Here is a 72,089-nt window from a genome sequence, read left to right as displayed (position 1 = left end):
TCTGTATGATTTGCAGCAAATCATTTAATCGCCCTGGGTCTCAGGTCTCCGCCGGCAAAATGGGGATTTTTGTAAAGAGATGGATCAGTTCAACAAAAGCAACACTTTGCTTACGGGACTGCAGGCTGGGAACCTGCTGTTTTATCACAACAGGGTCTGTGTCCCAGGGGAAACTCCGACTTTCAAAACAGGAAAGAAGAAAGGGGTGGAACTTGGCTCCGTACCATAGGACTGTATGTACAATAACCTCTGTGGCGCATGGGCTTTCTCTTATATAAAGAAAGAGAGATGAGAGAGATGAAGCCTGAGTGAAATGAAGTATCATTATCCCTCCCTAGCCAACAGGAGATGCTGATGACAGAGGTGCGTGAGAAGCGCCCCCATAGAGTTCAGAGCCAAAATCCAGGCTGCAGGCCTGCAAATGGGAACCCCACTCTTAGAGTCAGGTGGCTTAGACAGCTAATCCTTGCCAAATGGAGCCAGGCACCTGCCCAGCTTCACACACAGTGATGAGAAGGCATTGGAGGCCTCCCTGGTAATTTATAGCTTTGGGGTCAAGGCACCGACCTGGGGTGAGGGGACCCCAGTTCTAACCCCCCGCCTGTTTGAGAGGGCAGTAGGATTTGAATAAAGCTCTACTCTCTCTCAGGCGAGCCTGCTAACCTCTGAGCTATGACAGATTCTGACCCAGCTCTCCCTCAGTCTCTCTGGTTGAAGCTGTTACACTTTAATTGAATGTTAATTAGGCCAGAGAAAAAGTGAGAGACACTCTATGGTCCAGTGGCACTCTCTTGAGAAGTGGAAGATCTCTACTGCAATCCTTTCTTCCCCTCAGGAAGAGGGGTGACTTGCATATGTGCTGGAGTGAGGGGTGCTGGGGGTGCTGCCTCACCCCCTGGCTTGAAGTGGATTCTGTTATAAACAGGGTTTACAGTTTGGTTCAATGGCGGTCAGCACCTCAGCAATAAAAACTGTCCCCTGGACTGACTTGAACTGTGGGGGTCTTTCATAGCCTGCATGGGTACCCCAACCACTGGGCTAAGGACTGTAAGGCAAGCTACTGCTTCCTCCCCTGCTGTTCAGTTATGTGTGGAGTTAGGCATCCTCTGAGCACGCCTACTGGATTGGGCCCCACACAGGAGATGGGGGCTCCTCTGCCCATCGTCTCTTGAAGGCTGGCTCATTCTGGGGCTGGGGTGAGAGACAGATCTCCAGGTGCCTAGAGTGAGGCACCAGTGTGCATGCCCTGATTCAGAAACAGGGAATTTTTACCCTGAAAATTGCGGCACCAAGTGAGTTGAGGCACCTACACAGTTTGGTAGCAGCTGAGCGGGAGTTTTGTCAATCACAGAGGTGTCTAAAACGGCCTTGGGCATCGAAGTGTCTTTGGGAATCCAACGCTGAGTCTGGGAAGGCCATGAGTGACTCCTGGAGGTGCTGTGCACCCTCAGTTCCCTACAAGGGGCTCAGCACCTTACAGGATCAGGCTCCTAAACCTTTATCCTGGTCATCTTAGGCTACCCCCACAGGCACGGAGGGCCCAAATGACTGTGGAAGGGCTGTCGTTCAGCTGTAACAGACGGGGAGGAGAGGAGAACACACAGGCTTGTAAATGTCATGGAGCACTGGCCTGGCAGGGTTTGAGGGATCAGCTGCATGGCCAGTGGATTGAGAACTGCCTCACAGTGGAACTAACGTAACCATGGTACTAATAGTAATAATAATATTAATACTAAATAAAACAGGAAATCAAGCATTTTTTAAAATCCCAAGCAATAGCGTCTGCTCTGTGAGAAGGGCTGAGTTGTCCAAAACTCATCTGTTCAACTGGGCTTTGAAGAAGGCTGAGGGTGGGTTTCCCAGCTGCTGAAAGACGGAGTTTCTGGCTTCTGATTCTTGCTAACATAATGAGTTAATGCTGCTGGGGTTTTAGTGTGTTATTAATGATGTGTCAGGGCACTTGGAGCCTTTATTACTAGTTACACCTAAATCAATACAAAAAAGGGTTCTACCTTCACCCTGCAGCTAGGCCCAGTAGTTGGGTTGACCATATTTCCCTCTGCTGAATATGGGCCACCAGGTAAAATCACTCAATACAAGTTCAATGGCAACCAATCACAACTATGCAGTACAAACATTCAAATTAACATCAAGTTAAGTAAGTCCATGTTAAAAAGAAAGTCTACATAGTTGGATTATTTTTATTTATCTTCTTATCTTTAAGGTTTTAGGGTTCACACCGAGAGGAGTAACACCCCAGCCCCATCCCCACGGGGAGAGGTGACATGCACACACTCCCGTGCGCCTCTCTCTCAAGGCAGGTGTGTGTGACCGACTGACCCGACCCTTTCTGCCTGACGCTCTCTGCCCTCTATGCCTGGCTGGGCCCCCAGGATGGACCCATCTTTCCTTGTACCTGATGCAGCGTCTTTCCAAAGGCAACACATGGAGGGTGGGGGACAAAGGGTCACATGCCCTCCCTCACCATATTTCTGCCAGGGTTCACACCAGAATGTGCCCAGCAGCATCCTTTCAGCGGGAGAGAAGGGATGGGAGCTGCTTCCAGCCGCAGGGCAGGAGAGGTGGGGAATGGATAACCTGGCCCCTGTCTTTACATACCTCATATGTAGCCATCTATGGGATTTCTATAGTCTCATTGCCAGAATGTGCCTAGACACAAATGTTGCAGCAATTTCTGCTAGTGGGTAATGAATGATGACGTAGAGGAACAATGGGCTCACTTTAGTGATGTCTGCTGAGAAACTGCTGCATCTTCACTAGAACCAACAGGACCAAGGAAACAAGAGTGGATATAGCCACACACATGGAAACTGATTAAAGAACCAAAAGCCTTAAAAAGGAGGCAAGCACAGGTGAGACAAGAAGAACAATGCATTCTGCTATGGGAGTATGCAGAGGAAGATAAAAAAGTAAAGAAATTGTGTTGGAAAAATAACAGCCCCTGGCTTGACAAAAAACGTGAGAGAAGCCAAAGAAGTGAGGAATGACTTGAAGAAGCCGTTCCAGGGTGTGTAAGCATTTGTCATTTCCAGAGTCACAGTGGTATCATAAAAACTAAAGATGGAGGATTGTTATCAATGGAAGCAGAACAAGGAGCTAGGGCCTGAACATCTTAATGACACCCCCAACCAACCAGAGCCAACAGCTCCAGTCGATGGATGTGAAGAAGTGTAGAAGTACATGTCTCCCTGATTGGCATTTCAGAGGCAGAAATAGAGGAAGCAATTAAGCAGTTAAAAATGGCAAAGTGCCTTGTCAAGATAAGATCGCTGCTAAAAGACTTAATGCCGGGGAAGAGGTGGTAGTACATGAATATGTCAACTTTGTAATATAGTCCGGGAGAAGGAATTCTGCCCAGAGGAGTGAAAGAAAGAAGTGGTCTGTAAATTACCAAAGTAAGGAAACTAGCTTGTGTGTGACAATGTCAAGGCATAACTTCACTTTTCCATACCGAGAAAAGTGTTCTGCAGTGGACTACTGAACAGAATCAAACTGGTTATAGATGAAAAACCACACACCGAGCAAGCAGCCTGTAGTTTGAAAAAACTGTTTATAGATCACCTCTTTACACTGAGATGGATGACTGAGAAAGGGTTTGCTTACCAGTGAAGGTTTGTCTTGAACTTTTTAGATTTTACCAAAGCTTTCAACTGCATTCACAGAGAGGCTCTAGGGAAGATCTTGTGACAACAGGGGCTTCCAAAATAGACAGTGTCGCTAGCTAAGATGCTGTATGAAGGTTCAAAATGCTGTGTAATGACAGAAAGTGGAGAGACCGACAGATTTGATATTGTCACTGGAGTGCGACAAGGAGGCATTTTATCACTTCTTCTTTTCTGAATTCTGATAGATTATGTGATGCAAAAAGCAACACCAAAGGAAGATAAAGGGATATGGAATAGAAGAAAACATCAAGTTATGGACTGTGCAGATTACATTGTTCTGTTGGACACAGATGATCAAGCTATGAAAAACACCAGTATCAAGATCAAATGTCAGGGCGCAAAACTAGAGTTAAGAATCAGCCAGAAGAAAATGAAGGTCATGACTGTTGAAAGAAGAGTCAGCAATGAAGGTGCATATGTGATTGCCAGTGAAGAATACGGCATGGCTAAAGTATCAGAGGGTAGCCGTGTTAGTCTGGATCTGTAAAAGCAGCAAAGAATCCTGTGGCACCTTATAGACTAACATGGCTAAAGTTTGTGTATCATGGAAGCACAATTAGTGCCAATGACCAACTCAAAAAGAAGGTGGAAGCAAGAATTGGGAGGCAAGTGGAACCTTCTTGAGACTGGCAAATCTCTGGAAAAGTAGGACATGCACACAAGAACCAAGATAAAGTCAGACAATACCATTGTGATACTCACATTGTTATAGGCTTCTAAGTCTTGGCAAATGCTAGGAACCCACGAAGGAAACAATAGATTTCATAGGAGATGCTTGCGAAGAAAACTTTGTGTCTGCTGGTAGGATAAAGTATCTAGTGCTGATGTGTTACAAAGGACTGGTCGGCAGACTGTAGAGACAAAGATTTGTCAGAAAATTGTCTTCCTAGACAAGCCCTGGGTGCGATGCCTGCTGGCGGAAAACAGAAGAGAGGGAGACAACAGATGACATACAAGAAAACCACTGAGACGCACATGCTGCCGTCCTGGAAACAGACTAACGGAGCAAGAAACGTGGCATATTAGACAGATGGAAGTGGACCTGGGCTGCCACATGTGTCATAAGGAATGAGAGCATATAATTAATTCATTAATTAAAATAATAATAATACCCCAATGCAGGTTAAAGGGCATATATACAATGGGGCATTTTCCTGCACTCAGTTTGGAGGTGAGCTACCATGTCTGTGGCAGCATGTTAACTCTTATGAATTATGTCAACTCCTGTGTCATTATATAGTTCCTGTCATCCTAGCTTCTTGGAGACTAAGGAGGCCTGAGGGCTAAGGAGGCAGCATCCTCAACAGAGGCTATCCAGCAACAGCAGAGCCTCTCTGTAGTAGTACCCCATGCAGACCATCCCCTTCATTAGTGGGGGGAGATGACCTATGGATCTGTATAGTCATGGGTCGACCCCCAGAAGCCAGCCTCATTCCTCCCCAGACCACCAAAGTTTAGAGAGGATATGACCATCCGGCACAGCTCTCCTCAATCCTGCCTTCTCTGTGCAATGAACCTGTACCGAGTTCACAAAATCCAAGGTTGTCAATGCACCTACAGAGCAAGTGGTGGCCATAATTAACCTCTTAAAATAGACAGGCAAGTGTTGCCATTGCCAATTCACAGATGGGGAAACTGAGGCCCAAAGAGAGGACCTGACCTCCCATGGTCATACAGTAGGTCAGTGGCACTTCCAGGAATAGAACCCAGGTGTCCTGTTGATTCCTAACTCCCTGGTGAGGATGTGGTTAAACTGAGGATGTACAACAATTCTGGTAATTAAAAATTGATCCCTTTGAAATGAGCGTGACCTATAAAATATATAAACAGTTGTTAGCTGTAAAAAGCATTTCCCATTTATAGCATCAGAGCTCAGTAATATTTACCAGCTATTTAAAGCATAAAAAATAAACATTCACTCACTGTTTTGGTTGTAAAAGTTATTCAAAAGGTCTGTATTTAAGGCCATACATTTCTCTCCAGTTTTCCGCCTTTCCCATTGTTTGTTTAAGTCTTATCGAGCCCACCCTGCCAAAAACAGTATTAATTTCCTCAGGAAAGTGGTTTGACAATAAACATTCTCCCTGATAAACAACTGGACTAAAAGTGGCTTCTCCACTCCCTTTAAACCAGCAGTGAAACGGGGAGAAAACATTGGAATTTGACTTTGGGTAAATGGAAGCATTGGACACAAAATTTCCCCATGTATTTTTGAGGCTGAGTCAAGCTCAGTAACATTGAAATGGGAACATCAAAGGACGCCTTTTAAAAAAAAATTAATTGTTAAAAGAGTGCTAAGGTATTTTGCTAAAACCGTCACGTTTTTCTGGTGGCTTGCGGGGACGAAAGTTATGTTTACCAGAGGAAGCATATTTATTTTGACTAAAATAAAAATCAACAGTAAACTACTCAGTGTTTGGCTGGCTTTCCCAACCGGAGCCTTCTCCTTTACTCCACAACTTAGGTGGCCAATTAACATGACTTTAGCCACATCTCCGGATTCCTCCTAGAAAGTATTTACGTTTGAGGACTCAGAACACAGGCAGCCGTGTGTAAAATCTAGCTCTGAGGGGACAGTTCCCTAAACATAGGGGAAGTTTGGTTCCAAAAACCTACAGCTTGAGCCAGTGCTTCTCAACTTTTTCAGCTTGATGGTGACCCCTTATATGAAGTAAAAAAATATCTTGGTGCTTTTATATTTACTGTAAAAGAAAAATAACATAAATGATAAAAGTGCTAAGCCTACACTATGTATTTGTGTGCACATTTCAAAAGGGTGACTGAGAAGTCTTAATCTTGGAGTCAGGGTTTGTGGAGAATGGGAAAACAAGATTTTCTTTGCTTTAAAATGTAATGCCTCACAGCTAGAGCTGGATGGAAATCAGAATGTCCATTTTATGGAAAATTCCAGCTTTTTGAAAACAGATATTTGGTCTGAACCAGAACAAAAAGCTAAATTTTCTTAATTTCCAGCTAAACAGACCTTGAAAAAAAATTGATTTGAGACCATCAAAACATTGTGTTTCAACTATGTCAAAATGTTTCACGTCAATGATGGCAAATCATCTCATTGCAGTAATATCTAAATGTTTCATTTCAATAAGGTAAAAATGTTTTGTCATTTTCAAACAGCGGGGTCTGATGCGATTCACCTGTGGGTACAGAAGGATTTCGCTGAAGAAATCTCAGCGCCACTGGCAATAATATTGGCAAACTCATGGATGAAAAGAGAGGTCCCGGAAGACTGGAGAAGGGCTAACGTGGCGCCCATCCTTAAAAAGGGTAAAAAGGAGGACCCAGGAAACTCTAAACCAGTCAGGCTGACTTTGATATCTGGGAAGCTACTAAATCAATGTATAGAATATTCCATTTGCAAATACCTGAAGGATAAAGGGGCGATCCCTAGCATCTAGCATGGATTTACCAAGAACAAATCATGCCAATCCAGCTCGATTTCCTTCTGTGACAGGGTAACTGGTTTGTGGATAGGGGGAATGTGGTGGACACAATATACCTGGCCTTAAGCAAGGCTTTTGACACAGTAAACTGGAGAAATGCAGGCTCAGCAGAACTGCCATTAATGGATACATAATTGGTTAAACAACTGCAAACAAAGAGTAACTATTAATAGAATGATGTCAGATTGAAGGGAGGTCTCAAGGGAGGTTCCACAGGGATCTGTTCTGGCTTTGGTGTTGTTCAACGTCTCTATTAATGACCTGGATGTAGGAATAGAGAGCATACTGATCAAGTTTGCAGATGACACAAAACTGCAGGGGAAGAGGGTTTGCCAACACTTTGGAGGATAGAGCTAAAATGCAGATGGATCTTGATAAATTGGAGAACTGGGCTATAGCCCACAAAATGATATTCAACGGAGAGAAATGTAAGGTGCTACACTTAGGGAAGAAAACCCAAATGCACAAATACAGAACGGGGAAAAACTGGCTTGGTAGCAGCACTGCTGAGAAGGATCTGGGAGTTGTGGTGGATCACAACCTCGACATGAGTCAGCAATGCGATGCTGCTGCTGCAAAAAAGCAATGGAAAGCATGAAAGTCAGAGGAAGCGAGAGTACCACTCGGCCTCAGCTGGAGTACTGTGTCCAATTTTGGTCACCAAAGTATAGGAAGGATGTAGAGAAACTGGAAAGGATCCAGAGGCGAGTGACAAAGATGATCAAAGGGATGGAATACAAGTCAGATACAAGCAAAGGCTGAAGGAGCTGGGTATGTATAATTTGGAATAGGGCAGATTAAAAGGGGACAGGACAGCAGTCTTCAAATACTCGAAAGGCTGCCATAAAAAAGATGGAGGAATGTTGTTTTTTCTTGTCACAGAGGGCAGGACAAGAGGCAACGGGTTCAAACGACAGCAGAGCAGATCTGGATGACTGGAAAAACTGGATTCATTGGCACGTCTCAAGGGAATTGGGTGGCTGAAGGAAAAAGGGAGCAGAGCAGAAACAGAACTGTGTAAACGAACTAATAATGATCATACTTACAAAGCTCTTGTGCAGCGTTTTCCATCAACAAATCTCCAAGTGCTTTACCAAGGAAGGGGAAGAATTGTTATTCCCATGGCGCAGATGGGGAAACTGAGGCAATGAATGAGTGAATAAAATCCAGGTTTCTTGAATAAGCTAATGCTCTAGGCTTTGGGCCACTCTGCCCCGTGAAGCTTATTCTAATTCAGTCTCCCATTGACTTGTGAGAAGAAATCGTGACAGTGATTCTGCAGCATGTGGGATTGCTGGCTATGGACATGCCTGGGTTCCACAGCCTTTCTAGGAACTTTTCATTATTATTATTATTATTTTTATTACCGCGGCACCTAGGAGTCTTAGCCATGGACCAGGATCACGCTGTGCTAGGTGCTGTTTAAGCACAGAACAACGAGACAACCCCTGCCCAACAGAGCCAACCATCTAAGTATAAGGGAAGAGACAACGGATGCAAACAGGCAGCGAAGTACAATGAAACAAGAGTCTGCATGATCGGCTGTTGTCTCAGATCACCACAGGCCTAACGGTTGACAAATTTTTTTATAGGCATCACGGCAATGGAGAGTTTTAGGGAGGGATTGGAAGGTGGAGAATGAGGTGGCCTTGCAGATGTTTATGGGAAGCTCCCCTCCCACCCCGCAAGTCCCTCGGCCCGCGCTGCTTCCAGCAGCTCCCATTGGCCCGGAGCAGCGATCTGAGGCCAGTGGGAGCCGCAATCGGCCGGACCCTGCGGATGGGGCTGGTAAACACACCGGCCCGGCCCGCCAGGGGCTTTCCCTACACAAGCGGAGACCTCTGTTTGAGAAACCCTGATCTACAGGGACCCCTACGCCTGAGACTCTGGGCAATGTATTTCTCTTTGCCATTTCCCACCACCTTCACCCTTTGCTTTCCTTGGTAAAGAGGGGCTAATGCACATGACCTTTGCTATTTGCTCTAAACAGTTGACTCCAGTGAGGGCAGGGTTGATCCTGATGTAGTACCTTGATTCAAAGCTCCTTAGAAATAGAAGGAATGAGCCGGATCTAGTACTGGAACGAGTGCTCCTTTCAGTAAAGAGGAGTGTGTGTGTGTGTGTGTGTGTGTGTGTGTGTGTGTGTGTGTGTGTGTGTGTGTGTGTGTGTGTGTGTGTGTGTGTGTGTGAGAGAGAGGGAGAGAGAACAATCTTCTATGCTTCTGGGAACATGAAGCTACAATAGCTGCCCTACAGAATGGGGCCAGCTTAATCCTTTAATGGTTTGTCTGTTTGTGTTGTGAGTGGCCTTGAGAACAGCCCTAAATGCATATTTTCCTCTAGAAATATTGGCTCCAGTGTTTTAGTTTTCTGAGGCCCAGGCAAAAATTATGGTTCATATTTTAAAAATAAACATTTCTTTTAAAGATCTATAAATGCAGACGTAGAGTATCCAAAATGCCTCTGCCCTCACTCTGTTTTCAAAGCTTTAATGTCGCATGTGTGCCCCGACCTCCATAGTGAAAAGTTTCACCTGAAATGTATTTACCTTTCTTTGCTAATTAGCAGAAAAATGAAACAGAGAAACTTTATATTTTCTTCTGCAAGAACGGCCATAGAGACTTCATTTATGGAGGGATCTGAATGATCCCCATTCATGGCCAGCAATACTGTCTGCACCAATAGGTCTTTGTGAGTCGAGCAGAGCAAAAGGGAAAAAAAATCCATATTTTATATATATAAAAATGGGGGTGGAAGCAAAAACCACATCTTCTAATTCCATTTTGTTCCCTGACACTATCTGTAGTTATGTGTGTGTGTGTATATGTGTGTGTGTGTAGGGGAGTTATATGTGTGTGTCTGCAAGTGTGAATGTATATATGAGTGTATGAATGCATTTGTGTGGATGTATATTTGTGTGTGTGTGTGTGTATAATACCTATGCTTTGTGTGTGCATACATATATGTGTGTGTGTGTGTTTTCCCATGATAACCTGCAGCCAAATTCTCCTACTCTTGCTCACCTTAAATAGCAATTCCTCCATAAGTCGGCCTCATTTATCTCAATGGCGCAACCTGTGAAATAGGATGCTACTCACCACAAGCAAGAGCAGCAGATTTGGGGCCCTGGGGTCCGGCGACATTGAAAATAAAAAGCCTAAAGCAGCAAGTTTTGGAGCATGGGCCAACTGACTTGGGCTCACGGGGATCGTGCAGTGTGGCTAAAAATAGCAGCACAGATGTTCAGACTGGGGCTAAAACCTGCCGAGATGGGACGATCTCAGAGCCCGGGCTCCCTCTTGCAAAATTTTGTTGGAGAGTTTATCCATTTCTCATCAAGATGTTGATGGCTTTGAAATGTTCTGGCCAGCTCTTCTAAGGCCAGATTGTACTTTCCTTGCTCACGACTCACTTGAGTAGCGTCTTGTTCTGTGTGATGTCCCATTGATTTCGGGGCGGTGTGCACACTTGTGGAGTAAAGAGCTACTCAGCATAAGGGTGGCGGAATTGGCCTCCTCTGGATCTGAAGGTGGTTTGCTGAGGCTCGCGGTCATACAGTGCAGGTGAAATGTACGAATGCTGAAGGACATGAATGGATGGCTGGATAGATGAGATTGGCAGATCACTTGCAGCCTAAAGGCATTTATCAGCCAACACGGAAGTATTGTTATGTTACTTTGTGATGAATGCATCTGCTTACTATTAACGTATTAACGCAGCCCTCTAAATCTGCATAGTGCTTTATAGATAGTGAAGACATCTGATTCCTATTCACCCAATGCATCACTGGTTTTATTTGTCTATTTAGATGGTCAGCCACTTGTGGCAGGCACTGTATCTTAGTCTAGGTCTGGGCAGAATGGTGCACCTTGCTAAAAACAATAACTCATACAGTATTCTAATCTATCTATTTATCTAGGTTTACTAAGCTATCTATCTATCCTTTGCTATTGATATCTTCTGGTTTACCTCTCTCTCTCTCTCTCTTCAGTATCCCAAAGGGTACAATTTTTAAAATGGATGTAACAATTTCCCCCTGAAATTAACTCCCATTTCACATTACTTTGGGTTTGTCTCACTAAGCTAATTCCAGTCCTTTCATTCCCCTCTACTCCCTCACTCCTATCTTAGCAGATTGATATTTTTGCCTGCTGATTATTAAAAAGCCGTGTGAGGGGGGGAGGGGGGAGCCCACCACAAGGCAGATGTTTCCTAAATCCTGAGGCCTGCATTTCACGTGCCGAGCTGGATGTCTAAGGGGTGGTTTGTGTGACCTTGTTCCTGTCCCACTCTCCCACCCCCTCCAGTCTTAGGCTCAGGAAGGATGCTAGCCCCTTACACCGCAGTCTATTTACTGAGTGGAGCAAACATCAGGCTGTGCAGATTAAAGCCAGTGAATGACAGGTTAACCCCTTTCCCCAACCTGGTTTCACTGGCCCCACTGTCCAGGTCTCAGATTCTCCACATTCCAGGCAGTAGTGGGTCCTCTTTCTTACTTCCCATCCCCTTCCCAAGCAATGAACCCCTTGTGGAAAGCCCCAGGGGCGGGACAAAGCCAGGCAACCCTTCATGTAATTCAAAGTTTTCTTCTGCTTTTTCTCCCTCCCCACTCCCAACCTTGCCCTCCCCCCAGATATGTCACATGTGTCAGAGGCTGGCCTGCTGCCTCTCCGAGGAGCGGCATGTTAATACCTCTGGCCCAAGCCTCTTGCCTGTCACTCTGCCTCCAGCTTCTGAGCAACCATGGACAGGATTTTCTCTGGCTTCTTGCTCTCTGTGCTTCTTCTCTTCCAGGATCATGGCATTTACGGGGCTCCCCCTCAGCCCGGAGGTAAGTGAAGAGGTCAGTTTGGTTGCGATACCTTCTCGTCACCTGAAGCCATCCTGCTAGGGCAGATGCGAACACAAGGAGGAGAAAAGGAGAAAAATGACACCAAACAGATTGCAGGACTGTGCAAAGAATCTTTTGTAAATAGTTGACCAAGGCAGCAAAATCCTGGTGTCTGTGTTGCGTTCTCCTGCTTGCTTCATTATTGAAGAATTAGAGCCATGTGAATGGCACAGACACTGTTAACAGAAGCTGCTTCAGTGTGTCTTCAGCATAGTATCAGGTCCAGTTCCTTTTAGCTGGAGGAGGCATTGCCATTAAAGGAGCTGTCCTGTGCCCTCTTTATGTCCTGAATAGAACTTTCTTCTTCTCTCAAACCATTCCTCAAAGAGCTGGTTTTGTTTGGGGAATTCAAGAAGCAAATTGGCCTGGATTGATCAGACATTCCTAGCGCTGATTCACCTTTCCCAGTAAAGTGGAATGGATTGGTTTTGAGGTTGGTCCTTCTTAAGGTTTTAATGTAGTCCTTTGTCAAGCAAACTTTCAGTGAATTCCCTTCAGTTTGTTGAAGTTAATTGTAGATTTTGCCTGAATTGGGATGACAGGATTTGCCTTAGAGACAAGCTGCCCAAGAGATACCCTGTGAGCATCCTCGAAGAAGGATGGTTAATTTTAATGTCTGCAAATCCCCATTTCCCAGCTACAAAATATTTGACAATGGTAGGCAGCCAGTGTGCTGAGTTCAGTGCCTATCATGCTGAACAACACTGTCATATTGTTTTCTTGTACTCCCAGTCTGTCCGTCTGCACCTGTTATCTCTGGTCTTTGGGGCAGGGGCTATTGGCTTGTTCTGTGTTTGTAAAACATTTAGCACCATGAGGTTCTGGTGCATGTTGTCGGCTCTTAGGCACTGTGGTATTACAAATAATATATAACAAATGCACGAGCGTTGAATTTAAAAGGAAAAGCAAATAGTGAAAGAGGCTTGTAAAAATGGTAAAGAAATCAGTCCACTAACTGATCTGGTAGGGAGTGGATGAAGTTACAGGCGACAATTAATGTTCAGCCAATCTGCGGAACTCATGGCTGCAGGAGGTGGTCAAGACAAATATTGGGGCTGGATTTGTAAAAAGGCTGAGTGATTTTGGGACATTCTAAAACATTTCTACCTGTGCAGATCACAGCAATGATAAGGGTGATGTGACTACATGCTGCAAGGCATGAGATAGCCACTTAGAGAAAGGAATGTTCTTCCCAGACTGCCCAACTGATCAGCTTTGTGAAGAGATGGTATCTCTACACCTGAACCATCCAGTACTAGATATTACCAGAGTCAGGAAATGACAGATGGACCATTCATCCAATCCACTATATTTCTAGTATGATTGAAGGCTGCTTGTAATATAAACATGTTTTAATTCTGAGTTATCAACAGTTTTCTGTTTCTTTAATTAATACAGCACCATGGTGCTCCCCAAACTCTGTTTCATTGCCATAAGAGTTTGACTATTATAAAAGTTATTCCAGAATAAGGTAGACAGTGGCTTTAAAGTGGAGTATCTACTCTGGAATAAGTCCACATGTGGCCATTTTTATTCCAAAATAAAAGTGCTGTTTTTGGTTTAATTTAATCCACTTCCAAAATCAATGAAGCTATTTTGGAAAAAGGCACTCCTCTGCCAGAATGAAAATGTCCATCTGTGGAGTTATTCAGGACTAATTGTTCTGGCATAGTTCTTCCTGAATAGACTAGGAAACCTTCTGGGGCTGGACACAATTAGCTAGACTTGCTTTTGATTTTCCAATACTCTCCCTTTATTTCCCCATAAATACATTTTAATTCCATAAGAAGAGATTAAAAAAAAAGTTGTTTGGGACAAAAATACAAAAGCGTTTTGCAAAAAAGTTGTTTCTAAAATCTTTTGTTGCTCAGTCAGTCCTTATCCCACACTTCAATGCTTTGGTACCACCCTTATTTCTTGGCAGCAGTTAACAATTAAAAAAACAAACAACAAAAAAAAACCCCAAATGGTGCTTAGGTCACTGGAGTGGGAATCAGGAGACCTATTGTCCATTCCTTGATCCACCAGGGACATACTGCATGACCTTGGGCAAAGCTCAGTGCCTCAGTGTCCCTACCTGTAAAATGGGCATAATGACACTTCATAAAGTTCTTTTTTGGTCTAAGAATTAAAGCACTATGTAAGACTGATTATAAACCGACAGTTTCTATTTCCTGCAATGAAATATGGAAGTGAAGTGAAACCAGCCCCTGAGGTAAATGGTTACTTTTCAATGGCAACCACTGTGTCCTACTGACTAATTCCTCCTTGAATCCCTCCTGCACATTGTGTTGTTTAGAGATACTTTATTCTGAAGCCAGTGACACATTCAGACCTAGAGGCTTTCAGGAAACTCACCTGATGATCTGTCTTCATGGATGTACAGCAGGATATTTGTTTTCATATGTCTAATAGCGTGAGAGATTAGTTGCATTCCACACTGATGACCAACTTCTAAATCTATGTCTTAATTTTAGACAGACTTGCTGGTCATAAAGCTTGCGTGTAACAATCCTCCAACAAAGTCTGACAGAACTTTTCCCTGTATCACAGACCCTGTATCCTCCCCGAGTGAAAATGAAATATTAACAGAGCACAGGAGAACAGAACCTCACAGAGGCAGGCTAAATGAGGCAATTTGGGAAATGTTCATAAAAATATCAACCCTTTTTATTTTTATTTTTTTGGTCACAGTTTGAAATGTTGATGAACAAAATCTCATCAAAATGGTCAGTTTTGAGAAATTCCATCCAGCTGCACCCCAAAGCATTTTGACCACCAATAGTTTTCTCCACCATGTTTATTACTGATCTTACCAAGGAAACATAGATGTTACATGGGAAATATGTAGTCTTAGGTCAATCTATTTTACATTTTCACACTGATTCACTTGTCTAGTGCAGCCTTACTCTTTACAGTATAATCACCAGTGCTTCGTGATGTGATACCAATAGGAAACGTGCTTTAATGCAGGGGCTCTCAACCTTTCCAGATTACTGTACCCTTTTCAGGAGTCTGATTTGTCTTGCATACCCCCAAGTTACACCTCACTAAAAACTATTTACTTACCCAGACAAAAACATACAGAAGTGTCACAGCCACACTGTTATTGAAAAATTGCTGACTTGCTCATTTTTACCATATAATTATAAAATCAATCAGCTGGACTATAAACATTGTATTTACACTTCATCGTACAGTGTACAGAGCAGTACAAACAAGTCATTGTCTGCATGAAATTTTATTTTGTACTGACTTCGCTCGTGCTTTCTATGTAGGCTGTTGTAAAACCAGGCAAATATCTAGATGAGTTGATGTACACCCTGAAAGAGCCTTGTGTACTCCCAGGAATACACGTACCCCTAGTTGAGAACTACTGCTTTAAGTGTTATACCGGGGGTTCTATGAGTCAGGACTCCTGGGTTCTATTTCCACCTCTACTGACCCCCGGAGATGTGAGGTAGTTATTTAATACCTAGATGTGCCTCTGTTTATCTGTCTCTGAAATGGGAATAATAATACTTACTGCACTGACTTGTTGTGGGAATTTGTGTGTTAATTTTTGCAAAGCGTTTGCAGGGCATCTGAGAAAGGTGCTTCAAACAATTGGTCTGCTCCACTGCTGTTTTACTCCATTGCGACTGCACTGAAAGTTTCATCAGCATATCAGCATAAAACTGGAGTGGTGAATCCAGCCCCACAAATGCCAAATATTATTATCTCATCATCTCTGTGCATTATAAGTACACGTATTTGTACGTGGTGTTATGTTTTTTAACCAATAAAAATACTTTTCTTGTACACAAAGTAAAAGAACATTTATAAACATTAATTAATTAGTTCCCACTTTGCCCCATGAGATAAGTAAATATTTATCATCATCTCACTGGTTTTACAAATGGGGAAACTGAGTCACGGGGCAGTGAGTGACTTGCCCAGTCTCATGCAGAGCAATGACCCAGCTTTGACCCGCTAGACCTCACTCTCTGTCATCTACAAAGACCCATGCATAGGAGCTAGGAGCCCTGATTCACAATCCTCCATTGTAACCTGCATCTGTCTCGCTTACCCTCTTCTCTCCACTTTCCTGTCCCCTCACCTGCCCTCTCTCCAGTGTCCGCTCTCCCTTCACATTTCTTTCTATTTAGAGGATTCCCTCCTAACTAAAACCAGTCCCCCTCCAAAAATTGTGGAACTAAGGTGCCATTTGCTGCTGCCACATTGTTCATTCTGCTGGTGTGTTCCACTCCCCCACTCCCGGATCTGTCTGATCTGTTTCAATTGTAAGCTCTCTGGAGCTACAAACAGGACCTATAATAGCAGCGAAGAATCCTGTGGCACCTTATAGACTAACAGACGTTTTGGAGCATGAGCTTTCGTGGGTGAATACCCACTTCGTCAGATGCAATAGGACCTAGGCATCCTGACACCCAGGTCTGTGCCATAACCCAGTAGAACTCTGTCTCCCCACAAGAACCAGTAAGTCTTGACTCCCCAGCATCCTGCTCTGACCCCCGAACCTCACTATTTTTTTCTGTAGTCTTATTTCTTCATCTTTCTCCTCCCACTTCTCTTGTGCAGGTGCTCTGTGTAGGACAAGACCCACCGACCTGGTGTTCATCATAGACAGCTCCCGCAGCGTGCGCCCCCATGAATTTGAGCAGGTCAAAGTCTTCTTGTCCCAGGTCATCGAGTCCCTCGATGTGGGCCCCAATGCCACTCGGGTGGGGGTGATCAATTATGCCAGCACAGTCAAGAACGAGTTCTCCCTCAAGACCCATTGGACCAAAGCCAGCCTGCTGCAAGCAGTCCGCAAGATCAAGCCGCTCTCCACGGGCACCATGACGGGCTTGGCGATCCAGTTTGCCATCAATAGGGCGTTCAGTGACTCAGAAGGGGCCCGTGTGAGGTCTCCTGAGATTAACAAGGTAAGTGAATTATCTGCTGATCCGTTGCACTGGGAGAAGTCAGTGTCACTCTCCCTTCCCCCACAATCCTCCTTCCTTCTGTCTAATCAGAGACTGGAAAAGTTGAAGAAAATGGCCAAAGCTCCACACACACTATTTGGGACAGGGAAAAAGTGATTGTTATCTCTGTGGCAATGGCCGTCTTTACTAACATCCCAGCCAAAGAGATGACATTGAAGGACTTTTAATTTTGCAGTGGCAAGGAGGCTGGTTTTCTAGACAGACAGAGCAACTGGGGACTCAATTCTCATTGAAAGTCATCTTTGCCTCAGATCCTCAAAGGTATGTAGGTGCCTAATTCCCATTTATTTCAATGGGAATTAGGTGCCTAACTCACTTTGACAATCTGGGCCTTGGTGCCTCACTCTTCTTTTTGCCTTTGAAAAAACCCCACCTCGAACTCACAAGGTAGGAAATGTCACAATTAAGGTTGCCCTGGAAACCTTAATTCCCCCATCCCTCCAGCCCACTTCTTGTCTGTCTTCACTATTGAGATGGTGAGCTCTTTGGGGCAGAGACCACCTCTTTCTCTGTCCATGTAGTGAGTGTGGGGCAGTGAGATCATGGTCTAGGTTGGTTTTTAACATAAGAACGGTCATACCGGGTAAGACCAAAGGTCCTTTTAGTCCAGTATCCTGCCTTCTGAATGAACAGAACAGGTTATCATCAAGTAATCCATCCATCCCCTGTCGCCCATTCCCAGCTTCTGGCAAACAGAGGCTACGGACACTGTCCCTGCCCATCCTGGCCAATAGCCATTGATGGACCTGTCCTCCATGAACTTATCTAGTTCTTTTTTGAAGCCCTCCCATATAACAACAACAACATCTGCCTTCCCCTGGCTCCTCACCTCTGAATTTGGCTACACCTGTCTCAGCTCAGTGACAGTTGGGGGAAACCGCTCCCTTCTGTGCATGCAGAAAGCTCGTTTCATTAGAAGCTTGGGTTCTAACTAAACATTAGTCATGACGCAGCCTAGGCCCACATGCCCAAAACTGGCTTCCCAGGCTCTCTGCTAGCCAGACGGGAGCAGAAAAATAAGCAAGGGCTTAACATGGGCAACCAGAGCTTCCATCCCAACCAATCAGGAAACCAGCTGTTTGAAGAAGGTTTCCCCCCGCTCCCAGCTCTAACATTTCTGTAATGTCAGTTTCTTTCCTTTTTCCTCTCCTGCTAGCAGAGGAATGGGGAAGCCGGCCATGTGGAGGTGTGTGCGAAAAGGAGAGGGGATAGAAGCCAAAGGCAGCAAAAACAAACAAACAAACAAACAAACAAACAAACAAACCCCCAACAACCAGCAAAGCCTAAATGCAAGAAATGCATCTCGTAAAAAGGTGACCACACCTGGAAAAACAAACAAACAGCCCGACACTAGCATTTTAATGGTTGGAGTAGCCAGAAATCAACCAGGCATTACTGAACAGTGGTGCCAATAGGTGGGGATCAGATCTCTCCACGCACCTACCGTCTATGCCCCCCGTCACTCTAGCATCAGCATACCTAACAAATATGAATGGATTTACCTCACATCACTCTTTTATGCCCAAGTTCACAGAGGGGAAACTGAGGCACAGACATTGAAGGCAGGGCCAAAACTGAGCACTTTTGAAAATCTAATTTTCCCAAGGTCACACGGTAAGTCTGTGGCAGAGTTAGGTATGGAACCTATATCTTCTGAAGCTCAGTTCGGTGCCATAATCACAAAAACATCCTTCCTGTAGAAGTGAGAGCAGCGGCCTGGAAGCCAGAATTGTCTTCTTTTCTCACTTTTGCCACTGGCTGTGTATGACTTTGGGCAAGGCACTTAGGGATGAAGTGTGGCTAGGTGTAAAATGGTGTAAAGTGTAATAACTTTTTACTCCCACACAGGGGTGTTGCCAAGCCTAATTTTAATGATACTTCATGCCTAATGTAATGACATTCACCTCACCAATGGATATAAGGGAAGTGCATAATAGTTTGGTATTATTATTATTACTACTATTATCATTATTAATAATAATTAATGTTTGTAAAGTGCTTTGAAATCCTGGGATAATCCTGGCTGTGATTCTGGCCAAGTTCGTGCAAATAGAATAAGAATGGACTCAACTTTAATCTTTTTTGGAGATTCAAAATTGTTCATTCTGTCCCACAGGTATATTTTGCCTTTCACTGCTTTCAGGTGTTACTCATGGAAACAGAAATGGTAAATTACCCAAGAGAGGCAGCCTGGGGTGATGTATCTATCCCTGTTAGAAACAGGACTGCTATCTAATGTGTTGTGTTTATACAGTCCTCTCACTGAAGCATAGTATCTAGGTGCTGATTCAATGGTATTTGCAGCCCAAGTCCCAAATAGCTTCAAACTCATCTGGGCTCATTCAGACCCAAACTGTCCTTTGGGCCTTTTGGAGTGTGTCCATCACTGGGTTAAAAGAGGAGATTCTAGAGTCTTCCTTCCTTGCCCCCAGGGCCGGATTAAAATGAAGTAAGACACTGATCCACCAGCAGTCTGGAAATGCACAAAATCTATTGATTGCATCTCCCACCTCATCATCTCTGCTTCGCTCCATGTATGGAATTTTCCACCCCGTGAGCTTTTAGAAGCCTTTCACTTCTCCAGTCCTCATACCTGTGAACACTTTTGAGAAAAATGATTCTTTTTTCCCGATTGGCCAACATTTTTCATGTTTTCATCCAGACAATCAAACTCCCCAAATTCTTCAGTTTAAAAATGTAAAATTTTATTTCCAGTGATTGAAAATGGCCCTGTTTTGTCTAAGAAAATCCATTTAAAATGTTCAATCCGCACTCCATGCCTCTGGATGGGGCATGCTGGCCCTTGTCACTGAATGTAGTGCTGTCCACACACATCATCTGACTCGCCGCTACATGTCTAGCATTGCCAGCTTCTAGGCCAACAGGGGTGATAAGGAAACTCCTGCATCTCAGAGAGCAGCTCCTTAGAGCCAACTGCTTCTTCATCCCACACTTGAAGGCTCCTTCTGAATGCAGAACCTGAGGCATCAAAATTCCTGCTTGAATCTGCTAGAGAACTCTCCTCTGCTCCCCTAGAGCTTTATTCCCTGAAGCCAAGCAGCATGAATGAATTGGCAGTGGTCCTGTGGAACTGGGAATAGCTTCAGAGGGACTTTTCCCCTCCTCTTTGAACCTGACCTACAGCTCACCCCCTTAAGAGCAGTTCCGCACGTGCACGGGAAACTTTATCTCCAGCAAGACCTTTCCAGGGAGAGACAGTAGTAGCAGTGGGAGCAGGGGACAATGATGGAAGGGTATTAAAGTTTCCCACAAAGCCCTCCTGTCAGTTTGCTAGTGGCTCAGTGCACCTTGGAGATTACAAACTAGACAGAAAACTCAATGAAATAGGGACAAAGACAGGGCCTCCTTTCAGCTGGGTCTCCCAAGCTCTCTAGCAAATACAGTCGTTACTTCACTGAGAGATGGCTGGGCATATTCCAAACTCTCACGTAGCTTTGTGCTCAGTGTAATATGATTTTTCTTTATTATGTGCTAAAGAACAGGTCACTCTACTGTCTGATACTGGCCTTTGGGAAGAGAATGCCAGGACAATACATTCCTCCTAACCTGTCTACAATGGATAATTCACAGTGTAACAATAAAAAACAAACAAACAAAAAAACCAAAACCTAGCAATCACATGCTACAGGATTTTTGTCAGGTCTTAGGAACAGCCATTGCAAAACCCAAAGCAGAACAGAAGACAATGGATTAGATTCCTTCCTGGTGTAATTCAATGGGAGATGCTCCAAGAGTCTTTATACCAGGGATGGATTTGGTCCAATTTTTGTGATAAGGAAAAAAGTTAGCGACTACCTATTTATTTATTTTTGGCTCTATCACAAATGATACCAGCCCCCCCCCCCTATTTTTCTGAGAAGCTATTGTGTAATAATGATGATGCAGGACTAAAATGGGGTCAAAATGTTTGTACTTAAACATTTTTTTAAAAAAAGAGAAATGGTTTTGCTGTCCAAAGAAACATTTTTGTGGAAAATTTTCATTTTCGTCAAAATGGGCCTGTTTATTAGCACTAAAAGAGCAAGCACATTTTTAACTGAAAAATTTTACATGTTTGGAAAATAAATTAATTTGTGGTTTTTAAAAAATAATAAATTTTCATTCAGTTGAAAGTTTTCAGTTTGGTCATCTTAATGAGAGAACCAAACATTAAAAAAAATTTTTTTTGTCTTCTGGCAGAAAAAAAAATATATTTTTCGGATTTCAAAGCTCCTATAAAAATATTTCATTTTTTGGATTTGGTTATTCATTGAAGAAGAAATGAACAAAAAATCTGGGAAATATCTTTAGAAAAATCAACCCTTAAAGATCATCACACAAAACATTAGCATTTCTTTCTCTGCTGTCCGGCGGACCAAGTCTCACTCAATGAATCCAGATCACAAGTGCTCTGATTCAAAACCGAAAGCTCCACAAACCCCACTCAGCTGAACAATCCAGCTTGACTTGTCCTGCTTCTTACACCTCCATTAATAACCAGGAAGCTGCAGCTGGAACCAAATGGGCAGGGTGAGGTTGAACAGAACCCAGCTCCCAGAGGTTCCCAGAGCTGTAGCAACTCCCGCTAGGAAGTGGCTGGATTTTCATTCCTCATGTTTCCAGAGCTAACTGCGAACCACAGCCACTGAGAGCTGCGGGCGGCCGTGTCTGCGGATGGTCAGTGTAAACAAACTGTCTCGCGGCCCGCCAGTGGATTACCCTGATGGGCCGCATGCGGTCCCCAGGATGCAGGTTGCCCACCACTGATCTAGACCATCCCTGGCATGTGTCTGTCTAACCTATTCCTAAAAACCTCTAATGATGAAGATTCCACTACCCCTCTGGGTAATTTGTTTCAGTGCTTAACCACCCTGACAGTTAGGAAGTTTTTCCTAATGTCTATCCTAAATCTCCCTTGCTTCAATTTGAGCACATTAGTTCTGGTCCTGTCCTCAGTGGATAAGAAGGACAATTTATCACCATCCTTTTTATAACAATCTTCTATGTACTTGAAAACTTAACATGGCCACCCTCACTCTTTTCCTCTCCAGACTAAACAACCCCCGCCCTTTTTTTCCAATCTTACTTCATAGGTCATGTTTTCTAGATCTTAAATAGTTTTTTGCCCTCTTCTGGATTTCTTCCAATTTGTCCACATCTTTCCTGAAGTGTGGTGCCCAGACACAGTACTTCATTTGAGGCCTTATCAATGCTGGGTACAGTGGAAGAATTAGTTCCAGTGTCTCACTTACAGTACTCCTGGTAATACCTCCCAGAATTATGTTCACTTTTTTTGCAACAGCGTTTTATTAGCAGCAAAGAATCCTGTAGCACCTTATAGACTAACAGACGTTTTGGAGCATGAACTTTTGTGGGTGAATACCCACTTCCTCAGATGTGTTATATTGTGGACTCATATTTAGTTTCTGACATAGTATAACAGTTCTCCTTCCTAGGCAGTCAATTCCCATTTTGTATTTGTGCAATTGATTGTTCCTTCCTAATTGGAGTACTTTGCATTTATCCTTATTGATTTTCATCCTATTTATTTCAGACCATTTCTCCGTTTGTTAAGATAATTTTGAATTGTAATTGTGAAGAGTTAGATCACAGAAACCTCTTTTGGGACTGCCACCTGATGTGCCAAGACTATCTCTGAGCCTGCTTTCCCTGCCAGCTTGGGATTTCAGTGCCCTGCCTGGTTGCGCCAGACATGCTAGCCTGCTACAAACAGAGACCCAGGTCTGAACCACATCCCCCGAAAGCTGCAAGCTTAGTTGAAAACAGCTTACGAAGTGTTCCTGTCTCCAACACTCAGATACCCAACTCCCAATGCGGTTCAACCCCCAAATAAATCTGTTTTACCCTGTATAAATTGCTCACCCTCTATAGCACCGATAGAGAGATATGCACAGTTGTCCCCCCTCCCCACCCAGGTATTAATATATACTCTGGGTTAATAAATAAGTACAAAGTGATTTTATTAAATACAAAAAGTAAGATTTAAGTGGTTCCGAGTAATAACAAACAGAACAAAGTAAATTACCAAGCAAAATAAAATAAAGCATGCAAATCTAAGCCTAATACAGTAAGAAAGTGATTACAGATGAAATCTCACCCTCGGAGATATTCCAATAAGCTTCTTTTACAGACTAGCCACCTTCTAGTCTGGGTCCAGCAATCACTCACACTCCAGTAGTTACTGTCCTTTGTTCCAGTTTCTTTCAGGCATCTCCTTGGGGTGGAGAGGCTATCTCTTGAGCCAGCTGAAGGCAAAATGGAGGGGTTTTCCAGAGACTTATATAGTTTCTCTCTTGAGAGTGGCAACCCCTGTTCCCCCCAGGGTAGAATCCAGCTACAAAATGGAGTCTTGGAGTCAAATGGGCAAGTCACATGTCCATGCATGACTCAGTTTTCTACAGGACGTTTCCAGGAAAGCTCAGATGTAGATTGGCGTCTATCAAGGTTCCCTTTACACATTGTGCACACTGACCAGACAGCTTTCTTGAGTGGGCCATGAAACTGTCAGGATCTTTATCCCACTAATCCATTCCAAGTAGTTTAAAATAATTCCTTCCAATGTGCATTATTGCCCTGCTCTGGTCTGCGCTGTCATCCATATCACTCAGGTTCTTCTGAAGTTCTTCATTGTTCCCTTTCATTTTTACTAGCCTAAAAAATGTTACCCCATCAGCAAATCAGGCTCACGCACAGTTCATCCCTTTGAGCTACAGCAATTTACATCAGCTGAGGACCCAGCCCATTAAGTCAATTACCCATTTCTTAGCCCTGATTCCTGAGCACACCACTAGTCAGAGAACTGGCCATTTCCCCCTAGCTTTATCTTCTTGTTTCTGAACCAGATCTTTATTCACTGCTGGTCTTTCCATTTCTTTTTCATTCTCCACTGTTACTGAGCTTCCTGGCCTGTTGTGGGAGGGACCTTATAGACAATAAACATTTTGCACTTTTTACTTCCTTTTTTAAATGCTTTGTTCTTTTTAACATCTTCTTTCAAGCCCGAAGGTCACGTTTTCCCTTCTTGTGAGCCAAAGTCAGTGGGGCTGACCGGTTAGAAATCTAAACCTGGAAGGTGCTGGGCCAATCCTGCTTCTGTTAAAGTCAATAGAAAAACTGCCATTGACTGCAGCGGGAACAGAGCAAGGCCCAAACCTCATGCTTTTGAAAATTCACACCACTGTTTCCAGATATCTAGGACACGTGCTAGGAGGACCCCAAGAGCATTGGCCCAGCTGTGTTCCCAGAGGGAAGGGGCTCAAAAAGACCAAGGTAAGTATATTTGTTTTACATCTCTCCTGTAGCCCGAAGCTGGCTACTCCACCAGCAAAGGCTGCAGAGACTTTGGCCTATTACTGTCTTCCTTTAGGAACAGCAAGAATTGGATCATTATATTGCAAAGAAAATTACAAAAGTGAGGAGGGTATTCACATATCCACTTGCCTCACAAGGTGTGGGGACTGCATTCATTGCTACAGTGAGAGCACTTGAAAACATCCAGCTGTGCCTTCAATCATTAGATATGCCTGCCTCAGAATCCACAGGATTGCCTCACGTCCCTATACTAATGCAGAGAATACCTAGGAATTGCTGCAAATAGGGATTTATCCTAGTTCGCTAAGGGCTAGATTGTATCACTAGAGCACAGGCCTTGGTAAGGGGCAGAGGACAGCTACCCACCGCAGGAGAAGTGCAAGGAGGAATCTGGAGCTGGGAAAGTCAGAGACTGGTAGAGAAAGTGGACCATAATGGTGGAAATTTTTGAACCTCAAAAAATGTAGGGTTCAGTTCAGAGTCAGTTGGGGGCTAGGATGGCGATTCAGCTCAGCTATTTTATCAAACCAGTTTATCCATCCCTAATACTTCTCTGATTATGACCCTCTGAACTTGTCACAGGCTCCCCTTACTATAGACCCTCTTCTCAGCCCACTCAGCAAGGCTGCCATGCTCCTATTAGCACAACATCACCTAGTGGCCCTGATGTCTCTTTGGCTCTTTACCCAAGAAAAACACTGTGAAGAAACCACACAGGCTCAGTGTTTCATGTGCTACATGATGGGCAACAGCATGAGCAACTCCCTGTTTGTAAAACAAAACTAGCTCTTTATGAGGCGAACTAATGACAGAGATGCTGCAACTCCAGCCAGTGTTCCAGCCATGTGCACACAGACTGACTTCCTGGTGCCTCCTCCAAATGCTTCCTCCTTGCAACCTGTGCTCCTCCCTCCAAGTTCGTGCCGGTTGCTAGTCTCAGGTGGATCCCAAATATGCACAAGCATGAGGACCTAGTTACATATGAATTGCTGCTCTTGTTGGTTTCTTACCATTTTTCTACCACATAGAACATAATGAGCACAGCTAGAGAACTGAGAAAATATATTCAAAGGGTTATTATCCTATTCCTATAAACTAGAGGCTCCCGCTGAGGCCAGGGCTCCATTGCGCCAGGCACTGGAGATACACAGAGTGGGAGGATACACCTACACATGGAGCTGGAGGTGTGATTCCCAGCTTGTGCAGACATACGCACCCCAGCTCCCATTGAGCTAGTCCACTAAAAATAGCCGTGCAGCTGGGGCATGGGCTAGCTGTCCTGAGTACAAATCCACTGGAACCCCACCACTCACTGCTACTTGTACTATCCCGCCGATGCTGTTTTTTTTAGCATGCTGGCCCATTGGAGCTAGCATGGGTATGTCTATATGAGTGCAGCTCACCCCCCTAGCTCCAGATGTAGATATAGCCACAGACAGTTCCACCTTGCCAGAGAAACTCTGGGGTAGGGGGAGGAGAAAGAGTCACACTGATTGGCCCATAGTCACAGAGCAGGTCAGTGGCAAAACTAGGACAAGAACACAGGTGTCTTGCTGCCCAGCCTGAGTTCTTGCCACCGCGCCATGCTGCATCCCCACTGTGCAACGCCATCCTAAAACGTGACCTGCCCTAAGCACAGGCTCAAGCAGCAAAGCTCAGGAACTGATGTGAATTTTGGGTTCACAGCTGCTCGGAGCTTGAGTTCAAATTTCCATTGGATCCAGGCTTCTGGTTGGATATCAGACATCCCCAGGGATCAGGTCTGTGGTTTTGGTTCAGGCCCATATCCGATCTGTGCAGGTTGTCAGTGGGCTTAAAGAAGTGGAATTACTGATTAGCCTGGGCACTTCACTTCACTTCACTTATTTGCCTCAAACAAAGAAAATGCAAAGAATGCATCCAACCGCTAGTGATAAATCCTGTTAGAGAGACGTTTAGCCACTGACAGAACCCTGTTCATTGGGTGGTACCCCTTACTAAAGCTAGCTGATAATGCATTGTGTTGCTAAGCTGTAATCAGTAGCACCACATGAAAGCATAGTTATGCTGCCATTTGCTGAGTGGCATTTTTCATGCAGAGTTGCTGAATCAATGGCTCTCTCTTCTGGCAAAAAGAATGGATTGCATGGGTGGTTTCTGCAGAAACAAGAGGGAGGGGAGCCCTGCTTGACTTTGGCTGATATTTCTATTGAAGCTGCAAGTCAATAAAGGAAGGAAGAAAGAAAGTTACATCTCAGTGGAATGCTATTTCTCTCCTGATAGCGACTAATCGCACAGCGTACAGTGATGATTTTCACAGATTAATCTTTTTCACACCCACATTTCCAGAGTCTGGCCAGAAGAAGAGTTGAACCACGAGAGACTGTGCTTGCAATATTTCTGTCGCCATTGGAAACAGCAAACGCCAGACATCTTGTGCTCTTGTTAGGTTTCAAATAGAGCTGACTGGAAGACAACATGTACCATTTAGCAGCAATGTGGTAGAGCTACTTTGGTGTAGTGGTGCCAATGCAGCGTTGTAAGTGTAGATCTACCCTTAGAAGGATCTGGGATGATAAACTCTACTCTGAAAAAGGCAAAGCAGGGACTTGAAAATCTCCCACATCCTTGCTTAATGCTGTAACTACTGTACCAGGTTGTTGAGCGTGAGACATTCTGTCTCTGATGAAAAAAGCAATATCCATGTCATTGCAAAGAGGAGTGATGAAATAATGTGCTTTTAGGGAAATTTCATTTCAACCAAAAATGTTCCAATCACTATAGTTTTAACTCCAATTTCTACAGCTCCCAAAAGGTTAAGGTCCTTCCACTAAGCACATGAATTTATGGGCACTTATCAGAATAGAAGGCCCATGTCTTTTGAGGTTTGCTCATCTTTGATATAAACCAAGGGCCAGATCCTGGCATCAGATGAGATTGCCCCCCACAGCAATGGAGGGCAGCCTTAAAGCTACCCCTAACTGAGCAACCGGTGAGCCCTCCATCCAAGTTCTCTCTGATTAGCCCTGAGTGAATAATAGATTGTTTGGTTCAATGGCCAAACTGAAGATATGGCTAAACATTGGTTTGTTTTAAACTGAGAGTTTTTTGTTTTTTTCTTGCCAAAATGAAAAACTGAAAACATTTAATTTGGGTCAAAAGGAAACATTTTTCAAAATGACGTCACCTCGCATAACATTTTTGACTTTTTCATTCTGAAAATGTCATTTGGATTCAACATTTTATTTCAAAACAGTCATTTAAAAATGATAGTTTCAAAAGGGCTCTTTTTTCATTTTTTAAAAATGAACCATTTCAAAATTTCTGACATTTTTGTTTTCAGTTTTTTTGTCTGAAACAGTTTATTGGATTTTACCCAAATCCATGAATAGTTTTGATACCCTGAAAAATGCATTTTTTGGTGAATTTACTGCTTGCCAAAAAGATTCCCCCTGCTCTACTTGTGATTTCTATTGTATAAATGTGAAGGTGAATAATACACAAGCTTAACCTTAAGGACCTGTGTGTTGATGGATCACTGAGAATTCTACTGCTGAGGTTCAATTAGCTATTTCTTGCATTTTTCTTCTCACGTTTCTTTATCTTCTCTATTACCAAGAGCATTTGCCTGTGAAACAGTTTTGATTTGGCTTAGCAGTTCACTTGGCGGGGATCTAAGAGTAAAAAATGTTGACTCTGTCACTAACCTTAAGCAAGCCATTTTCTGCTCTCTATGCCTCAGTTTTCCCATCTGTAAAATGGAGATAAAACTTAATCACTTAATGTTTGCCAAGTGCTTTGATATCCTCAGATGGAATTAAAAGCACTATTATTGGGTCAATTCTCTCCTTCAGCCATTACTTAGTCAGAACTTCCATTGACTTCAGCAGGAGTTTTGGGTGAGCATCGATTGTTGAGTTTGATCCAGTGTTAATGCTGTGTGTTAAGAAGGCTGTCTTTACTTTGTTTTCCTTAAATCTGGTATCACCCAGCCATTCCCTATTTAAGATGTTTAAGACAATGTCAATTTAACCCCTGCAGTCCAGAAATGAACAAACCACGGGGGCAGAAAAATAGACCAGGGGTAGCAACCTTTCAGAATTGCTGTGCCAAGTCTTCACTTATTCACTCTATTTTAAAGTTTTGTGTGCCAGTAATACATTTTAATGTTTGTAGAAGGTTTCTTCCTATAAGTCTATAATATATAACTAAACAATTGTTATATGTAAAGTAAATAAGGTATTTAAAATGTTTAAGAAGCTTCATTTAAAATTAAATTAAAATATAGAGCCCCCTGGACCGGTGGCCAGGACCTGGGCAATGCTAGTGCCACTGAAAACCAGCTCTCGTGCCACCTTCGGCACTCGTGCCATAGGTTGCCTATCCCTGAAATAGACTATGCTGATGTTCTGCTGTGTTGTGGGGAAAGGAAATCATGGTTCCACTTTGTACTGGGCTTTAACTCCACGGATATGAAGAAGTTAGCTATTGAGCCAGATTCCTCCCTGAGCACATATTATGCTCACATCCATGTTATAGAAAAACTACTGTGCTAAATTGCACGGAGACACTCCATCACCCCTTCTCTCCATTTCCCTCCCTCTTCTCCTCAGGTGGCAATCATTGTGACAGATGGACGCCCCCAGGATGGCGTGAAGGATGTATCAGCGAGGGCAAGATCCCTTGGCATTGAGCTGTTTGCCATCGGGGTAGGCCGAGTGGACAAGAACACTCTTCGGCAAATGGCGAGCGAGAAGCTGGACGATCATGTGGACTATGTAGAGAGCTACAGTGTCATTGAGAAGCTGGCCACGAAATTTCAAGAGGCCTTCTGTGGTAAGTCCTAAAGGAGCAGCAAGAGGATCTGAGGTGGGGGTCAGACCTTCCCTGGTGAACAGACAGGAACAAAGGAACATAGCAATTACCAGACTGAATCCGAACAGGAATCCGTGTAGCCCTATGTTGTGTCCAACCATGGCCATTATCAACAGTCTCAGAGGAAGGTGGAGGACATTCTTGAGGGGATAATGGAATAATTGCCCCATAAGGAAATCTCCTCCTAACCCCCAGCTATGAGGTTTAGGAATCAGGAAGCTTCATATCCCTTCCATTTTTAAATAGTATCTAATATAATTGTGGGTGTTCTATTTCCTCTGTAATCATTTAAAAAAAATCCTTCGGAGGTCTTGGTTTCAATGGTGCCTATTGGCAGTTAGCTCCACAGGTTCGTTATGTGTTCTTTCAATAAAAGTATTCTGAATTCTCTAGCTGGCTGAAAAAAAAATGAAACGGGAAATGTTGACTTTTCCCCCCAGATTAGAAAAAATCCAAATTTGAAAAATCTCTGCCGGACAGGCAGTAGAACCAGTCCAGAAAAAAAAAAAGATTGGAGGGAATGTCACAATGTTGTGAAAATGTATCCCCTCCTTTTTTTTTTCTTAAAATTTCAACTGTTGGTGAAATTTCAAAAATCTCTAATCTTAGTTGAAATCTTCATTTGCTTCAGAAACTTCCATTGACTTGAGTGGGGGCAGGATTTCACCCTCAAGACACCTGTCTCATGTTGGATTCAACATTAACACCGTTCCACACAGACTGTAGAAAGACTGAATCATGACTTGTTACACATCAGTCTCAGAGCATCTCACAGGCCTCCTTCACTGTTTTATTGTGTCACACCTTTCCCAAACTGCTGCCACACATCCGTGCTTGGCAGGAAGGGTGTGGGAAATCCCTGGGCCTGTTCAGTTGACACGGGAAATGAGTATTTTTCACCTCCTACAGTCTTGCAGGTTTTGTTTGAAATAGCAGTACCCTTCCATGGGGTTCAGTGTTGTGTTTGGTGATCAGTCTGGACCATATCCTTGAAGGCTCCTAACTTCCAGTGAAATCAATGGGATTTAGGAGGCTAAATACCTTTGAGGGTCTGGGTCTCAATGCTTGCCAGAGATCTCCTTTATTTTGTGTCCAGATACAACACCTGTGCATGAGAACAAGAGTTTCACAACACATTCCCCAGGCTCTGGGAAGCTCAGCCCTTAATGGCACAGTCCCCAGCTACCATAAATGTTACTTTTAGGTATGAACAGGAATTTGCAGGAGAGTCATACTCTCATAATATGTATTACAGTAGATCCAAGACGCACCATCCAAACACAAGAAGACAGTCCCTGGCCCAAAGACCTTACAATCTAACTACACAAACAAAGTCTAGGAACAGACCTGGGGACCAACTTATCCGAAGTCAAATGCCCTCTGATGTGTTATGGAGACTGTAGCTACCTCAGTTTCCGCAGCTATAAAATGGAGCTAATATGCAGCTGAGCTAGCAGAAGCTAGTACATAGAACAGGGGCTGGGAGGCAAAAAACTTGAGTTCTGTTCCCAGGACCTTGGGAGAATCACTTCACCTCACTGTGCTTTATTTTCCCCAACACAGAGATTATGATACTTATTTCCCTTTGTGACGGTCTTAGAGATCCACAAGGGGGAGGATTCACCCTTGTGCACCAGGACAGCTCAAGGCCTCAGCAACTTAAGGCCTATTTTGAGCACTTAAGTGGGATGTAAATGCTGCATAGTTCTGGTCTGTATCCTCTGCGCAGGATTGAAGTTCCCCTTTTCTACATTGGAGATGTGCTAACCCACTCATTAAGGTAGGGTTGCTTATAAATGCTAGAGGTTAACACTGCTTTGTTTAGAACAATCAGAAGGCTTGAGCACATATATACGGACCAGATGGAAAGTTTCCCAATGACTTTAATGGACTTTGACTCAGGCCCTGTGGTTGTGGCAGAGCCAGGTAAATACCGGCATACACTATTTCTTGTAAATACTCACCGAATTTGTAAGTGAATTGGCTTCTGCCAGATTTGTTACATCCTTGTGTTTCCTTTCGACCAGCATTGATACACTGGGGCCAGGTTTTCAGACATGAGTACTGGATGTGCCCATTGACTTCAATTCCAGTTTTGTTTGCGCAGGCCCAGGTCGAGTTCTATCAGCGCTTGTGTTCGCAGACAGCAAATGTACAGCTGAATGTGCAAGTATTACTGTAAAATGAACTTTAAGTTTGCTTGCACACTAATCTAACCAGAGAACAGCAATGATCCCATGTGATTTATTGCACTAATCACAACTGACCCATACTGCTGGAAGAGTGAACGTTGGCTATTCACAGTTATTCGTGATCAATTCAAAGAATAACAAAAACTGCAAAATTCTCATTGAACAGTGAAGTAAATTGTGATCTGCTGCTGGGGGTGTTGGAGAACGAATTGTCCAGTAGATAGGGTATTGCACTTGAACTGTGGAGATATGGGCTCTATTCCTGGCTCTGTCACCATGACATAAGAACATGAGAATGGCCATACTGGCACAGACCAAAGATCCATCTAGCCCAGTATCCTGTCTTCTGACAGTGGCCAATGCGTGGTGCCCCAGAGGGACCTTGAGCAAGTCACTGTCTCTGTGTGCCTCAGTTTCCCCATCTGAAAAATCAAGATAATAACTCTTACTTCCCTTGGTGTTTTGAGATCTGCAGCATAAAAGAACATTAAACAGCCATGCTGGGTTAGACTAATGATGCATCCAGCCCAGTATCCTGTCTTCCGACAGTGGCCAATGCCAGATCCTTCAGAAGGAATGAACAGAGCAGGCAATCATCGAGTGATCCATCCTGCTATGAGCAATGTGTTATTAAATGAGGACTTATAGGAGGAGTTTATAGAAGGGGAGAACATTAAAGCTCGTGCTATGCAGGCAGATAGAGGAACACAAGTCTCATGCCGTCTTTGGTCAAAGTGGCCTTGACACTTTCTTCTTCAGAGTCAACATGTTTTTATTCTGTATCTTTCCTTACAGATCTGTCAGACCTCTGTGCCTCTGGAGACCACGACTGTCAGCAGATCTGTGTCAGCACACCCGGGTCATACACCTGTGCTTGCAAAGAGGGCTTCACTCTGAACAGCGATGGGAAAACCTGCAGTGGTAAATACCATTGTGAATCCCTGATATGAACGTGGCAGTGCAATGATATGTCAGGGGGTTGCTGAGATATCAGAGGCACTGCCTCAGAAAAGCAAGAGGCTAAAAGAATGGTACCTTCACCCCAATCCCATGGGTTGCTCACTACTGAGAATTTAATAAAGTAGCTCTCCCCTAGGAAGGATCCTTATGGACTCAGGGCCTAATTCAAGCTCACTGATGTCAGTAGGGATCTTTCCATTGACTTAAACGTGCTTTGGATCAGGCTCTTGGACAAATTTACACTCTTAGCAGAGATATCTCCTGGAAGGCACCCAACACCCTCCAAACTGGGGCAGATTAATTATGGACCCCATTGATCTGTGGGTCTGAACCCCAGCACGCAGAGTCCCAAGGCCCAAATGAAGCCATAGACCCATGTGGGACCCTCTCCCTGGTAGAAGAGTGGGGTGCTGGGAGGGGCAGGAGGTGGATGCTTTGGTAGGGGCTCGGTTGCCATCTCTGAAGTTAGCTGGCAGCTGTGCTGTGCTCTGAGTGTGGGGAATGATTGGAGGCAACAAAGGGGATTTGCCATCGCTCACTGTGTCAGGGTCCAGTGACTTCATGGCTCTGTGATTTCCAGCAGAGCAAAAAAAACCTTCTGGTGTGTGCTCCATTCAATGCTCCCTTTTACTCCTCATATGGTCACTGCCGGTTTGATCAAGAGACAGACTGAATCATGTGAAATAAGACGTTTGTTAGTGGCAGAGCTGAAACTTGCCCGTGGAAACGTTCATGCCGTTCTCATTGGCTAATCTTTTCTGGACACACCCCTGAGGGGACATAATGTGGCCCCAGGAATTATGCCTCCTCCAGACTCATGTGCTCTAATCACTTCCTCGCCAAGCATGCATGTTGGGGGCTGAGGTTTTGGAGGGTCCCATGACACCGATTCACAGATTAGACCAATGCCCTTTGTTAAAACTCCCCATTGCACACAGATTAAATGCTCCTACCTCATCTATTCCCCTATGCCCAATACATACCCCTCATTGAAAGCCTGGGAGAACAAACAGACTTTGCAATGGGTCTTGAGGTTCAGCCAGTTGCATTCTCTAGCCTACTGCAGAGGCTTAACCAATTATTGGCTTCACTGTGCATGGAGATCCCAAATGAAAGGCACTGTGTACCTGCCAGTGAAAAGCTTTATTATTATTGTTATTAATTATTATTCAATTCTGAAGCACTTAGAGGAGAGGAAAATGATCAGGAACAGTCAGCATGGATTTACTAAGGCCAAGTCATGCTTGACTAATCTAATTGCCTTCTATGAGGTGATAACTAGGTCTGTGCCAGCATATCGAGGGATAGAATCATAGACTATTAGGGTTAGAAGGGACCTCAGGAGGTCATCTAGTCCAACCCCCTGCTCCAAGCAGGACCATCCCCAGATTTTTACCCCAGTTCCCTTAATGGCCCCCTCAGGGATTGAACTCACAACCCTGGGTTTAGTAGGCCAATGCTCAAACCCCTGAGCTATCCCTCCCCCTCCATGTGATCATTCCCCTCTATTCAACATTGGTGAGGCCTCATCTGGAGTACTGTGAGCAGTTTTGGGCCCCACACTACAAGAAGGATGTGGAAAAAATGGAAAGAGTCCAGCGGAGGGCAACAAAAATGATTAGGAGGCTGGAGTACATGACTTATGAGGAGAGGCTGAGGGAACTGGGATTGTTTAGTCTGCAGAAGAGAAGAGTGAGGGGGGATTTGACAGCTGCTTTCAACTACCTGAAAGGGGGTTCTAAAAAGTATGGATCTAGACTGTTCTCAGTGGTGGCAGATGACAGAACAAGGAGTAACGGTCTCAAGTTGCAGTCGGGGAGGTCTAGGTTGGATATTGGGAAACACTATTTCACTAGGAGGGTGGTGAAGCACTGGAATGAGTTACATAGAGAGGTAGTGAAATTTCCTTCCTTAGAGGTTTTTAAGGTCAGGCCTGACAAAACCCCGGCTGGGATGATTTAGTTAGTTGGGAATTGGTCCTGCTTTGAGCAGGGGATTGGACTAGATGACCTCCTGAGGTCCCTTCCAGCCCTGATATTTTATGATTCTATGATTCTATTATTATTATTATTAATAATTATTAGAGTGGGTTTAAATTTTTTTGTCAAACTTTTTGTTTTAGGGAAAAATGAACTTTGTCCAAAATGAACAAAAAAATTTTTGGTCCATTTTTATTGTTAAAAATGGAAACCAAGAAGCCCAACATTTTTCAGTACACGTTTTTGGATTCCAGTAAAATAATTTGGATTTTAAGTTTTGAAAACTGATTTTTTTAACTAAAACCTAGAATTTTAACTGAAAACAGCTTTGAAAAACTGGAAAAAAATGGATTTGGGTTTTTAAATAAAAATTTTCATGGGAAATTTTGAAATAATATTAAACAGTTGTGTGAAAAATAATTGTCCTTTTTCAAACAGCTATTATTAATTATTATTATATGATTACCAAGGAATGCTGCTACACGGTCAGACACCACATGGTCACTAAAAGCTTTGGTGGTGTGATAAAATCACTAGCAATGGCATAAACTGAATATCTAGCCAGATCAACTTAAGGACCTAGGTCGAGATTTATGTCAGCAGTGCTATATCTGCTGGGAAGCGACATGCTTTTGAAATTTACTATAATGTTGAGTTATTATTATTAATAAAGCCATACTGTTTTTTGTTATCTCTCTCTCTGGTTAATTGGAAGATGAACTTCTCACCTATTCCCTTTACCCTGTTCTCTTGTTTCTCCCCAGCCTGCAATAGTGAATCTGCCATTGACCTTGTGTTCCTGATTGATGGCTCCAAGAGTGTGCGGCCTGAGAACTTTGAGCTTATGAAGAAGTTCATTAACCAGATTGTGGATTCATTGGATGTCTCCGATAAAAATGCTCGCGTGGGCCTAGTCCAGTACTCCAGCTCCGTCAGGCAGGAGTTCCCTCTGGGACGGTACAACAACAAGAAGGACATCAAGGCAGCAGTGAAAAGGATGTCCTACATGGAGAAAGGAACCATGACAGGCCTAGCACTGAGGCACCTCACTGAAAAGTCTTTTGATCCCTCCAGTGGAGCCAGACCTGGATTCCCCAAGGTGGGCATTGTCTTCACGGATGGACGGTCACAAGATTACATCAGCGATGCTGCCAAGAAAGCCAAGGATTCAGGTAGGCCTCCACAATTCAGTGGCATTGGTTTTCCTTTGGGTCAAATACTGGTCTATGTATGATGCTGATTGGCAGACCCAGAAACCGATGTCCTCCATTCACCATAGAACATGGGCATCAGTAGAGCAAAACGTTGGCCTACATTGCCTCAATCCCTGCCCATGTGCTTCAGTGCTGACTTAGAGGGCCCCTGATGTGGGCAAAGGGGATTTTCAGAGGGCCTTTGGCTTTCAATGAGAGCTGGGCAGCTAACTCCCATAGTCCCTTTAGAAGGCCCATCCTCTGTCTCTATTCTGTGTCAGTCATGGGCCTCTTTCTGAGGCTACCAGCAAAGGAGCCAGTTAGCCAGAGGCGGCTCTAATATTTTGCCGTCCCAAGCACAGCAGTCAGGTGGCTTTTGGTGGTGCGCCTGAGGGACATCTGCCGGTCCTGCTGCCGAATTGCCACTGAAGCTGCAGGACCAGCGGACCTCCCGCAGGTGCACTGCCGCCTTCACAGCGACCGACAGGCCGCCCCCTGCAGCTTGCCACCCCAGGCACAGGCTTGCGGCACTGGTGCCAGGAGCTGCCCCTGCAGTTAGCACCTGTCTGATAGAGGTTATGTTCTTCTGAGACTTTTTAAATGGTGAACTCTTCCCTCTCTGGCTATCAGAACAGTGTCCTAATGCAAAGTTAAACTAAGCTCTGCAGGCTACACCCTTCCTCAGTGTAAGACCAGAGTAACTGTGATAACTTCAGGGGACGTACTGGGGGCCTGTTAGTGTGACTGAGGGCAGGGTGTGGTTAGGTGCATTTGTTGTGGAAAGAATTTGCTTCAGAGATTACTGACCCCCCATTTCACGAGGAGGATGGAAGTTCTGTGGCTCAGCTTTTACTCCAGGGACAGCATGTCACTAGACATGAGAGCAATCCTCTGCAGTGCTGGGCTTCGTCTTCTTTGTTTGTTAAATTGTTAGGTTGGTTAGTTTCTTGCTGTCTCACATGACAGTCGCACTTCCTCATATGTTCAGTTCCCACCCAGTGATGAGTCTAGGCGGAAAGCTGGCTGACTTCTCAGTTCTGCTTAATGCTCTAAACCCTCCCCATTGCTGGGGATGTACAAAGGCCAAACTGGCTCATGGCACAAACTGGAGCAGCCACAGGGCAGCTCTAACTTATGACAGCTAGCGTGCTCCCATAGGGCCATTGCACCCACCTAGGATGGGGGGAGGCATCATGATCCAGGTCTGCCCTAACATGCCCTCAGGATAGCTCTTTACTGTACCCCCAACACTCCCTGTATGCCAGAGGGGTGAAAGCAGGTGGTGTTAAGATGCACCCACTGGGTTTATATCAGCTGAAGATTCCCTCTGGCTGGGGAGAATGCTCAGCAGCCTATTACATGCTGAATTAGAGCCCCTTCATGCCATGCACAATGCAATCCTGTGGGTAACTGAGGATCTGCCCTATATTTGTAATAAAAGTCACTGTCAGCATCAGCTGCCTTCATGGTGGGGGAAAATAAGTTCATGGAGGATAGGACCATCAGTGTCCCTAACCCTGCAACTGCCAAAAGCTGGGATTGGTTGACAGTGGATTGGTCACTCAAAGTTGCCCTGTTGTGTCCATTCCCTCTAAAGCATCTCGCACTGGCCTCTGTCAAAGACAGGATGCTGGGCTACTATAGCCAATGGCCATTAAAAGGAAACCCACAGAGATGTATTTAAGGACAGCAACACTGAGAACTAAAAAAAGTATTGGGGAATAAATAAAACAGCCCCACAGATTAAGTATCAGAGTGGTAGCCGTCTTAGTCTGTATCAGGAAAAAGAATGAGGCACCTTAGAGACTAACAAATGTATTTGGGCATAAGCTTTTGTGGGCTAAAACCCACTTCATTGGATGCATGCGGTAGAAAATACAGTAGGAAGATCTATATACACAAATAACATGAAAAAAATGGATGTTGCCATACCAAGTGTAAAGAGAGTGGTCAATTAAGGTGAGCAATTATCAGTAGGAGGAAAAAAACACTTTTGTCCAACAGTTGACAAGAAGGTGTAACAGTAGGGGAAAAATTAGCATGGGGAAATAGATTTTACTTTGTGTAATGACCCATTCACTCTCAGTCTTTATTCAAGCCTAATTTAATGGTGTCCAGTTTGCAAATTAATTCCAATTCTGCAGTTTTTCATTTGAGTCTGTTTTTGAATTTTTTTTCTCCAATGAGAAACTGCAGAATTGGAATTAATTTGCAAATCCAAATGAACTAAGGCAAAGCCGCTGGAAAAAGTTAGTGATGCTTGAATCTAAATAGGGCCAGAGTTCACACAAGCATCCTGTAGTTCAGGGGATAAATCTTGGCCCTATTGAAGTCAATGGCAAAACTCTCACTAATTTCAATGAGGCCAGGATTTCACCCAAGATGTGGCTTCAGACAGTTTACATTAGACCCCGGAGACCATCCAAGTACCTGCACAAATGCTCTCCCTTCACAACACTATCTGCTGTCCCTAGTGAGTGACAGGTTTTCCTGGGAAAGAGACCCAGCAGTCTGTTACTACTATAGCTGGTCAGGATATGGTTTTCCCAGCCTGCAAAAAAAAATTGAGATTTCAAAAACAATGTCCCATCCAAACAGGGTGACCAGACAGCAAATGTGAAAAATCACGACAGGGGATGGGGGGGTGGTAATAGGAGTCTATATAAGAAAAAGATCCCAAAATCTGGACTGTCCCTATCAAATCGAGACATCTGGTTACCGTACATCTAAAACTGGGACAAAAAAGTTTTAAAAAGTTGATTTTTTTTGTGAGCAAACAAAAAAAAATATCAGTTTGGGTCAATCAAAACATTTTGTTCCTATTTCAAGCCTCTTTTTTATATCATTAGTTTAAATTTCAAAACCAAAAGTAATTTTGAACTGGAAAACATGAATTTTTCGTTTTGAAAAATTTTAAATAAAACATTTCAACAATTTCAAACTTTTTTCCCTTCAGTTTTGTTTCTGAGTTGAAAAATTGATTGAAATCAACCTTTTCCTAGAAAACGTTTCACTTTTTATGAACTGCCATTTTCTGACAAAAAATATTTCATCTAAAAATTTTTGACCAGCTCCTGTTACTCCCCTATTCCAGCATTTGGTCTGCTTTTCAGTGGGTGACCTTGTTCTCTGGATATAAGTGCTGAGAACATGAAGAGTTGCTTTGTGCCTTGTTTCGGAAACTTCCCCTAGTGTACCTATTAAACCATAGGTTCTCAGCCGGGTCATGGCCTCTGTGGTGGGGGCAATAAACAGGATTAAAAGGAATTATAACATCCTCCTTTCTAGAAAAGGTTGAACAAAGGCTGAGACAACTTTCCTGCGATGCTCTGCATGAGGTGCCCAGAACCATAAGCTACTGTGTCACCCCTCTGCCTCAGCAAGAGATAGATGGATTTTATTTTTTCCTGGAATTGAAACTGTGTGTTAGCTCCCTGATGCACCGGTCTGTCTGCCTTACCAGCAAACCTCTTGAGACTTTACCAGTCTAAACTTTGCCCTACAGACAATATTCCATGAACACCAGTTCCCAAGTTCCCCCAGAGACGTCTCTCTGTAGCGTCCAGTCCCTCTCACTGGACACTCACAGAAATTATTAAGTCTGCTGCTTCCAAGGAGACAGTGCACGCGCCAGTCTGTTAGTTTCGCTGAGGTCCCACACTTTAGTTTAATATACAGCACTGAGATGGCTTTGAAATAAAACAGGGATAAGTGTATTAATAAAGAACACAGATTTGTCATGCTAAGCAAGAATAAAAGAGAGAAAATGGGGTTACAAACAAAAGAAAAATCACACACGTGTTAGTGCCTCAAACTTAATTTGAACCAGTTATGTCTTTGCCTAAAACAGTTTCTTACTTACATCAAGCTACTAGCATCTCCAACACTCCAGGAAAGGGGATCCAACTTTCATGGAATCAAAGGGCGCTGGCCTCTTTTGTCCCCTCAGTGATGGAGAATTAATAAGTTCTTCTCCCCCGCTGTTTGTCTCTTCCTCTTGATTTCCCAACCCCCGTCTTGATTCGTATGTAAATGTAACTTCCATTGTCTCTGGCATCACCTTGCTCAATTTACACTGGAGATCCAGACAAACAACCTTCCTTTGTCTAGAACAAACGTTTAGCAAGTCTGCTCCCCAAACATATTTCCTGCATGCACACGTACCTCTTTACACACTAGCCATACACACATCATGCAATAATATTAATGACCAGAGGGTCACCAGCTTTCATAAAAGACCTTAATGCTCTTTTATAGTGCAATAAATATTGAATAAAGTCAGTTGATTCAATTGCTTATTCTTTGGCATTCAGACCCCCCTGTCCTCCCCCTCGGGTGTCTGGACTCTGATTGTCACAGTTGCCTGGGACAAACATTTCGGAGTCATTTTGGGGTGATAACAGTTTTAAAGGGTTCTTGATTTTTTTCCTTATCTTTTCACCCAACCCATATATATATAAACTCGCTTTAGAACCTTTGCCAGTGGATATTAAATACACTCGCCTTGGGAGATGAAAGGCAAGTCTATTTACCCACCTGCCTCTGCTCTATGAACAACCTAGAGGTGGATCCAAAATAAAATTCAGATCTAGCTTCAGCCTTTCCCAGAGTTCAGCAGTTTGATCCACAGTTTCGGCATGGCCCCACTGTAGGCAAACTTGGATACAAATCCAGAGCTGTATTTTCCCAGATGTACAGGGATTCTGGTCTGAGTTTGTCCCTGTAATACATAAACATATCAATGCTTCCTTGGGGTTCTGCGGTGGCTCAATACATGCGCTTGTAGTTAAGGTGGCCCATTCTCAGGCTGCACGCTCTGCTTTAAATGGCTATAATCACACCCATTCCACAAGACCCTACAGCTGAGGGATTTGAAAGCACAGTGACTCCATGTGCAAATGCTGTGGGTGTTCCCCGGTGTCCATCTTTGAGCATTTGGGGGCATCCTAGTTTGTACGCAGCACATCATGTGCTAAATGCACAGAAGGATTTACAAGCTGGCTGGGTTCTTTTGCTGTTCCAATGAGATGGCCACAGTAGGACTGATGCTCCTCATTGCTTGCAGGCTTTGAGATGTTTGCTGTGGGAGTGGGCAATGCCGTTGAAGATGAATTAAGAGAAATTGCCTCAGAGCCAGTAGCAGCACACTACTTCTACACTGCTGATTTCAGTACCATCAACAAGATTGCAAAGGAACTGCCCACGAAAATCTGTGTTGGTGAGTGGGGGAGAGGGCAGGAGGATGTTTACAAGTGGAAAACACTGACTCCTGAAACAAGGGGAAAAAGTACATCTAGAGGTTTCCACTCACAGGTGTTGGGTTGTTATTATTTTTTTGTTTCTGTGTAGGGGTGTGGTTTTGTTGGTTCTCTCTCTCTCTCTCTTTTTTTTGTCGAAATTCTTTGATTGAAAAAATGTCAGTCTGCCCAAATTATAGCATTTTGCACTTCTGCCGTAGTGTTTTTCAACCAAAGGTCTCAGCATGCTTCTAAACCAGTAATTCATTAAAACATCAAGCCTTCCTGAATTGCACCACCCACAATTTCTCTAAGGGACTCCATCACTGGCCAGTTAAACTGGCCCTCTCACCCCTTTTGCAACCAGAGTGGCACAAAAAGACTGGATGACAGCCAAGTATCTGACTTAGGTCTGTTAATTGGCTCCACATTCAACTTGATGACCTTTCTGTTTGTCTGTCTGTAGCACAATCACTTTTAAACACCGCAGCTGATTGGTTCCAAAATTGCAGGGATGGTGTAGGCATATGTGATGAAGTGGGAATGTTCTTGATGTGTTATGTGAATGCTGAGTGGGGAGTATTAACCTGGGAAGGTTGCAGGGGAGTTTTGCTGGAACTGCCGGCATTGGGGAAGGGAGCATACCTGAGCATGTAACATGAGAACCCAGGAGGGGGGTTGGAGGCCAAGTAACACCTCTGCCCGGGAAACTGGACAAAGGACACAAAGGCTGGGGGAGGAGGCGGGGGGAGGCTGAGTGAGAAGCTGGAGGGAGTTTCAGTTTGGAGCTGGCTGGGAAATGGAGAGGGGCACCCTGATGGGACTTGGGCTTCCCAATGGGGCTGTGGCCTCCCTGGGGCCCCCAGATGGACCTAACTAAAGGGGGTCCTGTTGTCTGTACCGGCAAGACCTGTCCTGGACTGTGTTCCTGTCGCCTAAATAAACCTTCTGTTTTACTGACTGGCTGAGAGCCATGGTGAACCGCAGGAAGCCGGGGGTGCCAGAACCTAGTCTCCCCCCATACTCCGTGACAGCCTGAATAAACAGAACCCTGCTGAAAATCAGAAAAGCCACATCTGGGTAAGCAGTATTAGGTAAATCATTGATGAAATACAAAAATTTGGATAGCACACAGAGCTTGGCCTACATAAGGAATGAAGTGTGTGACCCTCTAGTTAGTTTAAAGTTAAACACAGCAATAACCATTCAGAGAATCTGGCTGAATGATGCATTGATTTCCTCCAGACATCTGACTAGAGTAAAGGCTTTCGTTTTATTTCACTTGTCCCCATGGTTTAGGTTTTGATATATTCCTTTCTTGCTCTGTCTGATGACTGATTCATCATCATTTTTGTTCTCTTATCCACAGAAGAGGACCCATGTGAATGTAAAGCCATTGTGAACTTCCAGAAAAAAGCAGAAGACCTCATAAAGTCCTTGACACAAAAACATATCCTTTAGAAGCAGCTTATTTTCACAATGTCAGGTTCCATTTTCTAGACAGCAGATTAGCCAGACCTTCCAACCAGGGAGACTGATTAGTGCAGTGATCAAGAAACTGGAGTAGTAGTCAGGAAACTAGGTTTCAGTGTTGAGATTCATGGCATGCACACACAGAAGTTAGATAAAAACATTAAATACGCTTGCCGGAAGGCAGCAACATAACACTGTTTTATTACTTAGAATTCAGCACAAGAACCACAAAACAGAGAGAGACAAAGCAGGCTGCTCCCTTAAAAGTGTGTTGCACAATTCAACCCACCTTGCTCTAGGCTCTCTGCAGACTGACTCTGATCTCATGCTTTCCTGCAGAGCCCCCTAGACTGGAAACTTTGCCAAGAAACTCTTTACAAATTAAAGAGACAGCCTACAATTCCAACACTGTTTTTAAAAACACCACATTCTGTACCTAGATTCTGTGCAGACATTAACAAAGAAAGCAGTCCCTGCCACAGAGAGCTCACCTTCTCTGAGACAGGCAAGACACGACAGGAGGACAAGATAGACAAATGGATTGGCACTTGCCGAACCAATGCCAGCCAATAGTGATGTGGAAGCACCATAGCAGAAATAGGGTTTAAAGAGGGATTTGAAGGAGGTTATGGTGGCAGCTTTAGGGATACTGAGGGGGAATTTTTCCCATTCATGAGAGGCATCAGCCCAAAAACAGGAGCAGGAAGCAGTGGAGTGGGAGTTAGCCTGGAAGGCTAGACAGTCAAAGGGAGTTTGAGGTGGGACTTGAAGCAGGACTAAGGACTCATAGAATTATAAAATATCAGGGTTGGAAGGGACCTCAGGAGGTCATCTAGTCCAACCCCCTGCTCAAAGCAGGACCAACCCCAACTAAATCATCCCAGCCAAGGCTTTGTTTAGCCTGACCTTAAAAACCTCTAAGGAAGGAGATTCCACCACCTCCCCAGGTAACCCATTCCAGTGCTTCACCACCCTCCTAGTGAAAAAGATTTTCCTAATATCCAACCTAGACCTCCCACACTGCAACTTAAGACCATTATTCCTTTTTCTGTCATCTGCTACCAGTGAGAACAGTCTAGATCCATCCTCTTTGGAACCCCCTTTCAGGTAGTTGAAAGCAGCTATCAAATCCCCACTCATTCTTCTCTTCTGCAGACTAAACAATCCCAGTTCCCTCGGTTTCTCCTGCCACGTGGATAAGTAAAGAAGTTCACAGGAGTAGGGGAAAGAGACAGAAGAAAGCCAGAGGCAGGGAGTAGGCAGAACAGAGAGCTCACAAGAGGCTCTGCTGCAAGGTGCATGCTAAATACAAGTCTACCAGCACTTCATCACAAGGAGATGCTGCTTTAAGTATGCAATAGATGCCTGTTCCTGCTGAGTCAATGGCAGAATTCCAGTTCACATCAGTGAGAACAGGAGCATTGCACTGCAGCACAAGGAGACCTTCAATTTAGCAGACAAGGGCAGAACAAGAGCCAGTGGCTGGATGTAGAAGTTAGAGAAATTCCAGCTGGAAATAAGTGACAACTTTTGAACAGTAAGGGTAATTGATAAATCACTGGGAGAACTCACTGAAGGATAAGGTAGATTCTCCACAACTTGGTGTCTGTCCACTGAGCTTGGATGTCTTTCGAAGTCAGATGTTATGGTCAGCTCCAAGTTAGCAGACCCCATAGTGTCACTGATGGAATAAATTCCCTCCTCTGTAGGTATCATTGCATGAAATTCAAGGGCTGATGTCATGCAGGAGGTCAGACTATATCCGGGGTTGGCAACTTTCAGAAATGCTGTGCCGAGTCTTCATTTATTCACTCTCATTTAAGGTTTTGCGTGCCAGTAATACATTTTAATGTTTTTAGAGGGTCTCTTTCTATAAGTCTATAATATTTAACTAAACTATTGTTGTATGTAAAGTAAATAAGGTTTTTTTAAATATTTAAGAAGCTTCATTTAAAATTAAATTAAAATGCAGAGCCCCCTGGACTGGAGGCTGGGACCCGGGGAGTGTGAGTGCCACTGAAAATCAGCTCATGTCCCGCCATTGGCACATGTGCCATAGGTTGCCCACCCCTGGACTATATCAATGGATCTCAATCACTGGCTCACAACCCCAAGAGGGGACACAAAAAGCAATCAGAGGGTTGTGAGGCATTGAAAATTTTATGAGAATCTAAAATAAAGAATATCTCCCTTTGTGCTCCCCGCAAAACCTTGTCCTTCAAGGTCATCATCCCAAAAACACACATACAGATCACTGTGACATTTTTATTCTAGCTTTTTATAGTAAATGTAAAGCAGTTGTGAAAATGTTTGACTTCAGATGCAGGGTCAGCAACCTGAAAAGGTGGCGAAATCATGGACTAGATTATTATAATTGGCCAGATCCTCAGCAGACATACATTGGGGTATCGCCATTGACTTTGAGTTGTGCTAGTTGAGGATCTGGCATGGGAATCATTGAAATGCACTGCCATTTTTTCCCTTAACTCTTGCTCACTGGAAGCTGTGACAAAAAGGATCGCAGCCCTGGAAAACAAGATCATCTAAACACTTGGAGCACTATTATATTTCTCCTTCGTAACGTAACAGAATTGGGCCAGAAGACCTTCATGCATACGCAGGAGCAACTCTGCTGCAGCACTACATCCAGCTTTCTACTTAAAATAAAAGAAAAGAAGGAAAAAAAAGTCTAGTCTAGCTGCATTCTTCTAAAAAGGAAACATTATAATGTTAGAGCAGACATCATATTAAAGGGCAAAGCACTATGAATCACTGCGTGCAAAATGTGTTAATGTCCCTTGCATCCTATAGTATACAGATATAAAAACCCAGAAATATATTTTTTAATCTAAAGCTTAATATATATATTGTTACTAAGTACTTGATTATGAGTTCTGTGAATCCTCGCTGTGTTCTTCTGCAGCTTTTGTTTCTGTGCGTACTGTAATTTTATTTAAGAAGCAAATTGGATTAAAAGCAGCTTGGATCCTGAGTGTGAAAACCTGCCCTCACAAATGACCAATGTATTATTATAAGCAGAAAGCATTTATCAGTAAGTAGGTGAAACTAAGCAGTGATTGCTGAGTGTGGCATTGAAGATGTGCTAGGATGGGACACTCCTGCAGCCAGGTACAACCCACAGCTACTGTACAGTAGACGAAAGTAAGCTCAGTTCTCCTAGTCAACTAATACCCGTGCAATGTTTTGGCTAGCCAGCACCTGTCCCATGTTTGGCCTTCCATGGTGAAGAACTGAACTGTACAATGAACCTGCCCATACATGGCTTTATGTCACCCAAGGTAGTGCTACCAACACCAAACCCATGGGATATGCCTCTACCCAACTGCTTGGCTCTGTGATTCCTTCCATCAAAGGTCACAAAAAATGCAGTTATGGTGCTCTCTCTGCCTGCAGGGCACCAGCTCCCTCTCCAACCCCATGTCTGGAGGCATCTCTGCTTTTCTTATTTTGATCATCTCATCTCAATGTGCCAGACTTTTAGATCCAGACCATTTCCCTTCCGGGCTGGTGGTGACCCAGGCTATACAAACAACCAGCACGGTCCAGAGGCGTCTGACGTTGTGTGGCACACTCAGTTGGAGTCTACGTGGCACATGCTGTTAAGCAGAAAGTATCTGGTCTCAGCGATGCATGCCACGTTACGCATCCCTCCAAATGTGAGCATGAGTGGTTGGGTTTGAGAATTATTTTTTTCCTATCAGAATATTTATACTTGAGAGTATGTAAAAAGCTTTTCAGAATAACACAAGCCTGTTCAGTAATGTCACCACAGAAGATGTTTTTGGATGGAGGAAAAAATTAAAAGTTTGCTCAACAATTTGAAAGGCTGGTTGTTTTGTGTTACTGGTTGTAATTATTTGGTTATTTATACTATTATGTATTTATTCAGTGCCCAAAATGTGAGGTTAAATCATATAGACAGATTCTCCTCTCAGATTTTTATCGACGTCTTGGACTTTGGTGTCAATCCAGCACCAATGGGAGTCAGTGGAAAGGTTCCCCAGAAAGGTTCCAGTGTGGGAAAGTCTATAGATTAAGTTAGGTTCCTGTCCTGAGGAGCTTGCAACCTAAAGGGCTAATTCTGCTCTCAGATATACAGGTTTAAATCTGAAGTAATTCCACTGATTTCATACTTTAGTATTATACCCATTTAACCCAGCACTAATCCTGTAAACCCCTTAATCACATAAGTAATCCTTATCCATTGCTTTCAGTGGAGCTACTTGCTTGGGTAGTATTCTATATAGTACTACAGACTGGCTTAAAGAGGAGTCATTTATCGTAGAAAACAGCTACAATTGCAGCCAATCAAACAGGCTTTCACTGTATTTGAGTCCCAGCTTTGTCTCTTTTGTTTACCATGGACCCCACCCAGCTTGGGTCTCCATACAGCAAAGAGTGACATCCAGTAGTTAAAAATTATACTGCAACTAAATATATCAGCACTGGTAGAGACTACTTAGGGAAGTAGGGGCATTCACTGTGTTAGACGTCCAGTCACCACCAACCAAAGAAGTTATTAAGCACCTCCAGCCATTTCCACATTTTCTGTTATTGTTTTTCCCCCTTCATTGAGTAACAGGCCTACCCGGGGTCTTCCTCTTGCTTTTAATGTATTTGTAGAAAGTTTTCTTGTTACCTTTTATGGCTCTAGCTAGTTTTCACTTTTTGTAGGACTCTTTTATGACAAGGATTTTTAGGTCATTTAAAAGCAGCAAAGAATCCTGTGGCACCTTATAGACTAACAGACGTTTTGGAGCATGAGCTTTCGTGGGTGAATACCCACTTCTTCAGATGCATGTGGTGGAAATTTCCAGGGGCAGGTATATATATGCTAGCAAGCAAGCTAGAGATAACGAGGTCAGTTCAATCAGGGAGGATGAGGCCCTGTTCTAGCAGTTGAGGTGTGAAAACCAAGAGAGGAGAAACTGGTTCTGTAGTTGGCAAGCCGTTCACAGTCTTTGTTCAATCCTGAGCTGATGGTGTCAAATTTGCAGATGAACTGAAGCTCAGCAGTTTCTCTTTGAAGTCTGGTCCTGAAGTTTTTTTGCTGCAGGATGGCCACCTGAAGGTCTGCAATAGTGTGGCCAGGGAGGTTGAAGTGCTCTGCTACAGGTTTTTTAGGTCATTTTTTAGGTCATTTAGATCATTTTTAGATCCTGGTTAAACCAGGGTGGTCTCTTGCCATACATCCTATCTTTCTTTTGCTGTGGAATAGTTTGCTCTTGTGTCCTTAATAATGTCTCTTTGAAAAACTGCCAACTGTCTTCAGTTGTTTTTACCCTTAGACTTTCTTCCAAGAGATCTTACCTACCAACTCCCTGAGTTTGCTAAAGTCACCTTCTTGAAATCCGTTGTCATTATTGTGCTGTTCTCCTTCCTACCATTCCTTAGAATCATGGACTCTACCATTTCATGACCACTTTCACCCAAGCTGCCTTCCACTTTCAAATTCTCAACCAGTTCCTCCCTATTTGTCAAAATCAAATCTAGAAAAGCTTCTCCCCTAGTAGCTTTCTCCATCTTCTGAAATAAAAAATAGTTGTCTCCAATACATTCCAAGAACTTGTTGGCTAATCTGTGCCCTGCTCTATTTTCCCAACAGATATCTGAATAGTTGAAGTCCGTCATCACCACCAAGTCTTGTGCTTTGGATGATTTTGTTAGTTGCTTACTAAAAGCCTCATCCATCTCTTCTTCCCAGTTAGGTGGTCTGAAATAGACCCCTACCATGACATCACCCTTGTTTTTTACCCCTTTTATCCTCACCCAGAGACTTTCAACAAGTCTGTCTCCGATTTCCATCTCAACCTCAGTCTAAGTGTATATGTTTTTAATATATAAAGCAATGCCTTCTCCCTTTTTTCCCTGCCTGTTCTTGAGTAAACTGTATCTTTTATTCCAATATTCCAGTAATGAGTGACGACAACTTTGTCATAGTTGTGTTTATTTACAAGCATTTCGAGTTCTTCCTGCTGATTCCCCATACTTCTCGCATTAATATACAGATATCTAAGATACTGATTTGATTCCTGCCCCCCAGTTCTGACTTGTCTCTCTCTTGTCCCTGCTATAACAGCCCATGCTCCCTCCAGATTCTGACCCTTCTCCTGGGTCTCCATGTTTTTGACTTACCTGTGGGCTTTGTTCACCTGTCCCCTTCAAACTTAATTTAAAGCCCTCCTCACTAGATTAGCCAGTCTGTAACCAAATATGCTCTTCCCCTTCCTCGATAGGTGGATCCCATATCTCTTTAGCAGTCCTTCTTCCTGGAACAGCATCCTGTGGTCAAGCTGAAGCCCTCCTGGAGACACCATCTTCGCAGCCAGGCATTCACCTCCAGGATGTATCTGTTTCTGCCTGGGCCCCTACCCTTGACCAGCAGGATCGAAGAGAACACCACCTATGCTCCCAACTCCTTCACCCTTACTCCCAGAGCCTTGGATCACTTCTGATCTGCTGAGGGTCACGCCTTGCAGTATCATTAGTGCCCACGTGGATGAGTAGCATGGGGTAGTAGTCACAGGGCTGCATGATCCTCAACAATCCCTCCGAAATGTGTTTCAGTTGGGCCCCTGGCATTCTCTCGAGATGCTGTGACAGATAGGTGCCATCATCCACCTCAGAAGAGAGTCACCAATCACCACTACCCTATATTTCTTTCTGCTAGTGGTGGCTGCGATCTTCCCAGCCTTGGGGGTACATGGCTTCTCCTCCTCCTCTGGGGGAGATTCCTCATTGCTCACTGCCAGGGCAGCATATCAGTTTTCCATCACCATGGTGGGTGGGTTGGGAGGAGGGGTGGAGCATGACCTGCTGCCAGAAGTAACCAGCTGCCAGTCCTTGTGACAGAGACATATCCTCCTCCCCTGGTGTTGTGACAGCAGTGCTTTGTAGCTTGATAGCCTCCTTAGCCATGGATATCTCCATGTAAAACACTCTCGAGGAATTCCTCATGGGCACGGATGTTCCTCAGCCACACCACCTCCTCGTGTAGCTCTCCCACCTCCTTCTTGAGAGATCTCACCAGCAGGCATCTCACACACTGGATGGTCCCCCAGCCTGGCTTTCTGTGAGTGGGAAATGCAGGCCACAGTCTTGGCAAATCCACACTAGGATCTGAGTAGAGGCATCCATGGTTAGGTTCTGTCTGGATACAGGAGCAGGTGGTGGAGACAGGAGTAGCATTGGCACTGGTGATGTAGCCTTTCCTCTGTGTGTGTGTGTGTGTGTGTGTGTGTGTGTGTGTGTGTGTGTGTGTGTGTGTGTGTGTGTGTGTGTGTGCGCGCGATTCCAACAAAACCAAAGTGTCTCCATGAAACGTTTTGGCTTTGACAAAACAGCCTTTTGGGGATTTGAATGACACAATGATGAAAATATTCAGATCAAATCTCTTTAAAGTCCCATTGGTTAATTGTGGTCACAAGACTAGTGTCTAAACTAGCTGTCTTCCCCGTCAGCACTGGGGACACACCATACGGGGGAAATCGTACAGGCTGGCGATGCGAAGCCTCCCTTTTCCAATAGGACAAATGAAATTGGCTTTCCCAGCACTGATGTGGTGGCTTTGCTGGCTCCTCCCCGGACCCCTGCTCCAGACCATCCATTGACGAGCTAGAGGGTGCTGCCCCTGTGCCTCCCCAAGGCCGGCTGTGGTTTCCCTTCGGAAGCACCAGTTCCTGTCATGAGCCAGTGCCTGCCCTCCCATGTGTAGGGATCGGTAGACAGTATCTACCTATCTGTGCCTCCTGAGAGGCAAAGCCCAGGATGGAGGTAGAAGCACACAGGTGGCTTGTGGCTTCTGGATCACAGTTTAGCATAATCCTAGAGGCTTCTCCAACCAGCAGCAGCCTTCCTCATCATCTCAGCAGCCCAGAACTGCCAGAGCAGAGACCACTGGCCACTCACCCTACCATCCCCTAGCCTGGCTCCCAGCGTGCCCGTTCACCTGGGGCTGCGCGGAAGGCAGCACAGAGTTAAGTACATCATCCCTACGTTGATCCTGTACCAGTGCAATTTCCCCTTAAAAGTCTTTTATTGTGTGAGAGTGTTGCAGAGGCAAGAATATGACCCATAATATTTAACTGCATGACTGGAATCTGATATGTGACTGATAGTTGACTCATTCCAAGGAAATGTGCACTTTCATTTCCTGATTCCCCTACCTATTATTTTTGTGCTTCTCTTTTTGCTATACTTTTCCCCCAGTCACATGATTGCTGTTTTTCCTTCACTCTGCCATGTGATCAAAGGCAATTAGCTCCTGCTCTATAATTATTTTTTTGCATAAACAATAGGATTGCAGGTCTCGCTAGTTAGCACCTTTATTTACTTCTTAAATCACTGGATGTCTAATTTTAACACCAAGAGATAAAAGGTGAATTTGGCTTGACTGCTGGAACTGGAAAAGGCAGTTGAAACGGCTCATTGAGTGCTGCAGGCACCGTTGTCCCTATTCTATAATGTAAGAGGTCATTTACTCATGATAGTGGGTAACATTTTCAAAATGCCCAAAGGCCAAATTTTAAAAAGTATTTAGGCACCTAACACCCATTCCTTTAAATATCTTGCTCCAAGTGACTTAGGACCCTACATACCACTTTCAAAAGTGGAACCTGGGCAAAGAAACTGGCTCCTACTGTTTGATTCCTCCCAGGTCTAGGGAAACAGAACTTTGTACACGCTTTGTAAATCAACAGGATTGCGTCACGGAAAACATCTTACTCCAGCATCAGTCTTTTCTCCTAGGAAAACTGGAAGGGACCTTGAGAGGTTATCTAGGCCAGTCCCCTGCACCCAAGGCAGGACTAAGTATTACACCTCTACCTCAATATAACGCTGTCCTCGGGAGCCAAAAATCTTACTGTGTGTGTTATAGGTGAAACCATGTTATATCAAACTTGCTTTGATCCAGCAGAGCATTCAGCCCCGCGCCCCCAGAGCGCTGCTTTACCGCGTTATATCTCAATTTGTCTTATATCGGGTCACGTTATATCGGGGTAGAGGTGTATCTAGAATGAGCTGCAGTACCCCAAGTTTTGGCCAATCGCTCAGGTGAAAAAGGGGTAACAGTATTATTCATCAACATACACAGGGAAGTGACTATAGTAATGCCAAGTTACCCATGCTCGCCTTGAGAAGAATTACATGCCAGATGAGAAATCTTTCACTCTGGGCAGAACAGCTCTTGGATCAGTAGTGGAAGGGATCAAATCTAAACCTTCATAAAGGCCCAGTGATCAGGCTGGCTCTTTGCTTTTTCTCAGCTGGCTCAGCCACCCTAACTCTGAGTTAATCAAATTCTGTTGGACTTTTCCTCACATCTCCAAACCATATTAAGCCATTGCCCCATCTCATATATATGTCTAAACTGTGCAGGTGTGCCTGGTAATTTATGGGTAATTTATGGGTATGGCCATGCAGAACTTCATGGGGATAGAAGTCAGATTTGCTAGTTCTGAAAGCACACAATGTATTACACTGCAGCAGATTCAGTTCCACCCAGTGGAGGGCAGTGCTGCTCAAACACATTATGGCAAATGGGAAAACCAGCCTTGACACAATGGGAACTAACCTTAAACTTGAACAAAACTTTTGTGAAGGTTTCACCAATTTTGGTGAACCTTTTTCTCACCATTCATTTTATTTTTCTAACACCTCTGTACTGGATTAAGCAGGGACTGGTACTCAGTGGTATCCTTAGGCACTAATGGCCATCACATTCATAGAGGGCCTTGCTATTCTAGAGCCCTGAGTGTATATATATACACAACCTGCTAGCTGGATCAAAAGCTCTGATTCCACATCCATAGTCTCTTGTGACTCTGATGCCCACCGACTCAACACCCTGCCTACGTACTGCATCTCCCTGCTTGGAAAGGTACGTTTCTACTCCACCACCTTTACCCCACTCCAGATGGGGAATTTCCAGAGGCCATAGAACTTTTTGCAGACAGAAGTGATGGGTTTGGCACTAGAGGGCACCACAGGAAGCCAGAAATGGGTGGAGGAGAAGAGTCATGTTACTTTGATCAAGGTCCTGCTGATCTCCCTCAGGCAAACAGTTCTTACTCCTGTCAGCAGCCCCACAGAATTAAGGGACTTCTGTGTGAGAACTACTCAGATGGAGACAGATTCCAGTCCTTTATACAGGTCTCCTTGGAACGTGGGACCATCGTTGCTGTATTAGAAAGGGCTGGAACACCATGAGATTTTATCAAGTATTCCTAGCCCAGCTGGGAGCAGGACATTTGAGACAGGGAACCGTCTGAAACTGTGACGTTCTGTTTTCTGTGTAGCTCTCCTCTTCTTTTCTAAGAACTCGGCCTGCGTGCAGAGCTAACAGCCATTGGGGTCTCGATGCTGCTGAATCTTGTTAACAGAGATGTCATCTATCTATGGCTGGATTCTGTTTTAGGTACAACCAGGCTCGCTAAAGAAAAGGGTCTGCATCGAGGATGGAGTCCCTGGGAAAAATTCAGAGTGAGCAGGTGGAGCAGTGTCAGGCAGAATTGTGAGTCAGACACACGCCCTGTCGGTACACACCAATGTACCGTGGTGCAACTCTTGCAGAGGGTCCACCTGACCCCCGTCTCAGAGGATCTATGTGGAGATTTAGGGCTTGGGAAGCCAACATGAATTTCCAGGGCACTAGCTTGCCAGACATGCCAGAACCTTGGGGTATGTACCCTACATGCCTCGCCACATGTTCAAGCAGTGCCTCCCACCTCTACACTGCTAATTCTAGTAGTACAGTATCCTGCTGTCTCCTCGCTAGTGGAGCCTTTCCCACTGCCTCCCCACCGGCAGAGCCTTTCACTGACCCTGGTAGCTGCAGTGTGGACACAGCTTGCTTTTCACTGTGGCGTGTAGCTGCTGCCGCCTGTGGTGTGCAGCGTAGACGTAGCCTAAAGTTCCACAGGTTCCTTCAAATGGGAGTGAGTCAAAGTGCATGAAGGACCTTTTCATGTGCTGTTGCAGGTCCACCTGGCCAGTTAGTGAATGGCAAGCCAGTGCACTCTAGATCCACCCCCTGGCATGCTGGGCGCTATGTCCCCATGTAGACGAGATCGGAGTTCAGACATTCCAAGCCCAGGAGGGCCACCGCGATCATCTAATCTGACATCCTGCATAGCACAACTCATAAAACTCCCCCTAGATAACTCCTAGAGCAGAACTTTTAGAAAAACATCCAATCCTGATTTAAAAATGGTCAGTGATGGAGAATCCACCATTAGCCTTGGTAAATTGTCCCAGTGATTAATTAAACTCACAGTTAAAAATGTAAACCTTATTTCTGGTCTGAATTTGTCTAGCTTCAACTTCCAGCTATTAGATTATGTTAGACCAGTGGTTCTTAACCTTTCCAATCTACTGTACCCCTTTCAGGAGTCTGATCTGTCTTGTGTACCCCTAACTTGCACCTCATTTAAGAGTTACTTGCTTGCAAAAGTGTCATAGCACTCTCTTACTGAACAATTTTTACCTTCTTATCTTTAACCATATAATTATAAAATAAACCAATTGGAATATTAATATTGTACTTACATTTCAGTGTACAGTTTATAGAACAGTATAAACAAATCTTTGTCTGTATGAAATTTTAGTTTGTACTGACTTCGCTGGGGCTTTATACGTAGGCTGTTGTAAAACTAGACAAATAGCTAAATGACTTCACAGACCCCCTGGAAGACTTCTGAGTACCTCCAGGGGTACGTGTAGCCCCGACTGAGAACTACTGTGTTAGACCTTCCTCTGCTAGACTGACAAGCTCATTACTGAATATTTGGTCCCCATGTAGATACTTAAAGACTGTGATCGAGTCACCTCTTAGTTTTCCCTTTGGTAGCTAAATAGACTGAACTCTTTGAGTCTAGCACTATAGGCAGGTTTTCGAATCCTTTAACCTTTCTCGTGGCTCTTCTCTGATCCTTCTCCAATTTATCAACATCCTTCTTGAATTGTGGACACCAGAACTGGACACAGGATTCCAGCAGCGGTCGCACCAATGCCAGACACAGAGGTATAATAACCTCTCTGCTCCTACTCGAGATTCCCCTGTTTATGCATCCCAGGATCACATTAGTTCTTTTAGCCACAGCATCACACTAGGAACACACGTCCAGCTGATTTGTCCACTACGACCCCCAAATCTTTTTCGCAGTTACTGCTTCCCAGGATAGAGTCCCCCAGCCTGTCAGTCTGGTCTGAGGGCTGTGGTCCTAGATGAATACATTTACATGTATCTGTATTCAAATGAGTGGAGCCAGCTGTGACAGACTGTGCAGTGGGAGAGGTGAAGCCAAGGCCATGCCCTCACTCCACCTCCTTTCGGACCCCTAGCAACCCCGAGGGACTATGATACAGTGTCTTTACTGACTGCATGTCCCGCCACACGGACCCTGGGCAGAATCTGCCCCCTGATCAGTGAGTTGCAATGCCTTAGCTAGTATGCACAGTTAGTGCAATTCACTGTTATAACCATGCATAGTTTTGTTGACAAAGGGCAGATCTCACTTCCACCAAATTCCTGGATATGTGGGCAAGTCCATCCAGCGTGCAAAAAACTCTCTTGTTCATCTCGTTCTTCCCAAGAGGGATTATTGCTGGTTTTGTAACCTTTGCTCAAATTTTAATGGAATAAGATGACCTCCGATAAGGCATTTCCCCTAATGGCCCTACATTTTAACAAAGATTGGTCCTTAGTCCCAAATTTTCTTCCATGCCTTACACGGTATCTCTCTCCCCACACCTATCGCCGGTTTAATCATAAATTACCTTTTCCCTTATACCTGCTGCTATCAGGACCTACTATATATATATATTTGAAATTAATCTTTCATTTCCCAAAGTAGCCCTGGCTATCATTCCATACTACGTGGGAACTCGAGTAATTACTTTCTGATGTAACTAATTTGTAGGTACGCTGATGAAAACAGAAGTGTCGAGTGATTAAATTGAAGTTTGACCTCTGGAAAGGTCAGAAAGTCATTTCCCATGTGTGGCTGGTTTATTAGTTTTATGCCTGCCTGAACGCTCCAGCAACAGAATCTGTGAATTTCCAAAGGGCACTGGGACTCTTACACCATGTGTGAGTCCCTAGCACACATTCACTTTTTTATATTTGCAGACTGCCGTGCTTGACATGTTTGAATTCCCCATGTACCCTTCTGCGGCCCGTATTGTGCAGGCATGTACCACGCTTGTATAATGTGTCACAAGTCCCTCTAGCGGCCTGTGCTTATGGAGTGTAAGAGCCAGCTGTTTATATTATGGTAGCATGCAGAGAACCCAGTCGAGACCACAGCCTCATTGTGCTAGGAGCTGTACAAATCTAAAATAAAAGACAATTTCTGCCCCAAATGAATAAAGAGTATGAGGGGAAGTGACTTTCCCAAAGTCACATAGCAAAACAGTAGCAGAACTAGGAACAGACTGCCTCCTCTTTCACTGTCTAGTGCAACTACCTAAGCACCAGGTCATAGAATCATAGAATCTCAGGGTTGGAAGGGACCTCAGGAGGTCATCTAGTTCCACCCACTGCTCAAACCAGGACCAATTCCAAACTAAATTATCCCAGCCAGGGCTTTGTCAAGCCTGACCTTAAAAACCTCTAAGGAAGGAGATTCCACCACTTCCCTAGGCAACCTACTATTACCAGCTAGCATAAGGTTGTGCTGTGCTGCTGGAATTACCTGCATAGGTTCTGGAACTAGAGGTGCATCCTAGAGCTTCTGGGGTCCCTGGCTCTGGGGCAGCCCAACAGGCAGATTGCCCCACAGCTGAGACTCCCTTCCCTTTCACAAAGAATTTCAGAATTTTTGGTTTCATTCCATTTCAAAATAACTAAATCCTTTGTGAAAATGTGATGACCTTTCTCTGTCCAGCTCTGTTACCTCTGCCTCTGATCTAATATACGGAATAAACTGTAACAGTGCCACAAAAAAACTACAGTATCAGAACTGCTAAAAAATTAGCACTGCTTAAAAAAAAAATCCAAATGATAAAGTCATTCTAAATATAATGCCAGAGCTCTGACTCTTAGAAAGTTCACCACTAAAATAATTGCATATGGCAACAGAGGGAAATGCAGAATAACTGTCATTATCATTTTCAGGCTGCTGAATTATCTTTCCAGATAACCAATCGGATATGAAATGACAAATGGTCCCTTGCACAACATATATTTATTAGCACCTTAAAAGGTGAAATTCTGCTGAGGATAGAGATAGGTGAGAGATGCTGCTTCTTATAAAGGGACAGTAAGTTAATGGCAGTTCTGAGACAAGACCACTCATTTGAGAAAAATAATAATATCGCTGCCAATAGCTCACCATTTGTTAGCAGCAATTAGAAAGCGTTAGTGTCGTGAAGTGCTTTTGAAAAATGTTCCCGAGCCAGAAGCCTTTACTTTGAATTTTTAGCAAGTTTGATTTGATTGCTGTCGGCCTTGTGTTGTCATATAAAAATCTTGCCTGGGAAAAGCAACTTCAGGTGAGGCATCTTATTGGTGTTGGTAATACTAGTGAGATCTTTCACGTAACCTTTTGGGGATGGTGGACATTTCTGTCTGTGTCTATCAGCCTGTACTGCAGGTGCAAATGTGAAAGGATCAGTTAAGACCCACGAGATTTTTTTTTTCCTAAATAGATAGTTCCAGTGTTGTCAACTCCCATGAGTTTATCACCAATCTCTAAATATCTGATGTTTTATTTCAAGGCCCAGTTGCAAGCATGAAGGATCTTAGCCCTTTGATTTACTATAGAGCAGATCAGGCAGGTTGGCGTAGGAACTTTGAGGCAACTTTTCAGAAGTGACAAGTAATTTTAGATGCCTGTTTTTCAGGGCCTCACTTGAGACACTATCAGGGATGGTTGCCCAGCACGGGCCACATGATGCACCTATAGGATGGCAGAAGTTGGACACCCAAAAAGCTGAGACACCTCAAATCCAGTGCAGCCTTTGAAACCCTTAGCCTTTGCTCTACACCCCTTTCATGAAGGGACACATCCGTCTGAACAGGTGGCAGGTTAAAATCGTGCTGGAACAATACGAACGACTTTATGGTGTCACTCTTCTGTACATCATGCAGGGTAAATTCCTGGGTCTAGCCACTCATGCAAGACAAATTAAACTTTTCCAACCATCAGAGGCTGGTTAAGCTTAAAGGGTGACTTAATAAAATGTGCTGCTTGTGAAAGATGCTCTGTTAGCAGCCCTGGCCGTTGAACTCCCCTATTTATCCACAGAGTGGGCAACCTTCCCCCACACATTGCCATCCACCAGTAGACCTTACACCTGGACTAGAGGGGCTGGACCCAGGCACTTGGCTGCAGGGAGGCTGTTCTGTGCTAGTCTCAGATGGGGGAAACAGTCATGAATCCAGCCCTCACATCCCCCAAAGTGAGAGACTGGTTTAGATATCATGTTTTTTTTTAAAGCAATACACTTGTGGGTTCTTTTTCTTTGCCCTCTGGCTTATGAGTCTTTAGGACGCACTCACTTCATGTTTCCAAGCTTTTCTCTGCAGCGATGTCACGCAGGAAGGCTGCCTAGTTCGGTAGTCAGGCCGGGTCCAGTAACAGCAGTTCAGAGTCCAGAGGAGGGAAACCAAGAGTCAGGTGGGAGGCAGGCAGAGTCAGGTTACCAGATCAGCAGCAGGCAGTAAGAGCCCGTATCGCAGGGGAAGCAGGCAAAAGCAGGGAGAATGCAGCTGCATGGACAATGTCCTGTTCCTGCATGTGAGTTAAATAGAGGTTGGGGACCAGTGAGATCGCCTGGAGTTCCACCAATCAGATCTCAGGACTGGAGTCCTCTGTCAGAGTCCAGCTGCTATTCTACCAGCTCTCAGGGCTGAGAAATCTTGAGGGCTACAAACTTGCTTCTTTTTTAAATGATCACCTGAGATTCTTATGTGTCAGGTCATGATTCGAGAAGTTGGGACTTCAAGGAAAATTCAAACACTTGTGAGACTCACTATACAATCATGGGAGCTGACAATGCTAGAAACCCTTTGGGTAGTTTGCAGCTGGTGTAACTGATAGCAGATAGTAATACATTGAATTACTGCACAACTGGACTAGGGTGACCCGATAGAAAGTGTAAAATATAGGAGCTGGGGTGGGAGGTAATAGATGCCTGTATAAGAAAAAGCCCCCAAAATCAGGACAGTGTCTATAAAATCGGGACATCCGGTCACCCTAAACTTGACAGGGTTTGCATCAATGCCCCAACAGTGAGCGTCTTTACAGAAGTGTAGAGCCCTGCACAGATACAAAATTTGTATCTGCCGCCGATCCGCAATCCACAAAAATGGTCCATGGATATGAAGTGGATATCTGCAGATTTGCAGGGCTCTACAGATGTGCTTTGCACCACTTACAAAGCCTATGGCCATGGGCTGATGGCATTAGCACCACTGGCAACAAGGACAAGCAGCTCAACAGAGTTACAAGTGACACCGTCTAGCAGAATAAGCATAGTTCTGATAGTATGGGACTCCCAATACCAGCTCTGACACTGATTCTGTACGTATGTTAGCAGTCTACCTTAGTTCCTTCTTTATAATGGCGGTGGAGTCAGGTGGGGGTGTTTGGTGGGGTAGGATTTTTTGATAATTAAGTAGATAATGTTTGCACAAGTTTATATATTGAACCACTGTACACCCAAACCCCCCCAATGGTGGGGAGTCCAGTGGCCTTCAGACTCTCACTTTATTTGGATAATTGTCCATTGCAAATCTCTTTAAAAAACTGGGCAATCAGCACAAGTGGCTGGACTGTAATTCTCCAGGAGGAGAAATCTAAGTAACCCCTCCCCCACACTACTACTCAGACATGCAAACACTTTCCACATATCATGAGTCAGCTCCTCAGCTGCTGTAAATCAGCATTACTCCATTGATTTTCATTTATGCCAGCTGAGGACCTGGCCCATAACAAGAGCATTATGTTTGGGATATATCTCGAAAAAATCATGTCATGGACCTGCCCTCTAGAACCTCTGCATGACCCTGGACAGAGATAATCTGTGATGGGGGCATATGGGGGATGAGAACTTGCTGGCAGCATTGTGGAGGAGCTGGTGATGTTTAGCATGTGGAATGGGGCCAGCTGAGAAAATTAGCTCCATTGGCCTGTCTGAAAATTCCAAGGCCATCTTGGAAGCATTGCAAGAGACCAAACTCTGCCAAAGCAGCACCATTCTGTAATCCACATCACTCACTCCATAAATTGGCTTCACAGCTGGAGCATCTGGTGGAGGTCACCGTCACTGTCTGTACACAGCGGAAGTAGCATAACTTAGGTTGATTTACAGCATTAGAGTAGACCAGCTCTTAGTTACAGAAGCAATTCTGTGCCTGCTAACATGTCGCTCACCGAGACAGCACGCCTCATCCAGGAGCTGGCCAAGTGCAAGGTCAACACCCACAACATCATCGTCAACCAGCTGGTGTTCCCGGACCCTGAGAAGCCCTGCAAGATGTGTGAGGCCTGGCATAAGATCTAGTCCAAATATCTTGACCAGATGGAGGACCTGTATGAGGACTTCCACATCGTCAAGCTGCCCCACTGGTGCGAGGAGCCGACAAAGTCAACACCTTCTCCAACCTCCTCCTGGAGCCCTGCAAGCCGCCCAGCACCAAATAGAGATACGCGGCCGCTGCTCCAGTCTGGATCATTCCATTTAGTCAGCTACACACAAGGACCCCGCCTCCCCTTTCTCCTCCCACCCCCCCGCAGAGCACAATCCTTCCTGCCCTGTCTGTCACATGATAGGGAGGCTTGCAGTCAGCAGGGGTGGGGGTCACTAGATGGGTTCCTCGTCTCTCCCCTCCCATCTTTCTCCCAGAGTGCTCTGCTGCTCTCCACCTTGGTGGAGGGGGTTCTCCAGGCGCTGGGAGGAAGAGGGGCTCTGCCAGGTGTTGTACAAAGCCTAGGCCCAGAAGCTTAAGGAAAAAAAAAGTGTAAATGATAATAAAATATCAAAGGATAGTAAAAAACATGTTCAAACTATTCTGCTGGGCTTGTGCTCATTTCAGTGGTACGTGCTTGCACTGCACTCAACCTGCTGCAGATTTGTACTTGCAAATTGTTTAGAGACTTTATGAGTCAGGCCCAGTGAAACCAATCGGATCACTCTTGGAGTGAGATCCTGCTCGCTATAAGTAATGGTGAACATAAAAGTGCACAAGCTTTTTTAAGTGCGGGCTGGGGAAAAGCAACACTGGCGGGCAAGCCTTGGAAGCATCAGCAATATTTGGACATTATCGAAACAATCTGAACCTTACAGCTTCACAGGACGGGGCTGGAACTCTCTGTAGAACATTCTTTGGGTTTTTTGTGAGATTTTGGGTAAAGGGTTTCCTGGTTTGCTGCACAACGAGCAGCCTGATGATTTCAGTCTGGAATTACTTTTATCTTAGCTGACAGGAAAACCATCAGAAAGAAAGAACAAAAATAAAGTCTCCATAAGAGATGACTGTACGTAGTAGGTATGAGCACTATAATACTATGGTGATGAGCATGAGATAGACAGAGGTGAAAGTTACAGTTTCCTGTGCTCTTTGGTGCTGTCTACATCATGTTGCTAATAAAATATTTTTTTTTTCCGAACAAACAAACCAACAGACACTTTTTCCTGTGAGAAGGGCACTGGGAACATCTAGGCAGAGCTGGTAGCAAGAAAGCACGTTCCTCAGCCACCCCCAGCTGAGCAGTTGATGGGATCAAAGACATGGTTTGGTTGTATCTGAGCGGTCTGCCTGTTAGGTGTCCATCTGACAATGAGCTGCTTCAAAGTTGGAAACCTGGTAGACGGCATCCTCGGAAATACTAGACCATGGGCTGCAGGAACAAGGAGCCCTGCCCCAGAACTGTGGACTCTAGAAGCTGGGCTGTTGAGGAGCCAGGCAGGTGAGTGGCAGGAAATCAGAAAGGCAGGTTTCCTTTGCAGGGGTGGGGAACTGTGTGCAGGGGGGAGGAGGGGAACGCTTGCACTCCAACAATGGAAATATTGTGAGGCTCCATCCCTACATAAATGCCCGTGTGCTGGGGGCAGAGGAGCTGTGGAGGTGAGAGCAGGACTTGGAGGGGGCTGGTGCAGTCACCACAGGGCCCAGGACTGGTCCAGGGAGCAGGGAGCAGGATGAGGACCTGGACAGGCTAGAAGCACAGAGGAACCTCAAGGACCCTCCTTCCCAGCCTGGAGCCAGCTGCTCTCCCTCCCTAGCTGTCTCAGTATCTTCCCTCCCACCCCCTCCTATGCCTCAACCCCACAACCCCCGTCAGCAGGGAGCTTCCAGCCCCTCTGTTCTTCAGATCCCTGCCTGGTTGCTAGAGGAGCTTCATCAAAATCAGACCATCCCTGTGAAACATTTTGACTTCAGTGAATCAGCAAATTCCAACAAAAAGCCTGTTCCATCCCTGGTCTTTTTTTGACCAGCCCTGGTACTGGCCTCCTTCATAAAGCACTGAGGGCCACTAGGCTGGCTAGCTTGTCACCATCTGGGTACTTAGCAGCTCCTAGGGGCTGAATCTCAGTCCGGCCCTTGACTGGCAGAGGACTCTTCCCCACCCCCATCCCTGGTGGCCCTGGACAAGGGCCAGACATCATGGGGCTTTCCATGTTGAGCACACTCTGGAGTTCTGCGACCTGGGCCCTGCTGCTCTCTCCTTGTGATCCATGGAGTGAACTGCCCAGTGGGCTAGGGCTGAGCTGGCTCATCTCTGCTGTGCTGCCCTCTGAAGAATAATACACTGGAGGAGAGAGAGAGAGAGAGAGCACCCATCAAAGGATGGTTCCCAGGCAGTGTCAGCGGCCCTATAAAAAACGACTCCTCTAATTCTTGTTTTGACAATACCTTGTCTTTGCAGCTGCATCCTACTACCTGGCTCTGGCGCAGTGTGCAGCCATGGACACTAGATGTCCCTATTTGCATGCGAATGAGAGGTGAGGTTACCTCTGCTGGAGATGGCCGCAAGCCCGGATCCCCCCAACTTGCTCCAGCTTTGCCTTGACACTGACAGTAATTAACAAGAACACCGTTTAGCCTTCTGTCATTTGCACGGGATCAGTAATGTTTGATTTGTTTAACCTTTGCATCAAAAAAAAAGGAAAAAACCCAACAACAACAACAGCAAAACCTCTGCCGTGTGTGCAATGCTCTTTCTTGTAGCCACCAAACAAGAAATCCACAGCTGCCATGGATAATATGAAGCTACAAGAGGGTCAGGCCAAGGCCATGAGTATGAATGTTTACTTCTTGTTTCCAATTTTGACGTGCCCTATTCGGTTTCTCAGAAAATCCCAGGGCCTTTCAAAACCAGCCCCTTTGCTTTTAACTCTCTGAGAGCGAAGCATTGCGGCTCGCAGCTCCCTGGGAGCGTGTGAATATTGCTCTTTACAGCTCTGCATTGGTGTATAACTGGTGTGTAATAATACTGAAATGGAACTTTTCATGCTCAGAGCATTATTTACTCACTGGATTAATTAGGATTTTCTCATTTACCTTTGGAGGAATCCCATGATGTAGGGAAACTGATAGGGAAATGGTCAGATAGGGAAACTGAGGCAAAGAAGTTAAGTGATTTCCCCAAGGCCACAGAAGAAGGCAATGTCAGAGCCAGGAACAGAACTGAGCAGTCTGTAGCACTCCCACTGCCATTCTGATCATTATGCTACTCTTTTATCTGGCTGTCATCCTTGTGAAATTTTGCCTAAAGGGTCTTGCAAGAGGATTAATAGTATTACAATGTTCTCTGTACTCCCCTTGACATGGTGATGACATCAATTACTTGTATAATGATCCTTGTCGTGAGCCATCAGCAGGAAATAGACACGGAGTTTTCAATACCAGAGCACAGGCTTTCACCACTTGAACTAAACGTTATTAGCAGACAATAGTTGTAGACATATATCCTCCCCGTGGGCCAGCCCCTAGAGGAGAACACAATCAACACATGCAACCGGTGTTAAACCTGCACAGGCAAAACTGCAGAGATGTTGACTGTGACAGGTCTAAATTATCTCTCACTATATGTCCTCCTCTGTCTAGCTAATGGATGTTTGCCTGTCTGTCATAAGAACATAAGATCAGCCATATTGGTCCATCTAGTCCAGTATCATGTCTTCTGACAGTGACCAGTGCCAGGTGGCCCAGAGGCAATGAACAGAACAGGGAATCATCAAGTGATCCATCCCCTGTCACCCATTCCCAGCTTCTGGCAAACAGAGGCTAGGGACACCATCCCTGCCCAGCCTGGCTAATAGCCGTTGATGGACCTATTTTCCATGAATATATCTAGTTCTTTTTTAAACCTTGTTATAGTCTTGGCCTTCACAACATCCTCTGGCAAAGAGTTCCACAGGTTGACTGAGTGTTGCATGAAGAAAAACTTCCTTTTGTTTGTTTTAAACCTGCTGCCTATTAATTTCATTTGGTGGACCCTAGTTCTTGTGTTATGAGAAAGAGTAAATAACACTTCCTTATCTACTTTCTCCACACCAGTCATGATTTTATAGACCTCTATCATATCCCCCCTTAGTCGTCTCTTTTCCAAGCTGAAAAGTCACAGTCTTTTTAATTTCGCCTCATATGGCAGCCGTTCCATCCCCCTAATCATTTTGTTTCCCTTTTCTGTACCTTATCCAATTCCAATATATCTTTTTTGAGATGAGGTGACCACATCTGCACGCAGTATTCAAGATGTGGGCGTACCGTGGAGTTATATAGAGGCAATATGATATTTTCTGTCTTATTACCTATTCCTTTCCTAATGATTCCCAACATTCTGTTCACTTTTTTGACTGCCGCTGCACATTGAGTGGATGTTTTCAGAGAACTCTCCACAATGACTCCAAGATCTCTTTCTTGAGTGGTAACAGCTACTTTAGACTCCATCATTGTATATGTATAGTTGGGATTATCTCAGCCTTTCAGTATTTCCCAGTCATCTAAGATGTTTTCCTCCCCGGAGGCGGACATCTGAGCCCACATCCAGAGGTGATGCATGAGGGGGGCATGCGGGGCCACGTGACCTTCCAATTTGCTGCTTGACTTGTACTGAGCATGTTCAGTTACACTGCTGTAGTCAGTTGCCCTCACCCTGCCCTTCCACTATCAACAGGAGCAAGTCTTCTCTACCCACACCCTGAGATAATAAGCTTTTTGGACTTCGATCTCAGAGTCTATTTGTTTAAGTAATTATACCACTTTTGAACCCCTAAATCTCAAAATGCTGTACAAAGGAGAGCAAGTGACATCGTCTCCATTCTCAGAGATGGTAACTTGCCCAAGGTCACAAAGTGAATTAGTGGCAAAGATGGAAACAGTCCCAACATCTCCTGATTCCTGGCCAGGTGCCCTATTCTCTGGACCATACTGCTTTAAAGATGCTAACTTTTTTCTCCAGAGTTTTTTCAGCCTCAGTTCAGTTGTTCCTTCTTAAACATCCTCAATTTACCATGATAACGTCACCCCTTAGTGACTTTTCCCACCTTGTCTCCCATGAGGGATGGTGAGGAATTGATTGTGCTGTACAATTGCGAGACAGGAGAATGTTATTCCCACTAATGTATCCAGGTACTGCAAGTCATTATTGTTTTCTATCACAGAAAAATGGCCTGTGGCCATCAGCAAAAAAGATGCTTTAATAGCAGCACATTATCTCATGACAATGGCTCTGTTAACACAAGCTAACCCTGCCTCTGTGCTTAGACACTGAAAGAAAGGGGCTAGCACAGAGAAGGGCTGGTAATAGATTGAATGTTTCTATCCAGGTAGAGAAACGGGAAGTGGGATTCGAGGTAGTGGTCCTGGAAATAGATTTGCAAATGCATTTTTGAGTCTGGGAACAGTAGACAGCATGATTCAGTTAGGTTCATTTGGAATTCCAATCATATAAGCAGGGAGGCTGTGGAGGATTTAGCTTGCCAATCAACATCTTATTTATTTCCTTTGAAGGGGATATCTTTATTCTATGGCTGTCTCTGCTTCTGCCATCTATGGAGATTTCAATACCAAGTATCTTTCGTTATTGTATTATTGCTTTTGTTTCGTCCAGAGCAGCACAATACAAATGAAAACAGCGATACTAAGGAGAGAGCATTTGGGCTTGTGGAACACGTGTGAAGCCTTTTCTCCTCTAGGTCATAAATCTGAATCGAGCCTAGGCGGTAATGGACATAATCATCATTATGGCATCCAGCAGGCCCAGCCGAGATCAGGACTCCGTCGTGGTGGGGGCCATATGGACACATAGTGGGAAACAATCCCTATCCCAAAGAGCTTACAGTTGAAACAGAAAAAGAGCAGGAAGAGGGAAAAAAATAACATAAAGTGACTAACACGGGGCAAAAGACAGATCTGAGATTAGAACTACCAATTCCCAGTGCCTGTGTCCTAACCAGTAGCACATATTTCCCAGCCATACTTGGTTAATGTATGAGATGGTCTTTCTGTAATGAGTTCCCACGCTGACCAAAAGTTCAAGGCTCACATGGGGCCAGGAAGGACCAGTTAGTTGAACTCTTTTGCAGGGAGCATGGCCAGATCCTCAGCTGACTCTTTTTTATTTATTTATTGATTGATTGACTGTGCATGTGACTCCCCCCCCAAAAAAGAGGTTTTGTCAAATATGAATTTTTTTTTTGAGGAAAATTTCAACTCTGACCCTCTCAAAAAAGAAAGAAAGAAATGTACATTTTCTGGCAGGAAATTTCAAAACAAAAATGTTGGCTTCCAATCAAATGTTTCATTCTGGAATTTGGAAACTGAAATATTTCTGTTTTCAGTTTGGGGATCTGCAGTGTGCATTATTTAACCTCCCCCTTTTATTCACTGGAAATAATTGCAGCAGCATTACACTGTTGACTCATATTTAGCTTGTGACCCACTATGGCCTCCCAGATCCCTTTCTGCAGTAATCCTTCCTAGGCAGTCATTTCCCATTTTGTATGTGTGCAACTGATTGTTCCTTCCTAAGTGGAGTACTTTGCATTTGTCCTTATTGAATTTCATCCTATTTACTTCAGACCATTTCTCCAGTTTGTCCAGATCATTTTGAATTTTAATCCTATACTCCAAAGCCCTTGCAACCCCTTCCAGCTTGGTATCGTCCGCAAACTTTATAAGTGTACTCTGTATGCCATTATCTAAATCACTGATGAAGATATTGAACAGACCCAGACCCAGAACCAATGCCTGTGGGACCCCATTCATTATGCCCTACCAGCACGACTGTGAACCACTGATAACTACTCTCTGGGAATGATTTTCCAACCAGTTATGAACCCATCTTATAGTAGCTCCATCTAGGTTGTATTTCCCTAGTTTGTTTATGAAAAGGTCATGCAAGACAGTACCAAAAGTCTTACTAAAGTCAAGATATATCTCATCTACTGCTTCCCCCCATCCACAAGGCTTGTTACCCTGTCAAAGGAAGCTGTCAGGTTGGTTTGACACGATTTGTTCTTGACAAATCCATGCTGACTGTTACTTATCATCTTATTATCTTCTAGGTGTTTGCAAATTGATTGCTTAATTATTTGCTCCATTATCTTTCCAGGGTACAGAAGTTAAGCTGACTGGTCTGTAATTTCCCAGATTGTCCTTATTTCCCTTTCTATAGATTTGCACTAGATTTGCCCTTTTCCAGTCTTCTGGAATGTCTCTCATCTTCCATGACTTTTCAAAGATAATAGCTAATGGCTCAGATATCTCCTTAGTCAGCTCCTTGAGTATTCTAGGCTGCATTTCATCAGGCTCTGGTGATTTGAAGACCTCTAACTTTCTAAGTAATTTTTGACTTGTAATTTAGACTCTGTTCCTATCTCATTTTCCCTGGCATTCATTATTTTATCCATCCCACTGCCACCAACCTTCTTTGTGAAAACCAAAACAAAGAAGTCATTAAGCACCTCTGCCATTTCCACATTTTCTGTTATTGTCTTTCTCCCCTTGCTGAGTAACTCAGTCCTTGGTCTTCCTCTTGCTTCTAATGTATTTGTAGAATGCTTTCTTGTTTCCTTTTATGGCCCTATCTAGTTTGATCTCGTTTTGTGCCTTGGCTTTTCTAATTTTGTCCCTGCATACTTGTGTTATTTGTTTATAGTCACCCTTTGTAGTTTGACCGAGTTTCCACTTTTTGTAGGACTCTTTTTTGAATTTTAGATCATTGAAGATCTCCTGGTTAAACCAGGGTGGTTTCTTGCCATACGTCCTATCTTTCTTATGCTGTGGGATAGTTTGCTCTTGTGCCCTTAATATTGTCTCTTTGAAAAACGGCCAGCTGTCTTCAATTGTTTTTCCCTTTAGACTTGCTTCCCATAAGATCTTACCTATATACAGGGGGTCAGACTAGAGGATCACAATGATTCCTTCTGGCCTTGGAATCTGTGAATAACATTTTAAGTTAAAACAGCAAAATCCCATTTAAAGATGATTTTTTTTAAACAACAACAAGAAAAGATTTATTTCATTTCAAAGTTCCAGTAGAAAAACAAAAAAAATCACCCAAAACATTTCTAACGGAAAATGTTCACTGTGAGAAATGGCTTGCTTTTTCCGACCTGTTCTAATCTTGGCAGAGCTCCAGGCAATTTGACGGAACCACATCACTTTACTCCATTAGGGGATCTGGCCCCTTCCATGTAGGGGTTTCATGTATGTCTGATTCTTTAACTTCTGTTAGAATGGGCTGGGGGTCCAGGCCAGGTCCTAATGGACTGGTGTTCACAGCACAAGAGCTACCACCATAAATCAATACTAATTTAGGGCCATGATCTTGTGAGGTCCTGAGCTCCCTCATTTCCTATTAATTTCACTAGGAGTTGAGGGTATTCAGCATCCTACAGGACTGGGCCCTTAATCGTTTATGGCATCCAGAACAGAAAGCAGAAGGGTCCATAGAATCTTGAGACTGGAAGGGACCTTGAGAGGTCATCTAGTCCAGTCCCCCGCACTCATAGCAGGACTAAGTATTAAAAAGTGCCAACTCTCTTGAATTATTTTTCCCCTTAGATCTTGCCTACCAACTCACTGAGTTTGCTAAAGTCTGCCTTGAAATCAATTATCTTTTGTGTGCTGTTTTCCCTCCTACCGGTCCTTAGGATCATAAACTCTACCATCTCATGATCACTTTCACCCAGCCTGCCTTCCACTTTCAAATTCTCAACCAGTTCCTCCCTATTCGTCAAAATCAAATGGCATCTGAGTTATTCTTTCGCCCTTAGAGACGTTTCCTCTCAGGCAGAATTTATGTACGTAGGCAGGCGGCATGTGGAAGTCTGTATGGCTGATGTTATCAGAGCCCGCACTCCATGGTCCAAAGGACAGAAGTGTACAGGGTTGTCTACTGGGCACCTGTCAGTTCCAGGCCACGTCACTGATACTTTATGTCTTCTCAGCAGGTGTTGTCTGGGGTTCTCTGATTGGTGTCTGTGACCCACTCAGCATGGCACTGTACCCTGCTCTCACAATGACTAGGCTCCTTCTGTAGCAGGCTCATCGACTTCACAATGTGGCTCAGCCACTACTAGAGGGTGACAGTGCGCCACACTGAATGAGTGTGGGTCACGTGCCCCCTATTGTCGTTCTTGTTCATGGTCTACGCCTACTGCCAGCCCTGCACTTTTCCTTTTGCCCTAGAGCTCAGCTGACCCCATTTTTATGATAGTCTTTCCCATCCAACTGGAGGGAAAGACCCATGTTGTATTCCTGCAGGGCCCTGTAGCGGGGAAATCACCCTGCTCCAGTTTGGAATGGGGTTAAAAACAGCCCTGGAAAAGGGCTGGCTCAGGGAGCCAATCACAAGCAGGCTTGAAGCAGCCAATCAAGGCCCGGTTGGGCCAGTATAAGAAGAGCTCCTGGGGAGAAGGAAGTCTTGTCTTGCCCCAGCAGTGGAGCAAGGACCTAGTTGCCTGGTAGAAACGAGGTACCTTGGACAAAGCAGTACTGGGAAAGGGCAGGCTGAGCTGGGGAACTCTGGCCTGGTGACCTCCCAGGCTGGGGTGTTGCAGTAAAGGCCTGAGGAGGTACTAGTGATGCAAAGAGGCAGCCAGGGACAGAAAAGGCAGCAGGTCCAACCCCCTTTCCAGTGATGAGTGGCCATTTCAGACTGCAGTTTGCCCTTAGGGGGAAGGGGCTAGATGACAACTGGCAGTAGCCACTGAGGCAAGGTGGGTATAGGGGGTTGGGGTTCTCCCGGGAGGGGAGACCCAGAGTGTTGTGGACACTGCCCTGGAGGTAAAGTGCACCATGGTATAGGAGGGATGCAGGGCCTGAACTGGTAGAAATAAAGGGACTGCAGAGGGACAGGTAAGGGCAGGGGAGAAACCAGCCAGAGGAAGGCACTCCTGAGCTGGATGAGCTAATTCCCCGACTGACCAGCAGGAGGCGCCGTGCTGGTGAGGGCTCCGCCCTTCTACAGGCCCTTTAGGGGCTTCACTTTTGTAAGATAGGCCAGCATGTGCAGAACATCTTGTTTGAAAAAAGAGAGGAGTTTTCAACAGTAATGATACCCAGCTCTTTTCATCAGCAGATCTAAAATCACATTTTACAGGGGGGTCAGTATCATTATCCCCATGCTACCAATGGGGAAACTGAGGCACAGAGAGAGGGCATGACTTGCCCAAGGTCACCCAGCAGGCTGGTGGCAGGGCCAGGAATGGGATCCTGAGTCACTAGTAGCAGTATGGAAGCCCAAGGTGGGATCAGGGCCTCATTCTGCTGGCAACAAAAATGATTAGGGGGCTGGAGCACATGATTTATGAGGAGAGGCTGAGGGAACTGGGATTGTTTAGTCTGCAGAAGAGAAGAATGAGGAGGGATTTGATAGCTGCTTTCAACTACCTGAAAGGGGGTTCCAAAGAGGATGGATCTAGACTGTTCTCAGTGGTGGCAGATGACAGAACAAGGAGTAATGGTCTCAAGTTGCAGTGAGGGAGGTCTAGGTTGGATATTAGGAAGCACTATTTCACTAGGAGGGTGATGAAGCACTGGAATGGGTTCCCTAGGGAGGTGGTGGAATCTCCTTCCTTAGAGGTTTTTAAGGTCAGGCTTGACAAAGCCCTGGCTGGGATGATTTAGTTAGTTAGGAATTGGTCCTGCTTTGAGCAGGGGGTTGGACTAGATGACCTCCTGAGGTCCCTTCCAACCCTGATATTCTATTATTCTATGATTCTATGGTGAGGTACAGAAAGGGAGACCGTTCCTCCACCAACCATCTTACAGTCTAACTTGACAACAGATGAGACGGCCACACAACAGAGCTGAGGGCTGAACATTGATCTGTTATAAGCCCCACTGCCTTGTCCGGATGATCTGTGGTTTGAAGCCTGTCAGTGAATTACTACTGTTCACACAATGGGTGACATTTGTCCCTGCACAGCAGGTCGGCCCAAGGCACACCCCACTTAAACCCTGTGGACTTAACCATTTTTTCCCTAGCCCCTCTGAACAGGGGGATAAGTTTCACCCATAGCAGGGGATGGGAGGAAATAAACTAATAAGCAAAGTGACTGCACCAGTGTGTATTCCCCCCACCCCCGGTTTACCTTTTTCATTGTTGTGTAGAAGTCAGGAGACACGCAAGAATAATACTGATTCTTGTTAGCGGGTGGTAAGAGGAGGGAATAATATTAATAATAATTAATGCTGAGGAAATGGTGACATGGGAAGTGCATCCACTGAGAAGACTTTCTAATAGCTTTGTGTCTATTGAGGCTTAAAGGCGCATTTCTTCCCATAAGAATTCTGGTGGCGAAAGCTCACCCATGAATAGGCAGCTTTACATCTGTTATAACAACCCACAACACGGATCTCTTGAAAGAAATGCAAAGCCTGGCTTAGCAATGCCAGTAATGGGAATTAATTCCCTCTCGCACCTCTGCCTTCTTTTTCATAGAGAACATTGTCTTGGAAGTTCTTTGCTGGCTGATTGTGAAGTCTATTGGTAGATAGTGTCAGGTACCATGCAAAGTACTCTGGCCACCAGTGCTCAAGGTAATGAGGGACATTACTGAGCTGCCTAGTGGGGTGATCCATCACAGAAGGTTGCAAAATGACTATGAATCGGGGTGGGGTGGGATTGTGAAGACAGTGCTGGGTTTTCAGGACCTGTGGCTATGGATATCTCAGTCCCCAGATGAACCAAGTGACCAAGGAAAGGCATCTAGCACTTGAGGATATTGTTCAAATTCTTACACACTCCTTTTTTTTATTTGTGTGCAGGGAAGCACAGCCTAGTGCTTAAAGCAGGCAAATGAAAGCTAGGCTTGAGTGGGGAAAATGGCCCACGGGTTACAAGAGGGGCTAGGAGTCCTCAGAGAGCCTATCATCGTAATAGACAAGACTGAGGAAAGGTAGGAGGAAGAAAACATTCTTAAGCCCAGTTGCAGAGAACCAAGGAACAGTGAGTGGCCCAAGGTCCCACAGGGAATTTGTGGTAGAGTTAGTAATTGAATCCATCTCTCCATAAACCCAGGTTAATACCTTAACCACAGAACCATTCCTTCATCAATGTGGTTATGTCCTCCTCTAGTGACTTCCCCCAGGAGTTATAGCTAAGGCTGTGAGTTTTCACGGAGGTCACAGAAGTCACGGATTCCATGACTTTCCGTGACTTCCCCAGCAGCCGGTGTACTTGGCTCAGGGGCAGCTGCTGGGGCAGTCTTGGGTCACTGTGCCCCCCGCCCCCAGCAGAGTTAGGGTGTGGGAGAGTGCAGTGGGTTGGGGCAAGGGATGGGGTGAGGTGGGCTCTGGGTTGCCCTTACCTGGGGGCTCCCTGGAAGTGGTGACATCCCCCTCGCTCAGCTCCTAGGCTGGG

General features: G+C 44.6%; 1 protein-coding gene across 1 annotated transcript; it reads left to right on the top strand.

Annotated features, from left to right (window-relative positions):
- Window positions 1-11,887: 11,887 nt before the first annotated feature.
- MATN1 (matrilin 1) lies at window positions 11,888-44,790 on the top strand. Its single transcript, XM_030539039.1, has 8 exons — window positions 11,888-11,975; window positions 16,617-16,963; window positions 28,948-29,170; window positions 32,197-32,322; window positions 35,105-35,512; window positions 40,599-40,751; window positions 42,140-42,220; window positions 44,741-44,790. Exons 1-8 carry the CDS (start codon window positions 11,888-11,890, stop codon window positions 44,788-44,790), a joined length of 1,476 nt encoding a protein of 491 aa, XP_030394899.1.
- Window positions 44,791-72,089: the final 27,299 nt, after the last annotated feature.

This window comes from Gopherus evgoodei, chromosome 20 (genome assembly GCF_007399415.2).
Source record: "Gopherus evgoodei ecotype Sinaloan lineage chromosome 20, rGopEvg1_v1.p, whole genome shotgun sequence".
NCBI classification, from domain to species: domain Eukaryota; kingdom Metazoa; phylum Chordata; order Testudines; family Testudinidae; genus Gopherus; species Gopherus evgoodei.
Note: the sequence above shows the minus strand (reverse complement) of the source record. Positions and strands in the feature narration are given on the sequence as shown.

What these genes read in the sequence shown, in the direction of transcription:
- MATN1 (XM_030539039.1), top strand. Translation starts at nt 11,888, where the DNA reads ATGGACAGGATTTTCTCTGGCTTCTTGCTCTCTGTGCTTCTTCTCTTC. An exon ending in GGCTCCCCCTCAGCCCGGAG is followed by an intron (nt 11,976 to 16,616) that starts GTAAGTGAAGAG and finishes TCTCTTGTGCAG; the next exon opens with GTGCTCTGTGTAGGACAAGA. An exon ending in AAAGTCCTTGACACAAAAAC is followed by an intron (nt 42,221 to 44,740) that starts ATATCCTTTAGA and finishes ACTCTTGCTCAC; the next exon opens with TGGAAGCTGTGACAAAAAGG.